The sequence below is a fragment of the Rattus norvegicus genome, chromosome 5 (genome assembly GCF_021556685.1).
Source record: "Rattus norvegicus strain SHRSP/BbbUtx chromosome 5, alternate assembly SHRSP_T2T, whole genome shotgun sequence".
NCBI classification, from domain to species: Eukaryota; Metazoa; Chordata; class Mammalia; order Rodentia; family Muridae; genus Rattus; species Rattus norvegicus.
Genome location: NC_141538.1, coordinates 80,593,634 through 80,664,568, shown reverse-complemented (window position 1 = coordinate 80,664,568; position 70,935 = coordinate 80,593,634). Strand labels below are relative to the sequence as shown.

Below are 70,935 nucleotides of genomic sequence, written 5' to 3'. Positions count from 1 at the left end.
AAAGCTGAACTGGAGCCTTTCACCCAGGGACTGAAGACTCGCACCCTGGGATAGAGAGATGAGTAGGACTCTCCGGGAAGCAGGACTCTCTAGGTAGCATGGCAGCACAAATCTTCTGATACCCAGTGATGATGGTGGAAGGCATGGACAAATTTCCTTCTTAAAGAAAGTGATCAAGACTTACACCTGTTCTCTTGACATGTAAGATTAAAACAATCTTTGCCCGTGTGTACACATGTTCATCTGGATGTGTGCACATATCCACATGCCCATGCATGTGCATGCCAGTTTCTCATCAAGCCATTCCTGGACTGTTTTCTTCATCTTAGGTTGAAACAAGGTTTCTCACCAAACAGCTCACCAGTTGGCTAGACACGCTGGCCAAAAAGTCCCAGCTCCGGTCTCCACCAGCTTGGTGCCATATTACAGGTGTGCACCTCTAGGCACAGCTTCTTACATGGAGGTTGAAGAGCTGAACTCAGGGTCATGCTCATGAGGCCAGTACTTTACAAACTGAGCCATCTCTCTAGCCCCATAACCAACTTCCTACAAGGGTGGATGGAGCTGTCACAATGGGTATCCACTCCCCTAAAAGACAGAAAGTATGAAAAGACAACTTCACTATGAACGTTTTATGAATCACAGTCATACTACACGACAAGATCATACCAGGGCACTAATAATTGATGAAGGGTGAAATAATTTTCTCTTCCTTTCTTGTTTTTTTCTTGTTTTTCAAGGCAGGGTTTCTTTGTTTAGCCCTGGCTGTCCTGGAACTCATCTGTAGACCAGACTGGCCTCAAACTCACATAGATCTGTCTGCCTATGCCTCCTAAGTGCCAATATCAGAAGTGTGTGTATCCCCCTTCTCAGGAAAATAATTTTCTTAATTTGAGACAGCAACTGGAACCTGAATTTTAAGAGAAACGAAATGTCACTTCAGAAACTGAAGCATGGGCTCAATGGGACCTGCAAGTGCAGGTAATGCTTATGAGTGACACATCTGTACTGCGAATCAGGGAACGTGGACTCGTTAAACCCTCCTAAGTACTAGACTTAGTGATAAGACAAGCCGGATTCGTGTAGTGTCAGTGACAACTAAGAAAAACCAACAAATGGGACTTGACAAGAGGATCATGGAACACAGGTCAAAAGCAGGGAGCATTAAGGGAGCCTCTGACTAATAAGAATGAGACTTTCCATAGCTGAATTTCCTACAAGCCACTCCAATAAGAAGGTATGACAAAGACGTTGGAGATGTCCACCTAGAATCTGCCAGTCTAGAAAAATTAGCTTGTATTTGCATACTGGGAGATCTTTTGGAAAGATGCAATAGACGACTAGAACAGGACACATGACTTTAAGGGACCATCAGCAAAGTAAGGGAGCTGGTAACTCATCCATTTAAAGACATAGCAAGAACTTAAGATTGACAGCCATTAACAAGGGCCGCGCCCAACCTCGACCAGCAAGGAAGACACGAACACAGGAGATCTTCTTCAAGCAGTTTTACTCAGGAACCTTGATACAACCTTCTGATTCTCTCTCTCTTCTGGCTCTCTCTCCCCAGGGAACGCCCTGCACCATACTTAAATAGCTAGCACTGGCCAGTCCTAGCAAGCCACGTGGGTCATGTAGATAGGCTGTCAGTATGTGGAAGCTAGCGGGCCAGGCAGACATAGCCAAATAAAGATTTGTTTACTGCAAGGAGCACTCAGTGTTGGGAGGGTGGAAGGCGGAAACCAGAGCCATCTTTGAGGCTCGGCACGTCCCAGCTCTCTACAGTTCTCCCTTTTTGTTTAATTAATCAAGCAGGCAAGGCACCACTGAGCATGGCGACCCCACTTGTCTTAGGCTCATCCCTTCATTAAACCCGTCGTAGGACACCTCGTCGCCCACAAGGTTCCGTGCATTAGGTAGAAAGGTAGTTGCCTGTCGCTGGGCAAGGTCATTCACATATACTCAGGGGCGAGGTACAACTAGGTCTTCTGAATGACCATAAGCCAGGCTTTAGGGGACTGTCCTGCTTCAATGGCTGTAAATGTCTGTACCACCATAGCCACGTGCCGCCTCTGAATAAACCTCATTCTACAGAGACACCACAGGCTCACTAGGGAGACCAGCAGCAAGAGTCCAGCTAGGGCTCCCATACCCACCCACTCTCTAAGATGATTCATAGCAACAGCAATCCAAGATGACAATTCCGTAGCCAGTCTAGCGTCTGCACATGTGGAGTTCACGGTCACGATGGCTACATGTAGCTGATCCATTAAGAAATCGAATTCTCCAGTCCAATTACCTAAAAGATAACTTGACAACTGTTTAGACAAATTAGAGGAGTGGGCTTAAAGGTCATGACGTATTGGCATGAGTCTCGGGAACACCGGTAGTATCCCCCACTGGGGCTCCCTTTTGACCAGCATTAGGGTCACACCGAGAAGTGTCAGCAACAGCAGGATCTTCATTCTTGTTGCACCTCCTGGTCAATCTTTCAGGGACCCACAACGGATCTTGCCGGTCCTGAGGAAACACACAAACAGACCCTCTTGCCCACACCAACAGAGGGTCTGGCCCATGCCATAAGCCAGTGAGCACATCTTTCCACTTCACATAACCTTTCAATGTGCCCACCCAACACTGAAGTTGGTCAGCGGCAGAAAGGCCATCATCATCCAAAATTTAAAAATTAAGAGAAAAAAGGGCTAAGGATATCTGTTCCTTAGGAGTTCTGCCATGGCCTATTCCCCCTTTTTGTTTAATTAAGCATTCCTTCAAGGTATGATGTGCTCGCTCAACAATACCTTGACCTTGGGGATTATAAGGCAGACCATGGCTCAACTGTACATCCATCTGTTTACAAAAGTATTTGAAAGATTGGGCAGTGTATGCTGGGCCATTATCAGTTTTTAAGTGTTGAGGCTTTCCCCAAGCAGCCCAGGCTCCTAGGCAGTGTCTAATAACATTGTGTGTCTTTTCCCCACTCATAGGGGTAGCATGAATGACACCTGAGCAGGTATCCACAGAAACATGAATGCATTTTAGAGTCCCAAATCCAGATATGTGAGTTACATCCATTTGCTAAATCTTTAGAGGCAGTAAGCCCCTGGGATTAACCCCCACACTAGGGGGATGATGGAAAGTGATACACTGTTGACATCCTAAAACTATCTGTCGAGCATCTGCTCGAGACAGAAACTTCTGCTGTAAGGTTTTGGTAGGCACATGAAATTGTTGATGAAACTGTCGGGCTTGATCCAATGATGAGCTTAAGAAGATAAACTCCATTCGGGTACATCTATCCACAAGATCATTTTCCTCACTGAGAGGACCAGGCAAACCTGTATGAGCTCTAATATGTTGGACAAAAAACTTGTGACCTCTTTTCCAGATCAATTCCTGAAGTTCCCTCAGCAGCTGGCATACCGTGCTGCTAATTTTAATAGGGCCAGCCACTTCTAATATCTTAACTGCATTAACAACATATGATGAATCAGAGAGCAAATTAAAGGCAAAAGAACAATTTTAAACACTTCCAGCACAATTTTGAGTTCAATTTCTTGTGGAGAGCAGGGTTGATATTGACACAAAATTGGCTCTTGATGGTCAACCATATAGGCTCCACAGCCATTTTTGGATCCATCTGTAAAAATGTTTGGGGCCCCCTGTATGGGAACACTGGAGGTTACCTTAGGAAAAATCACAGGATGTTCCTTAAAGAAGGATAGCTGAGGGTGTTTTGGATAATGACTATCTATCTCTCCATGGAATCCACAGCGTAATATAGCCCAGTCATCCACAGTGCCACACAAGATCTTCATCTGCTGACCTGTATAGGGCACTATGATTGAGGTTGGGGAAACACCAAAATATTGTATGCACTGTTGAATCCCATTCAGGGCTAATCGTGCAACTGCTATAGGATAATACTCTACTGATCTAGCTGGAGAAGCTCTGGGATAAACCCAAAGCAGAGGGCCATCTTGCCACCACAATCCTGTGGGCTGCATGTAGGTGGCTAGAGTGCATAGCACAATGTCTGCACCCTCCTTCCATCGATGTAACATTGTGCCTTGTAATCCTTTTTCAACCTTCATTAAAGCTTCCCTTGCTTCATCAGTCAATTGTCTAGGAGAATCCAAGGCCGAATTCCCAGCCAAAATATTATACAATGGTTTTAATTCATAATTTGGTAATTTTAAATAACATCTGACCCAATTAATATCTCCCAATAATTTTTGAAAATCATTAAGAGTCTTAAGGTTATCTTTCCTCAATTCAACCTTTCGGGGGATAATGATATAAGGGCTTACTTTTGTTCCTAAATAATTTACAAGATTGCTCTTTTGTACCTTTTCAGGGGCAATAATCAATCCTTTACTTTCTAGCAATTTAACTAAATATCCATATGCTAAATCTAAAATCTCTTCATTCTTTGCAGTTAAAAGGGTATCATCCATAAAATGTACGCATCTCAGTGTGGGAAACTTTTGTCTTAATGGGGCGATGGCGTTGCCCACAAAAAGTTGACACATAGTAGGGCTATTGGCCATACCTTGTGGTAAAACCACCCATTCATATCTTTGATCAGGTTCTTCATGATTGCATGATGGAACAGTAGAAGCAAATCTTTCACTATCCCTTGGACAAAGAGGTATGGAGAAAAAGCAATCTTTTATATCAATCACTACAACAGGCCAACAGGCTGGTAGAGAGGATAAAAGAGGAAGCCCGCGTTGCACTGGGCCCATGATTTCGATCTGTTGATTAATAACCCGTAAATCATGCAACAGTCTCCATTTCCCTGACTTCTTTTTAATCACAAATATTGGGGTATTCCAAGGTGACACTGATGGTTTCATATGCTTCATAGCCAGCTGTTCATTTACCAGGTCTTTAGCTGCGGCAAGCTTCTCAGAGGAAAGCAGCCACTGAGGAATCCACACGGACTCTTCTGTTTTCCAGGTAATGGGAATGCCTTCCTCAGCTGCCCCTAGGAAAAACCCAGGTCCTGATTCCCTTCTCTCTGTTGGGCGGCAAATCTTTCATGAAGGCTAGGCAAAAGTAACAACTGAGCTATTCTATCTCCAGGGGAAATAGCAGTAATTCCTTTTGGTGATTCTACCATGATCTTGACAACCCCGGTATAATCTGGGTCAATAACTTCTGGATGGACATGTAGTTCTCTTAAAGCTGTAGATGATCTCCCTATAAGTAACCCTACTGTGCCAGGCTCAAGGGGTCCTTTAAAATCAATTTCTATCAACTGGACCCCCATCCGAGGAATTAGTACGAGTCTGGTGGTGGAACGGAGGTCCAGTCCTGTGGAGCCCTTAGTGGCTCTCCTTGGCCCCTCAGATGGCGAAGGGACGGCCATCTCTCGTGACTCTGTCCTACATCCTGATTCTCGACCGTCCCATATATTTGTGGGCCCTGGGGTCGGGGGCCCCGCTGTCCATTTTTTGGACGTGCTCCACCAAAGCCCGAGCTAAGAGGCTGCCCATTGATGTCTTTTACCGAGTGGCACTCATTAGCCCAATGATTCCCCTTTTTGCACTTGGGGCACAGCCCTGGTTGCCTTGGGCATTGGCCACTTCCTGTACTAACTAGACTTCCCCTTTCTGGACATTGCCTTTTTAGGTGCCCCTGTTTACCACATTTAAAACACGCTCCTGAGCTTCCTCCTTTTCTCTGCGTCATCTGCATAACAGCAGCCGCAAGTCCAGCATTAGTCAAAGGTCCCCCTATTTCTCTATAGACCTTCATCCAAGATTCAAGTCCCTTGTTCTTGTAAGGAGTGATAGCGACTCGGCATTCCCTTGTGCACTGATCATAGACCAACTGTTTAATCAAGGGCATAGCAGTATCGGGGTCTCCAAAGACTTTCCCCGCTGCTTCTACTAATCAGGCTACAAAGTCACAGAATGGCTCCAGAGGTCCTTGAAGGATCTTGGTGAGGTTTCCACTCACTTCTCCCTTATTAGGTAAGGATTTCCATGCCTTTGTTGCAACTTCATTAATCTGCTGGTAAACCTGTCCTGGATACCCTGTCTGAGCATTGGCAAAACGTCCCTGACCCAGCAGCATATCCCTATCCCAGGCAGCCTGGCCTACCCCCACTGCCAAATTAGTGGTAGCCTGTTCATTGGCAAACTCAATAAGAAAAGCTTTCCAGTCCAAATACTGTCCCGGACTAAGACAGGCCCGAGCAAGGTTAGTCCAATCACCAGGAGTCATGAAAAATCTGTGTAAGGCCTCAACCTGAGCTACGGCAAATGAGGCCGTAATGCCATATGTCCTGACTGATTCTGACAGGGAATTGATCACCTTAAAGTCTAAAGGCTCATGATACCTTTGTTGATTAGCATCCACATAAACAGGATAGGCCAGATATAGTTCTGTGCGGACTGCCTTCCACATTCTGGGCAGAATGTACTACCCGAAACTCTACTTTCTCCCTCTACAACATTGCAGGGAGGAGGAGCCGAGGGGAACTGCCCAGGAGGTTCTTCCACCATTTTAGGCTTTTTCCTTTTCTTCTTCTGTATATTCCTTAGAGACTGTTTCCGCATTTGATCTATCAACTCTTGTAACTCTTCTTCTGAATCTGTTTCATCTGTTTCCTCCTCTGTATCTGTCTTTTCTGAGTCTGTCTCCTTTGCGCTTCCCTGCTTTTCTGACCTCTCCTCTTGAAGCATTTCTAGGGCAGCTTGCCCCTTCTCTATAGCTGCCTGACAACATTTCTGATCCTCAAGGCAGCTACGCACTAAGCACCATACTGTACGGACCCCAGGTCTTAGAGTCCCCTGTTCCCGGGCAAAATCAAGGTCTTTCCCTAACTTGTCCCAGCTCGCCACCATGAGATTACCAGAGGCTGCGAACCAGGGTGCAATGGCATCGCATTCGCTCAAAAATATCTCTATGGTGCTTCTTTTTATTTTTAGTTTCTTTCGCTCAAACAGCTCTTAAAGAGCCAGAAAAATTGGACGAGACTGTGAGGTCCCTATGACAAAAACTTTCTATGCTGCTACGGCTAAATTCACCGCGCGTCTTGCTACTTTCAGTTCGCTGCTACCACGAACTTTACTTTCGGTTCGCTGTTACCGTGAACTTTACTTGCTCACTACCCTGAGACTTTATAGCCGCTTATTTCCCGTGGTCCTTATTGTCCCACCTTACCTTGGGAACTTTCCAGCGCTGCCCTGACTGAAAGAAGTACTGATCTCGGAGAGAGTTGAGTCCCTTTATGCTGGATTCAAGGATTCCCCGTACGGGCCACCACTTGCCGCGCCCAACCTCGACCAGCAAGGAAGACATGACCACAGGAGATCTTCTTCAAGCAGTTTTACTCAGGAACCTTGATACAATATTCTGACTCTCTCTCTCTCTTCTGGCTCTCTCTCCCCGGGGAACGCCCTGCACCATACTTAAATAGCTAGGACTGGCCACTCCTAACAAGCCACGTGGGTCATGTAGATAGGCTGTCACTATGTGGAAGATAGCAGGCTAGCCAGACATAGCCAAATAAGGACTTGTTTACTGCAAGCAGCACTCACTGTTGGGAGGGTGGAAGGCAGAAACCAGCGCCATCTTTGAAGCACAGCACGTCGCAGCTCTCTAGAGTTCAGGACATGCCAGGGGTCAGGGGAGGTTTGGTCATTAGAGGCCCAATGGATAAAGACAAAAGTTTGCCCAGAATCCCATAGGATCCTCTGGCCCCTAGATCGAGAGATTAAATTTGGTTCAAGCTCAGGATCCTGAATCAAATTCTTGCTGTGGTTTGCTACAATATGGCAAAATGCTGTTGAGAGAGCCAACCAATATTGCTGAAATCTCTCTCTGTCTCTCTGTCTCCCCCACCCCTGCCACGGTCCACATCATTCTCTGACGAAAGCCTCCTCAGTGGCTTCAGCCACATCCATGCACCACCGTGCCTGGCTTTTCACTTTTAGTCTTGGCAAAAATTTAAGACACAAAAAGAAAAAAACAAAACAAAACAAATTGTTCACAAGCTAAGGTATCCTTGAGAATACTTACAAAATTAGGTAACAGTTCCAGTCCTGGACTCTGTGGAAGATAGAAAATGGCCTGATAATGGTGCCATAAGCCAAGGGACTGCAACCCAGAGAAAGGTCCAGACAAACTCGCTAGTCCCAGGTCAACATGGCAGCTGGAGTTCACCCTAAAGCCTTCCCCCTTCGATACCAAACACTTTGTGGAAATGAGATGTGAAATAGTAGAAACATTCAAAGCCAAGGAAGAAATTCTAAACACCAGAGACAGAGCCAATCCCTTTGTAAAGAAGAAGGGAGGGAAGAGGTGAGGGTTGATATGGTCGAACTGTCCAATTCTCTGTGAACTGAATAAGAATGATAGGACTCAGTAACATTCATGGATGTGTCTGTGGCTTTTCCTCAGAAGGAATGGGAACACTTGGAACCTGGGCAGAGAAATGTGTACAAGGATACAAAGCTAGAAAACTGCAATAATCTAGCCTCGATGGGTAAGGACAGTTCCCCAACACCCAGAACATGTTCCCTGTGGTCCCTCCTTCCTCAAGTTCTTCATGTTTCCCCTTGATGTTTTCTTGTTTTGTTTTGTTTTATTTTGGTAGTGGTGGTGGTGGTAGTGGTTGATCAGGGAGTTTTGAGACCTTTTTAATACTGTTAAGGTTTTGAATCTCAGCCCATGCCTGGACAGAAAATACTAAGACACCATGGTTTCACATGGTGAGGTTTAATGAGAGAAGAGTAGAAGAGAGGAAAGGTGGCCCAGTCATGGGTACATGGGGGCAGTGGGGCAATAACAGAGAAGAACGAAGAGCAAGAGGGAAAGAAAAAGTAAGAGGGAATAAGAGGAGGGCGGGGGAAGAAGCTCCTTATAGAGTGTCAGGTACTATATATGGCTGTTGCTAGGCAACTGTGAGGCAGAGCATACCTGGATGCTGCCAAGTAGCTGTGGGGGTGGAGCTTAGACAGAATGGCAACAAGTGCTATGAATGATGCTTGTGCCATTGACTCCAAAAAGGAAGGTGTGCTTAAAAGGGAGGTTCATGGGCATCCTTATTTTGAAACATCAGAAGCCATATATGTTCACTAGCCTTGAAAGACCCTGAAGTAAAAAATTTGGGGCTTGATTTCTGAATGGTTGGTCCAACCCTCAGTGTCTACCATTTCTTATGAGTAGGAAATCAAGATCCCAGACAAGGCCTAGTCTCTAAGTTGGATGGAGAAGAAGAGCGGTGGTCTTCAGGAAGGGTGAATAAGAACAGCCCAAGTAGTCTGCACAGACTCAAGAAAACAGGAACCAGTGCAAGTAAGTCTTTGGTTCCTTGATGGTAAGCTTGTGATTCTTCCAAGAGTAATTTGAAAACTTTCATTAGGGCTGGGGATACAGCTCAAAATAGAGAGTGATTTCGCACAATGACCTAGATTTAATCCCCAATATGGAAAAAAAATTTTTTCTTAAAAATTCCGGGTTTTTGTCTCTTAACCAGGAACTAGTAGAAAAAACACCAGAATCTCTCAGGAGAAAAGGAATTCACAGTTCAGATGTTTTCTTACCTTGGAGATTCTAATTATCACCTTCTCCGATAATCCTGTCCACATGAGCAGCTCACAACAAGCTTGTATTTCATGGAGAAGAAAAGAATGGGTGAATGGAACCAGTTAATTACTCCTTAAATCACTGCTTGGATGTGGTAGTTACCCACTGTAGCTCACTTTCAAATGGTCAGAGCGAGCCGCCTGGCTCAGGGGTAGGCATGCATAATCTCTTTATAGAGGAGGTGCAGCAATTCCAAATGTCATGCTACAGGGTAGCCCGAGAGGCATGGTGTTCCAAAAGGAGCAAGAATATAGTCAGTCACCATTCTGACAGTGGTATGGAGAAAGCTGAAATCCGGGGCTCAGTAGCCTGAAATCACCTCCATCACCTAGCCCCTTCCCTACTGTATACTTATTGCTTAGCCTCCGGAACACTCTTCAACGTTCAAACTCATTCCTCTTCACCATATTTAAAAAGGAAACCTCAATTTTCCCTTTCCTCTCCCTGCACGCCAGTTCCCTAATTGTCATATTTTCTCATAATAAGTTTAGACATTCTTAGACCAGTCTCTTTTCTGCATCTCTGGAGATGGTGGACACTCCTAATAATTTTGTTTCCTTCCATTGCCTACAAAACTCCTCATACCCCTGCTCTGTAAGTGTCCATCTGTCCTTAATCCCTGGGATGATTTGAAAGAGATATCCCCCCATAGTCTCAGGCATTTGAGACATCACCCAGTTGGTGGGTGTTTTCATTAGGGCTGGCGCAACTGTGTGTGTGCCACACACAGAGGTATGGCCTGTTTCCTACTTACAGGTCAAGATGTGACATTCAGCTTCCTGCTCTGTGACAGTCCCTTGCTGACATGCCTCCCTGTCATGACTGTAGAGAGAGACATATCTCTCTATAACCATCTGCCCCCTGTTGTCACGGTCATGGCGTTTTATTACAGCAATATGAAAGTAACTAATACCATCACTCTCTAGCAACCTTCTTGCCCTCTAGTGCCCTTGTTAATGGCTGTCAACCTTAAGTTCTTGCTGTATCTTTAAATGTATGAGTTACCAGCTCCCTTACTTTGCTGATGGTCCCTTAAAGTCATGTGTCCTGGTGTTCTATTCTCTATTGCATCTTTCCAAAAGATCTCCCAGTATGCAAATACAAGCTAATTTTTCTAGACTGGCAGCTTCTAGGTGGACATCTCCGACGTCTTTGTCCTACCTCCTTATTGGAGTGGCTTGTAGGAAATTCAGCTATGGAAAGTCTCATTCTTATTAGTCAGAGGCTCCCTTAACACTCCCTGCTATTGACCTGTGTTCCATGATCCTCTTGTCCAGTCCCATTTGTTGGTTTTTCTTAGTTGTCACTGACACTACACGAATCCGGCTTGTCTTATCTCTAAGTCTAGTACTTAGGAGGGTTTAACGAGTCCACGTTCCCTGATTTGCAGTACAGATATGTCACTCATAAGCATTACCTGCACTTGCAGGTCCCATTGAGCCCATGCTTCAGTTTCTGAAGTGACATTTCGTTTCTCTTAAAATTCAGGTTCCAGTTGCTGTCTCAAATTAAGAAAATTATTTTCCTGAGAAGAGGGATACACACACTTCTGATCTTGGCACTTAGGAGGCATAGGCAGACAGATCTAAGTGAGTTTGAGGCCAGCCTGGTCTGCAGATGAGTTCCAGGACGGCCAGGGCTATACAAAGAAACCCTGCCTTGAAAAACAAGAAAAAAACAAGAAAGGAAGAGAAAATTATTTCACCCTTCATCAATTATTAGTGCCCTGGTATGATCTTGTCGTGTAGTATGACTGTGATTCATAAAACGTTCATAGTGAAGTTGTCTTTTCATACTTTCTGTCTTTTAGGGGAGTGGATACCCATTGTGACAGCTCCATCCATCCCTGTAGGAAGTTGGTTATGGGGCTAGAGAGATGGCTCAGTTTGTAAAGTACTGGCCTCATGAGCATGACCCTGAGTTCAGCTCTTCAACCTCCATGTAAGAATCTGTGCCTGGAGGTGCACACATGTAATATGGCACCAAGGCAGTGGAGACCGGAGCTGGGACTTGTTGGCCAGCATGTCTAGCCAACTGGTGAGCTGTTTGGTGAGAAACCTTGTTTCAAACCTAAGATGAAGAAAACAGTCCAGGAATGGCTTGGTGAGAAACTGGCATGCACATGCATGGGCATGTGGATATGTGCACACATCTGTATGAACATGTGTACACATGGGCAAAGATTGTTTTAATCTTACATGTCAAGAGAACAGATGTAAGTCTTGATCACTTCCTTTTAAGAAGGAAATTTGTCCCTGTCTCCATCATCACTGGGTATCAGAAGACGGAGAGTCCTGCTGCCTGGAGAGTCCTGCTCATCTCTCTATCCCAGTGTGTGAATCTTGAGTCCTTGGGTGAAAGAGTGGCTCCAGTTCAGCTTTTCTGGACTCTCCCGTCTATGCTATACAGATTTCCGCCAAACATTCTCTCTCTCTCTCTCTCTCTCTCTCTCTCTCTCTCTCTCTCTCTCTCTCTCTTTCTCTCGCATGAATTTCTATTATGTAGCCCTGACTGGTCTGGAACTCTGCCCCATGAATGCAGCCACTATAGTTTGCCCCAAACCAGGATCTCCTAAATGCCCTCCATAAAAGTGAGAATTCCAGACATCCATTCAGATGCTCTGATTTTCTCCATATAAACTGAAGTGGCTATTCACTCTTACCTATGTTTCTCTCTTTAAATGTTTAAAACTCTTACCTCAGATGATTTCTCCATTCCATTTCTATGCAGAGAGCTGGTAAGGGAGTAGGCTGAGAGAAGAAGAGCATTTCTAAATGTACATTTTTCAATTGGGCAATGTGTAGGAAAAAGAACATGAGCAAGTGTTCGGGCCATGAATCAACTTGAAATTGGCCATCACCTGTTGGAATGGTGACAGGATCAAAGGCATGCATTCCACAAGTCACTGGGAAAACAGGTGGACACCCACTGTAAACCCAGATGGTAAAGCATCTCCCAAGTGAGTTTCTAGGAATTTCATGACTTTGCAAAAGCATCAGGGAACTTAGAGGAACCATGGAGTTGTTTGTTTTTAGTAAGCATGTCCTTCGTACGTTACTCATGGAAGAGAAGGGAGGAGCAGTGCCCTTCGTAGCGCCCCAGTCATCTGCTGGCTCCTCAGTTCTCCTTGGAAGATGTCTTCTGTTTTAGTTTATTTTAGGTAGCCTTAGTAAAAATAGAGGGATTTATTGAAGAGGCAAAAGTACACCTCTTACAACCCAAGGGTAGAGACTTTAGCCAGACTCCACCAGAAACAAGAACTGGAAACTTAGATGTCACAGGGAAGTGAAACTATGCACACTATGTTCTTGAGAAAAAGTATTCCTACATTTCTGCTTCTTTCTGTGTGTGGGTAAGTAGGATAAGTATGGCTTTTATAACACTTACATCATGGCATCCTAAATTTAATCACAGTGGGGAGACTAGTAATGCTTTGCTATGTAGCTCCGGCTGATCTCAAACTTATGAAAAGGTATTTCAGCCTCCTGTGTACTGGGAATAATAGGCATGTGCCACCATACCTGGAATAACCACAAATCTGTTTTTTAACTTAATGCATTGTTTGTTCAATATTCCTTGTGTGTATTTCATCTTCTACAGGTTACAAGACTTGTTTCTAGGCAGCCATCTCTTTCAGTGGTCTTTTCCCTGGTTTACTGTAGCTTTCTTTCCATTGGGTCCAAGAAGACAGAGACATTCCTTCCTGACACTTATTTTATTATCTGGATGTTAGGGTAAGGGTAACCTTCGGTATCATCTAGCTTTCTTTGTTAATGTCTTCGTTAGCTTCTGAATTAATAGAAAATGTTGCGGGGTTGTTTGGTTTTGTTTGAGACAGAATCTTACCATATAGTCCTGGCTAGCCTGGAACTTGTTACTAGACTGGGCTGGCCTTGAACTCACAGAGATGTGCCTGTCTCTGCCTCCCAAGTGATAGAATTAAAGACTTCAATAGAAAACTTTGAGGGATTTTGTCTAGACATTGTTAATAAGAGTTGAATAAAAATGTGGAAAACAGCTGGGAATGTGTTGTAGTGAATGGTACTTGTTATATCGTTTAAGTACAGAAATCAGATTGTTGAACAGTGTATATAGTGTGTTCTCACTGTGGACAAAGACTGTGTATGCGTGTCTGTCTTTTTATTCCTCTGTGTACATATATATGCATTTATACCGATATATTTCTACATGAATAGACTTGTTTTTTTTTAACCTAGAAGAAAATAGGGACTACCACTGAACACAGGAGTGCAGCATGGATGTCTGACATTTTTATCATGTACATGAGAATTATTCAAATATATATCACATTAAAATACTTTTCTATGTACAAACTAACACAGTTTAAAAATACAGCCAAGTCTATTCCACAGTGTTATTTGACAAAGTGACCTGAGATTTCTATAATCATTTATGAACAACGAGTTTGAAGTATTGATATTCATGAAGAGTTTCCTATAGAACCAAGATTTTGTTAACATGACTCATAACTGTAACTACTTTATTTCTCTTGTTTGCTATTAAAAACTAAAGATGGATTCTTGTTGCAGATGAGTTTTTATTTCATATTCAGAATGCTAATTCACAAGTGTCTTAGCCGAAGATTTCAGCTGTATTGCGACAAATGCCTCCACACCCTGTTCTTACCCAGTAGCAGATACTGCTGCTCACTCAGCTTCTCACAGAGTCTGCTTCAGAATGCTTGGTGGGGAAGCATTCCAGAAGGTTCTGTACAGCAGTATGATTCTGTTTTCAAGAGAACTGTCTGCCATTGCAAACTATTAGCTAGGTTCTATTGCTGATAAAACACCATGACTAAAAGCAAAGGATTCGTTTCATCTTGTAGCTTAGAGCTCACCATCCAGGGAATTCAGGGCAGGAACCTAGAGGTAAGAGTCCATAGAGGAGTACTGGTTACTGGCTTGCTTCTTATAGCATGCTCTGCCTGCTTTCTTGTACATTAGGATTGTCAGCCCAGGGTGGCCTCTCCAATAGTGAGCTGGGCAGCGTTCTCAAGTCAAACGTCAAACAAAGTGCACCACAGGCTTTCCCACGTACCCTTCTAGCCGGAGAATTTTCTCAGTTGACATCCCCTTCACACATCATAATCCCAACTTGGGAAACTGGTTTAAGATGATGTCTCTGAAGCAACCTTACAAAATATACTCTTGGGCTGGAGATGGCTTGGTCATTAAAGGATAATCTCACAACCAGAGGAAGAAACATTCAGTTCCCAGCACCCACAGCAGTCTCTCCAGTCAAAACAAAGTGAAACAAAACAAAACAAAAACAGGCCCATCTCACCCCCTTCCCTGAAAAGAAAATATTCGATTGTCTGTAACCTTTTATATTCTCACAGCATATTCATTAAATCCCATCTCAAAACACCATGGCCCAGTCGTTAGAACTTGTCTAGTCCTGTTCCGTTCCCCTCAGTATTTTATGTACAAGTAGTGTAGCACAATAGTAGGCCCCAAACATAGGTGATTAAATACTTCATTCTGGTTCTTCCCAATGTCCTCATTTCAGAGAACAATGAGCATAAATATGGGTAAAGTCTGTGTGTTCACATGTGCATGCTTGTAATGGGGGATTATTGATTACCCTAGGAATATTGTGCTTTCATATCCAAATAATTGCTCTTCAGTGATGAAAGTGCAATACGAGATCCATTGGCATTGGTAATTTCTCTCCAAGTGGAAGTCTGGCACTGTACACAAACCTGCAGAAAGCCTGCATCTTTTTTTTTTTTTATGTTTGTGAGTACTGTAGCTGTCTTCAGTCACCAGAAGACGACATTAGATTCCATTACAGATGGTTGTGAACCACCATGTGGTTGCTGGGAATTGAACTCAGGACCTCTGGAAGAGCAGTCAGTGCTCTCAACTGCTGAGCCATCTCTCCAACCCCAAGCCTGCATCTTTTTAGAAGGGTATCCTGAATGGTAGACATGAGTGCTTCAAGTCATTTTGTGTAGTAAAAATAAATTCTCTCTTTGGTGAATGAAAAAAAAAGTAAGAGAAGTAGATGTTCAGGCTGAGGGTGGTTCAGTAGACACTGAAATGTAAGGATAAGGACCAGCAACTACATAGAAGGAAGGCCAGGCATGCACGGGTTGCACCAAATCCAGGTCAAGCATCAGAGAACTCCAGATTTCTCCCAACTATATCTAAATGTCAGAATTTAAGTGACTGCTTCAATGAGCTAGAACAAGGCTCTGCTTGGCGACAAAGGTGCACTGTACATGTGTCTGTCATATAGCAGTTTTCTTCAAAGCAAAACTTCTGTTCTTCAGTGTTCTAAAGCATGTGCTCAGAGAGTCTTAAAGAACAGCTCTTTAAGACTTAGGATGTAGGGGCTGGAGAGATGGTTCCAGTGAGCACTGGATTCTCTCCCACAGGATCTGGCTTTGATTCCCAGCACTCACACAGCAGGTCCTGGGGCCTACTAAGTCTCGGGACCTGTTCACTGGGAGCATATTATGACATATTTGTGACTGATAAACTGGACTCCAAGGTGCTTCTCACTAGAAGGGAGACACTCTTATCAGCCTGTGTTGGCCCAAATGACCTTTATACTTTAGAAATAGGAGGGTGGGTCAATGACGGAATGTGGTTGATGTGAGCCCACAGAGCAAGTTTAAGATGTATTTGAAAAGAGAACCCAGAGGTTCTGAATTAGCCTTCATTTTATCTCCAAACACTTATGTCTGTAATGGGAGTGTAAGAGGGCCCCAGATCCTATAACTCCATCCATGATGGAGGTACCATTCAGGCTGTAAGTAGTGTGTTGACAGCACTGACTGCCAGAACTGAAGACCTAATCCATCTGTGAGTCTGTGTGTTTCTATGTGTCTCTGTCAGTTCTGTTTAACCTGTAATGACCAGTGGCTTCCTCTGGTATGAAAGGTCCCTTGCTTAAGACCTATGCCCATTCCTGTTGGGGACCCAAATGCTTTTAGCTTTGCCAGGTCACCTAAAGAAAGAAACACACACACACACACACACACACATGCACACACACACAGACACACACACATGCACACACACTTGTGCACATGCACGCGCACAAACACACACACACCCACACACCCTCCATGTGACCCACTCAGGGAGCAGGAGCACTTGCTTCTTTTGTTGCTTGACTCTCAGTCTCAATCAATGTTGCTCCCTGTCAGGACGTGGGGAGAGGCCAGGCCTCTCATCCAGGGTCCCTTTCCTCTAAGCAGCATGAACACAGGGAGGAGGAAATAGCTACCTAAGGTGAGTCTCCCTCTGTTCCACCCATATCTGCTCTAAGCAGCTCCAGAGAAGCAGAAAAGTTCCCCTCAGCTGAGCCTGAAGTGAAAGAGAAAGTTCTCCTTTATGATTTATGTCGACTTTAAACTCAATGATCTGTGCCTTAGGGTTTCCTTGCTGTGAGGAGACATCATGACCAAGGTAACTCTTATACAGGAAAACATTTAATTGGGGCAGCTTACAATTTTAGAGATTTAGTTCATTATCATCACCGTGGGAAGCGAGGCAGCATCCAGGCAGACGTGGCAGAGTTGAGAGTTCCATATCTTGATCCAAAGGCAGCCAGGAAGAGACTGTCTAATGTGGGCAGCCAAGGGGGAGCTTGAGGATAGGAACTCAAAGCCCGACCCCACAGTGATGAACTTCTGCCAACAAGGCCACACCTATTCTGAGAAGGCCACACATCCTAATGTCAAGTCCCAGGAGCCAAGCATATTTAAGCTGACACAATCCACTGTAACTTTAATTTTTTTCAAATCCTATTTTTAATGATGTTTTTTAAACACTTTATCCTTCCTTGTAACCCACCACCCACCAGAGGCAGTAAAAAGGAAAGGATATAAGGGAAGTTGACCTGTTTAGAAAAGTTCTTTGGTGTAGAGTGCTGCTTTAACATTTGCCACCACAAGATGGCGCTGGCTTCCACTGTGCCCCACGTGGAAGGCCAGGATAGCTTCTGCCATTACAAGATGGCGCTGGCCTCCGCCGCACCAGCTGACTTCCTTTCAGGATGTTGACTGTGTGCGCATGTGCAAGAATGCCTTCGTGCCAGGTCTTTTCCCACTCTGGGGCGTGCCTAATGAGATCATGGGTAAGCGACCAATCAGGTGTGGATGCACCGCGCTAGGGTGTATATAAGCCAAGCCATGCAGGCGCAAGGGGCTCTCCTTATGATTGAATAAAAGTTTTGGCTGCTGCAAGGATCCGTATGTCCCCGCGTGTTTTCTTGCTGGCGAGAAGTCGCGCGCAGGACATCTGGTGCCGAGAACCCGGGATAAAAAACGCCACACCATTGCCAGGTGCCGAGAGGGAGTCCTCCGTCCAGGGAGAGAATCCAGAAGCGGCAAGAATTGAGGTAAGCTCCGAGAGACATGATAATTTCCGAATTGTTTGGTCTTGACCTATCGTATCTTTCTCCTTCTGCTGAGGGTAATGTTGAGTCCTCTATTACATAGTAGTCTGAGGCCGGGAACGTTAGGAATTTGGCAGATGGTTAAGGATTGTTTAGGTAAAGACATTTTTCGTCCTATAATAGCGGCAGGCCAAGAGGCCCTGGACGAAATTCAGGAAAGCATGTCAGAAATGGAGCGTAATGAAAGGTTGCAATGAAAAAATGATACTGATCGATCTCAAGCACCAGGCCCCTCTGCGGTCTTGCCACCGTCAGAGGTGCTAGAACGGGGAAAGGACGCCCCGGGGACAGTGGCCACCTCAGCTACTGAGGGAGGGACCCCTGCAAAAACCGGGGCCCCAGAGACAAAGGGAACCTGAATAAAAAAGGGGGCCTCCCTGCTAAGATTAAATTAAATAAACAGGCAAAGGAGGAGAAAACCCCGAAAAAAAGCCTTTATCTGGTAATGGAGTTAGAGGTTTTGGGGCTTGATAGTTCAGAAACAGACGAGCTTGGCTCCTCTGAGGAAGAGGATTTAGAAGATGAGGCAGCTCGCTATGAAGAAGAAAGATATGGGCCTAGGTGGAGAGCCACTGTGAAGAAACCAAAAGTTATGGATCCTTCATGGACAAGGCAGGTAATTTTGTGTATTTTTTTCTTTGTGTGGGAAGCCGTTACAGCCGTTAGGACAGGTCAGAGGGTCCTTACAGAACAACAAGAAAGTATGTTGGAGGGAGAAAAGGTCTCTGAAGAAAAAAAACGAAAAGAAAAGGAGATAAAAGGAACACAGTATTTTGGGAGAAAAACTTTGTCTTTGTGCTTGTAAAAGGCGTGATTAGGTTCTGGAAGCTTTGCAGAGTCGTACTGATTAGACTTGATAGAGGCAGACCGCTGAAAATTTATTCAGGAGAATTAAACAAAAGGACATCTCAATGCCCATGCACAGCTTGATGGAGTTAATGTAATTGGGTTGTGAGTGAAAATATTCAGGGTTGTGTTTCACTTCCATACCATTGGCGAATGTCAGTCATGCTGGTCAGATAATATATCTCAGTATCTTACAGGAATTGGGTTTCAACACGTTGATGGACTAGTCCAGGAATTGAGACAATCCATTGTCCATATTGACTCCACTCGAGTGGATAGTCACCATGAACACCATCTGGTTTTTTTCCCTCTTTGTCTATTGTCTGTCCTTGGTGCACCAGGATGTCCCCATGTCTGTCAGTTTATGTCTGTGGTTCTTGCTTCTCGTTGTTTAAATGTTTTATGTTTCATGTTCAAAAGAAAAAATGGTAAAAACTTTATCTGCTGGTTGTTCACACCTTGATTTGGTTTTAACTCGTTTCAAAAAGGAACAAATGAATAAAAAACAGTTTCAATCGGGCCTTTAGAGCCCTACACCTACAGCCAGGAGTCTGGGTCAGCTGGAGAAGCTGCCCAGGAGCTAAGCATCTGCACGAGCTGATATTAAAGGTGCCAGCAGCTTCTCAGCTTCTTTGATACAAGAGCTGACAGCTGTTTCTCTTAGAGATATCCCTGATTTATTATTTGACTCAACAGGTGACAAGGTGCTTTTCTTAAAATCATAGCTAAAAAGGTAAAAATGGTGTTTGGTCTAAATATTAAAGATATGTATAGCCACTTCAATTTTGTTTCTGATTGGTTTTAAATGTGTAAATATGCTCTACTTGCCTTGGTCATAGATTGTTGGCCTTTTTAGTTATTAGATATGGTTAAAAAGGTGTAATATTGGTAGCAGAAAGTTGACATAAAACTGGTAATTTGTATGGAGTCATTCTAGACAACATGTGGCATGAGCCCACCCAGGGAAACAGGTCTAAATTGAGATAGTATTTTTATGGAATTCTTATCCTAGAAACCAGGCTTCTAAAAGAATTTAGGACAATGTCTCTTTGTTGAGGTACTGGAGACTACACCATCGTGCGTTCATATATAGGAATTGGCAGTCAAACTTTGTACTAGTTTGTTGGAGGTCGAGTTTTGCTTTCCAAAGTTGTGGTTTGCCCTAAAGCTATCAGTATTTTGATGCTAATTCCACTGCCCCAAGGATAGCTGCCTAGTCATGTACTCAGAACTCAGATGACCTTGTGGTTGTGCTCTAGTGTTACAAAGAGAACTTAAAGATTGTGATTAAGGATTGCCAGTGTTACATTGACTAACTCAAACTTATTTTTAATTAAGAAAAAATCAAACAGGTAGAGATTGTTACAAGATTTATGAAAGATTGATGAGGTTTTAGAACTTGTGAGAACATTACAGCCAGTCTGTTTACTCCAACTGCCATTTCAAGATAGATTTAGAGGATTGATTTTGAGTTTTCATTCCATGAGCTTGCTTATAGTTTTGGAGAGCCTATAAAGTGATATCATTAAGAATGGCTAACAGCCTTATATTATGTAATTTTGTCGCTTCTTCAATGTAAAAAGTTAGAACTTTAAATCTTTCAGTGTATATGGAAATTTTTACTACAAACCTTTGCTCTCAAAATGAGCTTTAATATTTGGGGAGTAGCTGTTGCACTACTCCAGAAAAGAATATTTGAAACTAATTTCAAGCTTCTAAGGATATGTTAATTGGCTAAGTACCTCACCTTACCAGAGGACTTAGGTCTTTGTTATGCACATTGGAGATAAAGCTTCAGCTGTGTTAATACAGAGTTGTGGACTAGAGTCATGGAAGTATTTTAAAAAGAAACCTGATGAAACATATCTTATTCCAAACAACAGTTAATTGGTTATTACAAAATATTTGGCCTGATATTTGGCCTATTACATATACAAATTTTTCAGGCAAAATTGATAATTTTACTCTTTGCATGCTTTTGTACTTTCTGTATATTTGTGCATACAACCCATAGGAAATGCGCTTACTGTATTTATAGGTGGTTCATCTAATGAAAAGGCTACATGTATGATTGGATCACTTGTTTATTCTCTTGAGTTTCTGTTGCTTCAGTACATTATTAAATTCCGTGCTTTAGCCACTGTTTTTAAATCAAGCCTTCAAATCATATACTGATAGCCAATGTGTGGCTTGTGGTTTACAATTGATTTCAATTACTTAATGCTTTATTAGAGGCAAGTTTTCTACATGAAATCAGTGAGTGATGATTTCAGTGTGAATTGTCTGACAACTCACTGTCCTTTCAGTGCCCTGGCTCAGACAACTAAACAAAACCATAGACCCAGCTCTTTGAAAATGGTAATGGAGTTAATATAAAAAGAGGAAGACTCCATTTGCTTACTTTCAATTCTCAGCCTCGTCCTGCCAGCTCAGGGATTTCTAGTAAGACTGAAATTGGACAATATTTACAGGATTTGACATTTCTAATTAATGCTTATGTTTAGGTAAATAAAGTTTGTGAGGTGCTAGAGAAATTGCTTAGTGGTTAAGAGCACTAAGTACTGTTCCTTAATAGACCATTTAAGAACTCAAACTGGATTGTCTGGGCTCCTTAACAAGGGAGGACAATGATACCAGACAGATTGTAGGCCTTACATAGGAACAATTAGTCAAAAAATCTCATTCTTTATATATCCAAAACAATAATGCTGGAGACAATAATTTGGTATACAAGTCAAGTGCTCAGTGTCCTCAATTTAATCCTCGAGGACTTACCTTAATAAATAATATCTTCACTATATCTTAATAAATAAAAAGGGGAGTTATCCTTGTACGCTAAATAATGCTCCTTTTATTTCAATTTTAAAATTTGGATGCCAAAGTTTATGGTACCCTACAACTAGGCATACTTCTGCCTAGGTGAAATAGAGAGATCCACATATTGACATGATCCTGTCCAGATATTTTATATGGGGAAGAGGGAATGTTTGTGTTTTTTCTACAGGATGCTACAAGAGTGTGCCAGCTGCCTGAGTGGTTGCTGAGACTTGCTGATCCTGGTTACATGAAGATTCAGCTCTCGTGGTTCGGGTCCCTGGAGTCATGCCTCTGTCCTGAGAGGAAGATAGAAGATTCCCCCTCACCTTTTGTCATCACAGAGATTTTGGCATTGCTGCAGTCAGTGTTACCACTGCGTGTGTCCCGTCCAACTATGGCCCGCTCTCTGACCCTCTGCGCACTGCTGCTTGCTGGAGAAGACTGGACTCCAGCCGTTACTGCCCCCCTCATTCCCTGGTGACTCTTGCTGCCTTAACTGGTTATTTTACAGACTGTAGCTTCACAGAAATGCCACCTGCGTAAAGCTGCTGTGGACTGGGGAACTCTTCACTGGATGTACAGATCTCAGAAATAGTTCCATTGTCTGCTGGTTGTTCCAGAGAAAAATGACTGATCCTAAACTGTCCCAGAAAAGACCTTGACACTTTCGCTGCTATTGTATTTCGCTTGACACTTTTGCAGCCATTACTGCTGCAGACATTGTGTCTGCAGTGTCTAGAGTTATCCTCCCCCAATCTATTTTTAGACAAACACAGTGGGTGAACTTTCTGGAGTAGTTGCTAACAATTGCGAGTTCAAAATTTTATTATAGGAGCGGCTTGACTACGGCCCTTGGTGGTAACAGCTGTAGAGAACCAAATGAGGTGCCCACTACTTATCGGGAGTGGCTCTGTTTGGTGCAGCCCTATGCTGTGGATTAGTGTTCATGCTATGGTTGGTTTTCAAACTCAGATCTCGACAGAAACGTGACAAGGCCGTTATCACTCAAGCACTTGTGGCCATTGAACTAGGGGCCTCCCCTGGAATTTGGTTATCTATCTTCAAAAATTAGTCAGTATATGAGTTCTCTGCTCTTGCACCCCATGGATCTGTGGATCCATTGCACTGGGATGAGAGAGACTCAATGATCCTTTGATCAGCCCTTCCACATCGCTGAGGTTTCCTCATTGCACGCGATAGGGTGATCAGGACTGTTATTAATACATAAATAAATAGGGGGAGATGTAGAGGGCCGCTTTAACATTCGCCACCACAAGATGGCGCTGGCTTCCACTGCGCCTCACGTGGAAGGCCAGGATAGCTTCTGCCATTACAAGATGGCGCTGGCCTCCGCCGTGCCAGCCGACTTCCTTTCAGGAAGTTGACTGTATGCGCATGTGCAAGAGTGCCTTTGTGCCAGGTCTTTGCCCACTCTGGGGCGTGCCTAATGAGATCATGGGTAAGCGACCAATCAGGTGTGGATGCGCCGCGCTAGGGTGTATATAAGCCGCCCCATGTGGGCGCGCAGGGCTCTCCTTAAGATTGAATAAAAGTTTTGGCTGCCGCAAGGATCCGTATGTCCCCGCTTTTTTTCTTGCTGGCGAGAGGTCGCGCGCAGGACACTTTGGAGCAACTCCAATCTGTGTTGTCCAGAAATTGGCAGTTAGGTTCGTGCGTCAGCAGCAGCAGCTCAATCCACGGGGAAACAGTTCACAGATACACCAGTAGTCAAGTTTGGTAGAATCCAGTTAGCAACAATGGGATCAACCTAGTGGAGACAGCCAGGCTTCAGCCTGGATCCAGTCAGCAGGGGCCAACAGGAACGCCAGAAGTTCTTGGTTGTGTCTGTCTCATGGAAGTGAAGAGCGAAAAAGCCTCGAGACCCACAAGCTTTGTACAGCCAGCTGTGCAAGTAAGCTAGGCCCTGTCTGTCACTCTGTGGAGTCCTATTTAAACCCTCCAAGCATCATGTGTCCACCATATGTTGTGCCTCAGCATGGGTTGTGACTCTCAGCATGTGCATCCAATCAGCCCGAGTCTACCAAGAAACTGCTGCACACCACAATTCTACCAGAAGGTTTTGGTGCATTTCTCTCTATGTAGTCCTAACAACTGCACCTGAACATGCCATGTAAGGTGGACCAATAATGCATGTTGTTAGAAAAGAATCCTTCATCGTGTGTCCTTTCCTGTGCTTGCTTTAGCAGAATATCATCTCTCCTGTGTCTGCTTCAGCCAAACATTCCTTCATGTGTTTGCCTTAGCAAAACACCATCCAACTGTGTTGCTGTAAAATTATAAAATATACCTTTCTTTTCTCCTATACTAGATCCAGCATCATAGTGCCCCAAGATATCTGGTAGATATCTTCATCTCACTCAGCAAAGCTTCTCACATGCTCAGCTTCATTCTATACGACACTGCCTATGACTACTCTCTGAGCCTGGCAACAATCTCTCCAGTTCCCAAGGTAGGTTGAACCAGGCCAGAAATACACCTCCCAAGTCCGTGGCAGCTTAGGGTCTCCAGCTGCCACATAACTCTCTTTGATTTAAATGTCCACATGAAAGAACACACAACACAATAACCTCTGATCCAATTGATAAGATACAATTGCTCACCTATACATACAAAGCCCTGTCCACATCCATCCCTTAAGAATATTCATAACCTGTAAATGTGAAGAGAGGAATCTTCACATCAGCCTCCATATTCTCTCCACTGCTTCCTCTGCCTCACTCCAGTCTCCTCCTCTCTCTAAAACTTTTCTCCCTTCATCCCCCCTTCTCATCCAATGGCAGGCCTCATTCTATCTTGTACCTGCCTTCGCCTGTGTGACATCCTACACAACAGACTTTCCAAAGAGCCTTTAAGTTTCCACTTCAACCCACAACCTAACATTCTCTGAAAAAGAGTTTAAAACACAAAACCAAAAATCACCCCTGGACTAGATATGGGGAATGACACAACACAGTACAGCCTGTCAAAACCAGGTTCTCCCTCTATCTAACACTGACCGAGCAAACCTTAAGGAATTTTCACTAGGTTCAGATGCTAAAAAATTCCCTTTGTTACAGTCTCATATTTAACCAAAATCTGAGCACATCTTGGTGGCCACGGTGTCTTTATTGATACTCATAAGATCAACGCAGACAGTGTTTGTCTTCTGAGAATCCGTGAATGGTTTAGGACCCATAAGCGTTTCTGTGTGACAGAGTCTGGCCCTCAGGGTCATGGATGAATATTGCTTAAAAACAAACAGTAGAGGCTTTGAAGAAGTCATCCAGGGTTAAGAACTTGGGGTAGTGGGCAGAGTTTATTTGAGCAATTGGTGGAAATTAAATAAGGCAAATATAGATAACTATCGGTTCAAAGGATAAATTCAAAAGTAAGTTAGAAAATGTTGCAAGACAATGGGATGAGAACAGGACATTACAGTTTACTGGGTGAAAAAGCAATGTCAAACGTTATAACAGTAGATACCCCCTGTATAACTACCTCAAGTGGCAACCAAATTCTACACCTCCAGAAACTACCGAAAAAGGAAAAACTCAACTGAAAACGATGAAATATAATTTACATTACAGAATGGAGGAAGTAGAGATTATAGCCCCTCTCTTTCATTCTACAAGTTCTTTGGAGAACCCTGACTAATACAGATTTTACTACCAGAAGAGGTTCTTGCACAGCAGTAGGTCTGCAAGTGGTGTCCTTGCCCTGTTCAGCTTAGCGCTCAGTCCTATCCGCAGCTCTTCTACAAGAGTCCCCGAGCTCGGCCTGATGTTTGACTGTGGGTGTCTGCGTTTCCTGTCGGTGTTGGATGAAGCCTCTCAGGGGACAGCTATGCCAGGCTCCTGTCTCCAGGAATAGCAGAGTATCACTAAGACTGTCAGGGGTTGACTCTCTCAAATGGAATGGATCTCATGTTGGGCAGTCATTGGTTGGCCATTCCCTCAAACTCTGTTCTACCTTTGTCCCTGAACATCATGTAGGCAGGAAAATTTTGGGTTGAAGGTTTTGTAGGTGGATTAATGTCTCCCTCCCTCCACTGGAAATCCTGCCTGGCTATAGGAGATGGCCACTTCAATCTCCATATTACTGCTAGTAGGCGTCTAGGGTATGTCATCCCTATAGACTCCCCAGAGCCTCCCTTATCCTAGATCTCCTACTTCCAGTATTGTCCCCACCAGTTTCTGTTCTCACACCCAGACCTCCCCAGCACCCTCTCCCCACACGTGATCACAGTTCCCCTCATTACCCCCATCCCACCTATCTCCCTTTGATGACTATTTTGTTTCCTTCTGAGTGAGATTCATGAAGCCTCCCTTGGGCCCTCCTAATTACCTTTGAGTCTGTGGATTGTAGTATGGTTATCCTGTACTTTATGGCTAATGTGTACTTGTAAGTGACTGTATACCATGCGTACCTTTCTGGATCTGAATCACCTCACTCAGGACGATATTTTCTAGTTCCATACATTGGCCCGCAAATTTCACGCGTCTTTGTTTTTAATAGCTGAATAGTATTTCACTGTGTAGATGTACCACATTTTCGTTTCTCCATTCAGCAGTTGAGGAACATCTGGGCTATTCCCAATTCCTGGCTACTACAAATAAAGCTGCTATGATCACAACTGATCAAGCGTCTTTGTGGTAGAGCGGGGTACGTTTGGGGCATATAGCTGAGACTTCAGCTTCATTTCCAATTTTCTGAGAAACTGCCAAATTGATTTCCAAAGTCATTGTCCAAGTTTGCCCTCCCACCAGCAATGGGTGAATATCCCCTTTCCCCACATCTTCACCAGCCTGTGCTGTCACCTCAGTTTTTTATTATAGCCATTCTGATTGGTATAAGAAGGACTCTCGGAGTCATTTGATTTGCATTTCCTGAGGACTGAGGACTCTCAAAATTCCTTTAAGTGCTTCTCAGCTATTCCAGATTCCTCTGTTGAGAATTCTCTGCTTAGCTCTGTAGCCCAGAGTTATTTGTGTTCTTTGGGAATTCGTCTCCTGTGTCAATGTGTTCAAGGAAGTTCCCCCACTTTCTCTTCTATTAGGTTCAGTATGTCCGGTTTTATGTTGAGGTCCTTGATCCACTTGGACTTGGTTTTGTGCAGGGTGATAGATATGGCTCTATTTGCATTCTTCTACATGCAGACGTTCAGTTAAACCAGCACCATTTGATTGAAGATGCTTCTTTTTTCCATTGTATGATTTTGGTTTCTTTATCAAAAATCAGGTGTTCATAGGGGTGTGTGTGTGTGTGTGTGTGTGTGTGTGTGTGTATGATTTCCAGTCCTTTGATTTTATTCCATTCACCAACCTCTCTGTCTCTGTAACAACACAGTGTAGTTTTTATTGCTATTGGCTCTGTACTGCAGCTTGAAATCAGGATGGTGATTCCTCCAGAGGTTCTTTTATTGTTCAAGATTGTTTTGGTTATCCTGGGTTTTTCGTTTTCTATTTGAGGTTGAGAACTGCTCTGTAAAGGTCTGTAATGAATCGCATTGGAATTATGATGGCAGTTGCCCTGAACTCATAGATTGCTTTGGGCTATATGGCCATTTTCGGTGTGTCAATCCTACTGACCCATGAGCATGGGAGTTATGTCGATCATCTGATAACTCCCTTGATTTCTTTATTCAGGGACTTGAAGTTCTTGTCATACAGGTCTTTCACTTGCTTGGTTAGAGTTACACCACCATAGTTTGCATGGCTAATGTAAAGGTTGCTGCTTCCCTAATTTCTTTCTCGGCCTGTTTATTGTTGTATAAAGGAGGGCTACTGATTTATTCTGAGTTAATTTTGTATCCAGCCACTTTGCTGAAGGTGTTTTATCAGCTGGTAGAATTTTGGGAGTCACATGCGTGTTCATAGCGGAAATTAGTCTGAAGTTCTCTTTATTTATTGAGTCTTTGTGTTGTTTAGGTATCATTGAATTCTAGAAAGTGCTTAATTCATTTCTTTATTTCTAGTGGCTGGACAATGGAACTGGGGGTCCGGGGGAGGGCAGCACGTAGCTCAGGGCAGTATTTTGTTAAGAGTGTGTTTGTACAGATTTTCATGTTTTATTTCTTTGTTATGTAGTATCAGAATGATTAAGAGAATATCACTAGTTGTCATATTTAAATTTTGAGATATCAAAAGAATGTCCCTTGAAGGAACGTCATAAAATTTATAATGCATTTATGGTTGTGCGAGGGATGCTTACATCATGCTGTGTACAATTAAATACATAACGCCTTTGAGGTTGTACATGGGGTAGTTACACAGGCATAGTTATGACCTGGCTGTTACTTCCACCTGAAAATTTAGCATGTGATTGTGTGTCACATTGACCAGGGGTGGGCTTGTAATGGCTGTTCTTGGTTGTCAACGACATCCAGAATTAACTAAACCTTAACAGCCAATGCACGAATGAGAGAGTGGCTGAGTCAATTGAAGATGGAAAGACCCACTTTTCATCCGGATGTTTTTGAGGAGGGAAGGTCCACCTTGAAACTGGGTCAATCCCTCTGCTGACAGCTTACATAGAAGATGTGGAAGAAGGAAGATCCCTCCCTAGAGCCTCTGGCTAGGAGGTCCATTCCTTCATGAGTGTTAGGGCCTACTTTGGAATTCTGACATATACTGAAAAACAGCTATGCCATCCAACCTTGTGGACTAAACATCTCCTGAATTCTTGGACTTTATGGTAACAGATTACCTGAACTACAGTCTGTAGACCATTCTAATAAACTAATCACACACACACACACACACACACACACACACACACACACACAAACACACTGTAAGTTTTATTCCTCTAGGGAACCCCACTTAATACAATACCACAAAGACACTTAAATTTGATTTGTATTGGGTAAGAAGTAATGAAAGCATTCCCAAAAGGACGGGAAAAGAAAAAATGTACTAAGACAAACTCACAAGAAAGGACCAAGAACAGTTTCCTATGGAGAAAGACCTCAGACTATCTAAAGTAACTCCAATAAAAGAATCGAACTTCAGAAATAGGGGTATAGGCCGCTGCTGGTGAATGGTGACTTTGTACCCATGACACCCTCATTCAATCCTCAGCACTCAAAAAACAAAATAACAGAATGTAATTCCGAGGTTAGAAGACCAGTAACCAAGGCTTTTAGTTGAAACATTAGCCTGAAACATGTGTAATGAAAGATGAGATTAATATTTTAACGTAGATTAAAAATGGATCCTTTGGAGCTGGAGTTACAGATGGTTGTGAACCACCATGTGGGTGCCGTGAACGTAACCTAAGTCCTCTGGAAGAACAGCCCTATGCTTTTAACCGGTGACAAAGCTCTCCAGTCCTGACTTGTCTAGTTAGACTTTTTTAGTTTTATTTTATGGGTATAAGTGTTTTGGCTGTCTGTATGTCTGTTCACATATACAACTCGTGCCTGAAGAGTTCAGAATAAGGTGTCATATCTTCTGAAACTGGAGGTTGCGAGCTATCCTGTGTATGCCGGAAACTCAGGTCCTCTGTTAGAGCATCGAGTGCTCTTCCCCACTGAGCTATCTCTCCATCCTCGACTTTTCTATTTTTACAAAGGACGATAATGAGTACAAGTTTTGTGCTCCAACTCGCCAGCTACTGGCTGCAAATTATAAGCACAAACTTAACAGAGACCTAGCATGCACAAAGGAAGCCCCAGCAATGCGGCTGTAGGATACAGCGCAACACTGAGGTTGGCCAGTATGGGGCAACCCTACACCTTGCTGAACTGGCCCTGTGAACCCCCAGCATCGATTTTTTGGTGTGGTTAAGATTCTAACTCTTTCCTCTGTAGATGAGCTTAACGTAACTACGCATGCGTAATTACAAAGGACTTGGTGTGGTTATCGGGTCTGTCCTATTATCTCCAGAGTTTCAGTCCTTATTTGGTTTGTCAGTAGTATTTGACTGGCTCCTCTATATTTTTATATATCTAATTAAAATTGCATTGCATACTGGATGGATGAAACTGTATGCGACTAAGCTGAGCGCCACAACCAATTAACATGGAATGTCATACAGATTGGTACTTCTCTGCACTCTAACACAGTTATAGTTATTTTATTATTTATAAACAAATCTCCGACACTAGATTTATACTGTATTTAAGACTGGACTCTCTCTCTTTTTTTTTAATTTCCATCTTAAGTAGGTCCATTCTTTGTAGTCCTTTTAAAACTATTTAAAGTTCCTTTGCATCTAAATAAATCCAAAGCAATCATGTCTTCAGAAAACCAGTTCTCCCTCATAGAGTCCCCTCCCCCCCACACACACACCTTCCCTTCGTGATAGACTGTAAGCTAAAATAAACCCTTTCCTCCTCAAGTTTCTTTTGGTCATGATATTAATCGCAATAACTCTAAATTGTATCTATATAAGGATACAGAATACCAATGTTTTCTTAACACCTCACATTCTATGAACACCATGTACTTTCTCTATAGACGTCCCTCTAATTGCAGCTATCGAGAGTAAGCTTACATGATCTCTTGCCAGCATGTTCCAGTAACTTCCTTCATGATCTCTTGCCTAAAGTTTCTCAACCTTCCTGATGCTATGACCCTTTAATACAGTTCCTCATGTTATGGTGGCCTCCAACCATAAACTTATTTCGTTGGTACTTCATAAATGTCATTTGGCTGCTTTTATTAATTGAAATGTGAATATCTGATATGCAGGATATAGGACATGTAACCCAGGTGGGGGTCACAACCCACATATTGAGAACCCATATAGGGTCCCATTCCACATGTTTGAGAACCACAGATAGCAACTTTTTTCTCTCTTCTCCTGCCTTCCTGTTGGTCTTTGTTATCCAAATGCAGCCAGATGAACTTTGAAAGCACACCTCTGACCATGCTCATACTGTAATTCTAAAATGCTGCAGGTCCTTCCCAGATACATGAAAACCAACCCCTACCAAGCTCCTCACAGGCCCACATAAGCTGATCCGGGATAAGTGTGCCCACCAAAAATACATACATTAGAAGCTTTACCCATAGTGCCTGAGGCTGTGATTTGGTGTAATTATGGTAAGATGAGGTCTTCAGCGTGAACCTAAGTCAAAATGACTGACAAGTGTCCTCAAAAGAAAAGACTAGGATACAGGATGGATTAGAGAAGAGACTTCCTGAAGACCCGGGAAGACGATTCCACCAATGAGGAAGAGCTCAGAAGAAGCAGGACGCATCAAACACCTTGCTCCCAGAGTTCTGGCTGCCAGAAAGGAGAGCCTAATTTTTGAAATCACCCATACTGCATGAGTTTGAGAGGGCAGCCCCTGCAAACTGACACAACTCCCTTTCTAGCCTTAACTCATTTCGTAATTCCTGTGTTCACTGTATTCCAGCAAGGTTTGCTTTGGCTCTCTGAACTATTTGTACTCTTGTTTGCCATGGCCTTCACGTATGGATCCATTCTCCCCACACCCTAGAAGGCCCTCTGCCTAGTTCCTATTAGTCTGGTCAATTCTCTTGTGCTTAAAACAATAGATTATTTTATGTGTATGAATGTTTTGCTTGCATGTATGTCTGTGCAGCACATGCACGCAGTGCCCACATAGGGTGTCGGATCCCTGGAACTAGACTTATGGATTCCTGTGGGTGCTGGAAATTTAACCAGGAGTCATCTCTCCAGTCTCTCCCTCTTCTGGTTCATCCTGCCTTCCCTCCATCATCCATTGGTGACTGAAGGCTAACACTGCCAAGGCGCTGACCCATCTGAACATGCAGTAGTGTGGACACATGGTTCCTGGCTTGGGTGGCTTACAGATTCCCCTGAGTTAAATATCTTTCTATTGCAATGTTCCTGTGACAGATACCTAATTGGGGAGAGGATTCGAGCCCTGTGAGGAAAGACTACTCATGGACAGCAGAATGAAATCCCGCACATCATGATGCAGTATAGCTTAGAGTCCACCCCCGATCTTGAAGTAAAGACTGCTTGGTTGTGAGGTGTGTGAATAGCTAGCCGTCCCAACTCTTAACTGCTTCAGACTCCCTTGTCTTTGTGCTGAGACGCTGGTCTCTTTGGGGTGCACATCCCCCACTGCATGATCGAGCAAAACTGTGGCATAGCATTTCTGCCTGACACAGGATAACGTCCCTTCCTTGATTCTGCTGTCTCCTAGCTCCCTTTGTCCTTCACGAGTTCCTGGCCAATAATCTCTTTGTCCCTTAAAGTTTGTTTGTGCCTGTTTTCTGGGGCCTGCTCTAGGTTTTGGGAGTTAAGCAGATTCATTCCAGTGACTCCAAGCATCCTCTGATGCTGACAGAAGCAGGTGCTTTAGAACTGATGTTGAGCTGGGGTCAGCAGTCCTATCTGTCACTCTGTTGGAGGGACTACAGAATATTTCCTCTCTGGGACATGAATCAAATAAGCCCATGTTCATTGATGTTCTTCTTGGCCCCAAACACACTCTGGCACCATGTGAGTGACTCAAATGTTTCCGCAGGCTTTCTGAATGGGTTATTTATTCAGTTAGTTGAGACTCAGGTAAAAGTCATTAAATCATCTTCCTACTAGTCAGTTTCAGAAATGCTAGCTAGTTACAAATGGGCCATTAGCTGTTACACGTACACTCCTTAAACCTCTTACCCACGTGCTTTGTCTAGTCATTTCTTAACAGAATCAGTGCTTCAGTCACAAGAACACCACACAAGTACTGACGAGTGTTAAGTGGAAGGGACTGGCTGTTGCCTTCTGCTGGGAAAGCATCTTCTTGCTCATTACTAGAAAAGCAGTAATCTATAGCCAGAGGTGGTGCTACAACCTATAATCTTAGCATTCAGGAGGCTGGATCTAGGGGATTGCCACAGATCCAAGACCATTCAGAAACTCAGGAAGCTCAAGGCCAGTCTCTATGTGAGTTGCTGGGAATACAGATCAGTGGAGAAGTACTGGCTGTGAGGGCTGTATGGATTCCCAGCAAGGTAAGATCAGATGTTCAGAACTCACATTAAAAAACGTGGTCATGGCTGCATTTAACCCCACCACTAGGTAGATGGTGGAGTCTGGAGGATTGCTGTGACTTACTGGCCAGACAGCCTATCTGAAACACACTAAGTCCCAGATTCAGAGGGAGACCCTGTCTGAAGGGGATAAAGTAAAAGGAGACAGAGGGAGACAATTGGCACCCTGTTCTGACTCCTGCATATATGAGCAAAGGCATGTACACATGTGTGCACATGTGTGCACACACACCATAATCAACAAAAAAAGGAAGAGGAGGGGAGAGGAGCAGGAGAAAGAGGAGGAGGAGAAAAGGAAAATGATAGTCCCCTAGTCAAGCATTTACCAAATGCTTGTAGAACAAGAGGGGCCAGTAGTCATGTCTCATTGAATCTCAAGCTACATCCACTCCTCCATATTTTAAAGAAACCCACGTGCAGTTTCAGTCCGATGTATCTGGAGCTCTACAGTGCTGTTTATTCCTCTTTCTCCTATTTAACCATCCTCCCTTCATGTAAAAACCTCCCGACCTGTGTAGTGGAGTTAATAAGAGTAAAGGATCCTGAGTCAGATGGACAGGCTTGGGTTTAAATCTAAGTTCTCTCGCTGACTGGCTGTATGGCCTTGTATAGTTACTTGATCTTTCTGAGTCTTAGCTAACACTATGGAAAGATGAAAATAAATAGTACATACTATAGAGAGTTGATGCAAAGTGCAAATAAACCCCATCGAGGACTTGCCTCCTTCTTGAATTCTTTATTTCCCCACATCAAACACTATTTTATGTTTCTAGTTCCAGGGTAAATACAATTTATACGGATACAAAATATGTTCCTATTATATCTGTGTTTCTTTGTAAGCAGACTCTTGACATCATTTCTACTTGGACCTCCATCAGCAAATATGACTTTGAACAATACCTTTGTTTTTCTTTAATGATGAGATTATGTCCAGTCATTTAAAGTCCAACGTTCTCTGAGGTAAAAGCTGAAGCAGTTCACCTTACTAAGTTAGCAGTTTGCATTCTGAGGTCAATCTTTTGGGGTGGGTTTGGGGTTGGGGGCTGTCAGCTTAGCTTCGGAAGATCCATCCTGATAATCTTTTTAAATAACGATTTATTATTTTTATGCATATGTGACTGAATGAGTGAGTTCATATGTACCACATGTGTATAGGAGATCACAAGGACCAAAAGAGGGTCATTTCCTGTGACTGGAGCTAGAGTCAGTTTGAGATGCCATGTGAGTGCGAGGAATTGAACCTGGGTCCTCAGCAAGAAAAGGTTTCAAAGAATCTGACTCCTTCTTTCACATCCTTCTGACTTTCTTGGCCCCAGATGTGTGCATGGTACACATGCAAAACCAATGCTCATACACATGAAATGTGAATGTTTTTAAAGAAAACCCAAGTAATTCAGCTTCTTCCACACTCCACTCAAGTCTTGAAGCAAAGATTCTCTCCATGCTTGACCTCCAGTTCAGTACCCACCCACTCCATTACTGGCTTTCTGATTCCAAGTCAGATCCAAAGTTCATCTGGTTCCAGATAGCCCTCTTGAACACCCACTGTTTTTCTTGGAAATATGCTTTGTGAAATGTATTAGTGAAAAAAATCAATCCATAGGAGATGAGATTGCCAAGTTGGAAAGGGCAGGAACAATCCTTGGCTTCACATCAGTACATGAGAAAACATTCCAAAAAGCCTGAGGGAAGGAGGCCCATATGAGAAGGAAAAAAAAACACTGGAACCCAGAGAGAGTATAAAGACGAGCAAAGTGCTGAAGGTGGAGTGTGGGCATCATCAGCAGAGAGATTGTCCCAACAGAGAGGCAATTCTATTCCCTACCAACATGAAGCTGTTGCTGCTGCTGCTGTGTCTGGGCCTGACACTGGTCTGTGGCCATGCAGAAGAAGCTAGTTCCACAAGAGGGAACCTCGATGTGGCTAAGGTAGGCTCAGCGAATAGTAACTTCTGACTCAGAGAGTGTTTTGGAGAACTCTTGAAGCCAAGCGGGTCCGCTGAGGGGATGGGTACAGTGGCTTGTTCTATTAGACAAACGAATGGCTTCAGACCTTGAAGTAAGACCAGTTGTATGCTATTCAGATCTAACAAGATTTGGGGACCTCTGATCTCACTGAGAGGCAGGGGCAGAATGTTAGGTATTGTGACAACTCTATCAAGCCAAATTCAAGAAGAAACATGTCCATGTGGTATCCCTGCCCCCTTCTCCCTTAAGCATTTTCTTATCCATTACAGCTCAATGGGGATTGGTTTTCTATTGTCGTGGCCTCTAACAAAAGAGAAAAGATAGAAGAGAATGGCAGCATGAGAGTTTTTATGCAGCACATCGATGTCTTGGAGAATTCCTTAGGCTTCAAGTTCCGTATTAAGTAAGTGAGGTGTTTGCCCTTAGCTGAGGAAGAATAAATAAGCGCAAATCCCTATTACTAAAGTATCAGACAGAAACGAAATAACCTTAAAAAAAGCCATTTTGCTAATTTTGCAAAAATATTCAAAAGGTAAATAGAATCAGAAAGTGGAGATACCTATAGAGTAGAGGGTGAAGAAGCCAGCCAGATCAAAAATCCTCTAAGCATCAGCTTGGTCTGTTTTACAGGGAAAATGGAGAGTGCAGGGAACTATATTTGGTTGCCTACAAAACGCCAGAGGATGGCGAATATTTTGTTGAGTGTAAGTATATAGAATGTCTATATATCTATCCACAAGGAATTTAGTAAACCCTACTACCATTATCTTGTGTATGTGTGTGTGTGTGTGTGTGTGTGTGTGTGTGTGTGTGTGTGTGTCCATGTGTTGCTGGGAATTGAACTCAGGAACTTGCACCTCCCAGTCAAACTTTCTACTAGCGAACTCACCACGACCCCTTGTAGAATCTCAAGCACTTCCTGACATGGTTGATTTCGCCAGGGACATGGGGGCCATCTAATAGCTAGCACCCTGTGGCAGGCAAGGAAGATAAGTATGGTGAGGTGGAATTTGATACTGCCCAGTAGCTAGCACCGGTGTACATTGCTCAGGATGTAGCCATGTGAGACGGCAGACTTATGAAAGGCAGACGTGTTGCTTGAAGGTGCTGAGGGAGGTAGGAGAGCCTCAGAGAGGATGAGAGAGAGTGAGTCACTGCAGTGGCTAAGTGTTGTCTAGTGGGCGTGGTCCCAGAGCCCCTTCCTTAGAAGTTACTTCATCAATTCCAGAAGGCTATAGATGGGAAGCAGCAGACATCCCTGCCCCCCATCTTTTCCAGGATATGTATTTTAATGATTTTTATGTTTGGGGTAGTACAGGTAAAGGGTTTACATAATTTCATGCAGACCAGAGAATTTCTGAGCTGTGTCCCATTTCCTCCACAGATGACGGAGGGAATACATTTACTATACTTAAGACAGACTATGACAGATATGTCATGTTTCATCTCATTAATTTCAAGAACGGGGAAACCTTCCAGCTGATGGTGCTCTACGGTAAAGTATTTCCACACGGACACTGATTTGGGTTGGGAAAACAGGAAGGAAACTCTAGCTTTAGTATAGTCTTCCCAGCTTGGTCCTGCCTCTTCCTCACTTCCTGAAGGTCGACGATGTTCACCTGCACCCTGCCTCAAGCACAGTGATGGGCACACTCTGAAATCTCTCCGTGTGCCAGAAGGCCATTCCATGGGTGCCACATTCAGGATAGATTGGACCCACACCTGTCAACCATGTCACCAGCCATTTTCTCATCCTTATGGGGGTGCCCCTGTCCCCTCACTTAGTTCTGTGGTCAATGCCTAGGACACAGCTGCTACACTCACTGCTGCTCTTTTCACAGGCAGAACAAAGGATCTGAGTTCAGACATCAAGGAAAAGTTTGCAAAACTATGTGAGGCGCATGGAATCACTAGGGACAATATCATTGATCTAACCAAGACTGGTAAGTCAGGACTCACTTATTTTTTTCGTTCTGAATATTATATCATAGAAGAAATGACCCTGGGGGATTGGCTATCAGCTATTTGTTGAAAGCTGTAGAGGCACCTCATTTTCTCTTCGGGGAATATCGTGGACCTGGTACCTGAACACGTTCTTGTTCTCACCCTACAGATCGCTGTCTCCAGGCCCGAGGATGAAGAAAGGCCTGAGCCTCCAGGTGGGCAATCTCCAGTGAGAGCAAGGTGGGGGTGGGCATGGACCAGGCCTTCCAAAAGCATTAGTATTGTGCCCCCAAATTATTATAAGAATAATTTGATAAGGAGTCTTTGAGGAGAGTTTGAAAAATGACTGAATTATGTGGATTTGTGACTATCTGGTCCTATTTTGAGCTCTAATGTAAAGTGAACCAAGCACTTAGGCACGAAAACAAGGGAGTGAGTTTTCCATAGTTGCTGCACAGTTGTGTAAAAATGGCTCAGCGATGTGTTAAGTGTCATTAAGAGTTAAAGTTTGAAACAGAGAGTAGCAGGATGTGAGTATGACTGCTCTTCAGAGACTGTGGTCCTACTCCATCCAACTCTGGAGAATAAGATCATCATCTGTACTCCGTACAACCTTGGCTTCTTACCTGGAAGTGGAGTTGCATGATCTCCACTTCTCTTCCAGTCTGGCGAGCAGACTCCTTTGACCCCTCTTTCCCACTTCCCAAGAGTTTACTCAGATAATGTAGGAAAGTCTTTAAAAGTGGCCAAGGCTTTCACCATTATTCCTCAAGGCAATGAACATTCTTCAGAGCCAAAGGTTGTGGAACCAAGCCTCAGACCTTTCGTTACTTCATTTTTCATAGGCCATCCATAAGGAAAGTGTAATTTATTCTATGCCTTTAATCCCTGTTTTCTGGCAAATAATTTTGATTATATTGCAGGGCAAGATCTATTTCTTCATCCTTTGTTCTATAGAATAGAGTGCCTCTCTGTCCTGAAGTCAGTCCAAGACATGCTTAATGGGTTCCTGTATTCTTTCTTCCTGGATTACTCAGTGCTGAGTGGAGACTTCTCACCAGGACTCTAGCATCACCATTTCCTGTCCATGGAGCATCCTGAGACAAATTCTGCGATCTGATTTCCATCCTCTGTCACAGAAAAGTGCAATCCTGGTCTCTCCAGCATCTTCCCTAGTTACCCAGGACAACACATCGAGAATTAAAAGCTTTCTTAAATTTCTCTTGGCCCCACCCATGATCATTCCGCACAAATATCTTGCTCTTGCAGTTCAATAAATGATTACCCTTGCACTTAAATGTATGTCTATGTGTCCAGAGGGCTAACCCATGAGAGAATGAGGGGACCTCCTTAGTCCTGTACCCAAGATCCTTCCTCATGTCCCAGAATCTAATCTGAGTCTCAGGATCTCACCACCTCTGGAGCAGTCCCAAGACCTGATGAATGCCCTCTAGGGCTCCTGCCTTAGAGGCTTTATAAGGACCTTAGACACATGAGACTTGCTGTACGATTCTTCCATCCATAGACTATCTTTTCCAACAGATCTAGGAGAGACACATCTTTCTAAGGCTATGGCTGCTCAACATGGTTCAGGACATGCTAGAGGTCGGGGGAGGTCTGGTCATTAGAGGCCCAATGGATAAAGACAAAAGTTTGCCCAACACCCCATAGCATCCTCTGGCCCCTAGTTCGAGAGATTAAATTTGGATCAAGCTCAGCATCCTGATTCAAGTTCTTGTTGTGGTTTGGTATATTATGGCAAAAAGCTGTTGAGAGAGCCAACCAATTTTGCTGAAATCTCTCTCTGTCTCTCTGTCTCCCCCCCCCCCCGCCACGGTCCATATCATTCTCTTACTAAAGCCTCCTCAGTGACTTCAGCCTCATCCATGCCACACCGTGCCTGGCTTTTCACTTTTAGTATTGGCAAAAGTTTAGAGACAAAATAACAAAGTGTTCACAAGCTAAGCTATCCTTGAGAATACTTACTAAATTAGGTAACAGTTCCAGTCCAGGAATCTGTGGAAGATAGAAAATGGTCTGACAATGTTGCCATAAGCCAAGGGACAGCAACCCAGAGAAAGGTCCAGACAAACTCGCTAGTCCCAGGTCAACATGGCAGCTGGAGTTCACCTAAAGCCTTCCCCCTTCGATAACAAATACTTTGTGGAAATGAGGTGTGAAATAGGAGAAACATTCAAAGCCAAGGAAGAAATTCTAAACACCAGAGACAGAGCCAATCCCTTTGTAAAGAAGAAGAGGGGGAAGTGGTGAGGGTTGTTGCGGTCGAACTGTCTAATTCTCTGTGGACTGAATAAGAATGATAGGAGTCAGTAACATTCATGGATGTGTCTGTGGATTTTCCTCAGACGAATGGGAGCAGCTGGAACCTGGGCAGAGAAATGTGTACAAGGATACAAAGCTAGAGAACTGCAACAATCCAGTTTCAATAGGTAAGAACAGTTCACCTCCACCCAGAATATGTTCCCTGCGGTCCCTTCTTCCTCAAGTCCTTCATTTTTCCCCTTGATGTTTTCTTGTTTTGTTTTGTTTTATTTTGGCAGTGGTGGTGGTGGTGGTGGTGGTGGTGGTGGTGGTGGTGGTGGTCGTGGTGGTTGGCTGGTTGGTCAGGGACTTTTGATCCCTTTTTAGTACTGTTAGGGTTTTTTATCTCAACCCTTGACTGGACAGAAAATACTAAGACACCATGGTTTCACGTGACGAGGTTTAATGAGAGAAGAGTAGAAGAGAGGACAGGTGGCCCAGTCATGGTCACATGGGGGAGGGGAATGGGACAAGAACAGAGAACAAGAAAGAGCAAGAGGGGAAAGAGAGGGTAAGAGGGAATAAGAGGTGGGGGGGGCAAGCAGCTCCTTTTATTGTGTCAGGTACTATACATGCCATTTGCTAGCCAACTGTGGGGCAGAGCATACCTGGCTGCTGCCAAGTACCTGTGTGGGTGGAGCTTAGACAGAATAGCAACAAGTGCTAGGAATGATGCTTGTGTCATTGCCTCCAAAAGGGAAGGTGTGCTTAGTTGAGGATCATGGGCATCCTTATTTTGAAACATCAGAAGCCATATATGTTCATTAGCCTTGAAAGACCCTGAAGTAAAAAAGTTGTGGCTTGATTTCTGAAATGGTTGGTCCAACCCTCAGTGTCTACCATTTCTTATGAGTAGGAAATCAAGATCCCAGACAAGTCCCAGTCTCTAAGTTGGATGGGGAAGAGGAGCGATGTTCTTCAGGAAAGGTAAATAAGAACAGCCCAAGTAGTCTGCACAGACTCAAGAAAACAGGAACCAGTGCAAGTAAGTCTTTAATTTCTTTGTGGTAAGCCTGGAATTCTTCAAAGAGTAATTTGAAAACTTTCATTAGGGCTGGGGATACAGCTCAGAATCGAGAGTGATTTCTCACAAGGACCTAGATTCGATCCCCAATATGGAAAAAATATTTTTTTCTTAAAAGTCCCGGTTTTTGTCTCTTAACCAGGAACTAGTAGAAAAAACACCAGAATCTCTCAGGAGAAAGGGAATTCACAGTACAGGAATTTTCTTACCTTGGAGATTCTAATATCACCTTCTCCTGTAAACCTGTCCACATGAGCAGCTCGCCACAAGCTTTTATTTCATGGAGAAGAAAGGAATGGGTGAATTGAACCACTTAATTACTCCTTAAATCACTGCTTGGATGTGATAGTTACCCACTGTAGCTCACTTTCAAATGGTAAGAGCAAGCCGCCTGGCTCAGGGGTAGGCATGGATAATCTCTTTATAGAGGAGGTGCAGCAATTCCAAATGCCATGCTATAGGGTAGCCCGAGAGGCATGGTCTTCCATAAGGAGTAAGAGTACAGTCAGTCACCATTCTGACAGTGGTAGGGAGAAAGCTGAAATCCAGGGCTCAGTAGCCTGAAGTCACCTCCCTCACCTAGCCCCTTCCCTACTGTATACTTATTGCTTAGCCTCCAGAAGACTCTTCAACATTCAATCTCATTCCTCTTCACCATATTTAAAAAAGAATCCTCAATTTTCCCTGTCCCCTCCCTGCACAAAAGTTCCCTAATTGTCATATATTCTTGTAATAAATTTAGACATTCTTAGATCAGTCTCTTTTCTGCATCTCTGGAGATGGTGGACACTCCCAATAATTTTGTTTCCTTCCATTGACTACATAACTCCTCATACCCCTGCTCTGTAAGTGTCCATTCGTCCTTAATCCCTGGGATGATTTGAATGAGATATTCCCCCATAGTCTCAGGCATTTGAGACATCACCCAGTTGGTGGGTGTTTTCATTAGGGCCGGCCCAACTGTGTGTGTGCCACACACAGAGGTATGGCCTGTTTCCTACTTACAGGTCAAGATGTGACTTTCAGCTTCCTGCTCTGTGACGGTCCCTTGCTGCCATGCCTCCCTGTCATGAGTGTAGAGAGGGGCGTATCTCTCTGAAACCATCTGCCCCTTGTTGACACAGTCATGGCATTTTATCACAGCAATATGAAAGTAACTTATACAATCACTCTCTAGTCAACCTTCTTGCCCTCTAGTGCCCTTGTTAATGGCTGTCAACCTTAAGTTCTTGCTGTGCCTTTATTTTTTTTATCTTTATTAACTTGAGTATTCCTTATTTACATTTCGATTGTATTCTCCTTCCAGTATTCCCGGCCAACATCCCCCTAATCCCTCCCCCTCCACTTCTATATGGGCTTCCCCTCACCATACTCCCCCCATTACCACCCTCCCTCAACAATCACGTTCACTGGGCGTTCAGTCTTGGCAGGACCAAGGGATTTCCCCTTCCACTGGTGCTCTTACTAGGCTATTGATTGCTACCTATGAGGTTGGAGCCCAGGGTCAGCCCATGTATGGTCTTTGGGTAGTGGCTTAGTCTCTGGATTGCTGTGTCTTTAAATGGATGAGTTACCAGCTCTCCTTAGTTTGGTGATGGTTCCTTAATGTCATTTGTCCTGGTGTACTAGTCCTCTATTGCATCTTTCCAAAAGATCTCCCAGTATGCAAATACAAGCTAATTTTTCTAGACTGGCAGCTTATGGGTAGACATCTCCGACATCTTTTTCATACCTTCTTATTGGAGTGGCTTGTAGGAAATTCAGCTATAGAAAGTCTCATTCTTATTAGTCAGAGGCTCCCTTAACCCTCCCTGCTTATGACCTGTGTTTTATGATCCTCTTGTCAAGTCCCATTTGTTGGTTTTTCTTAGTTGTCACTGACACTACACGAATCCAGCTTGTCTTATCTCTAAGTCTAGTACTTAGGAGGGTTTAACGAGTCCATGTTCCCTGATATGCAATACAGATGTGTCACTCATAAGCATTACCTGTACTTGCAGGTACCAGTGAGCCCATGCTTCAGTTTCTGAAGTGACATTTGGTTTCTCTTAAAATTCAGGTTCCAGTTGCTGTCTCAAATTAAGAAAATTATTTTCCTGAGAAGAGGGATACACACACTTCTGATCTTGGCACTTAGGAGGCATAGGCAGACAGATCTAAGTGAGTTTGAGGCCAGTCTGGTCTACAGAGTGAGTTCAAGGACTGCCAGGGCTATACAAAGAAACCCTGCCTTGAAAAGCAAGAAAAAAACAAGAAAGGAAGAGAAAATTATTTAACCTTCATCAATTATTAGTGCCCTGGTATGATCTTGTCACGTAGTAGGATGTGATTCATAAAACCTTCATAGTGAAGTTGTCTTTTCATACTTTCTGTCTTTTGGGGGAGTGGATACTCATTGTGACAGCTCCATCCATCCCTGTAGGAAGTTGGTTATTGGGCTAGAGAGATGGCTCAGTTTGTAAAGTACTGGCCTCATGAGCATGACCCTGAGTTCAGCTCTTCAACCTCCATGTAAGAATCTGTGCCTGGAGGTGCACACCTGTAATCTGGCACCAAGGCGGTGGAGACCGGAGCTGGAACTTGTTGGCCAGCGTGTCTAGCCAACTGGTGAGCTGTTTGGTGAGAAACCTTGTTGCAAACCTAAGATGAAGAAAACAGTCCAGGAATGGCTTGATGGGAAACTGGCATGCACATGCACGGGCATGTGGATATGTGCACACATCCAGATGAACATGTGTACACACGGGCAAAGATTGTTTTAATCTTACATGTCAAGAGAACAGGTATAAGTCTTGATCACGTCCTTTAAGATGGAAATTTGTCCCTCTCTTCCCCCATCATCACTGGGTATCAGAAGATGGAGAGTCCTGCTGCCCGGAGAGTCCTGTTCATTTCTCTATCCCAGGGTGCAAGTCTTGAGTTCCTGGGTGAAAGAGTGGCTCCAGTTCAGTTCTGGACTCCCTCTTCTATACTATACAGATTTCCACTAAACATTCTCTCTCTCTCTCTCTCTCTCTCTCTCTCTCTCTCTCTCTCTCTCTCTCTCTCTCTCTCTCATGAATTTCTATTACATAGCCCTGACTGGTCTGGAACTCTGCCCCATGAATGCAGCCACCATAGTTTACCCCAAACCAGGATCTCCTAAATGCCCTCCATAAAAGTGAGAATTCTAGACATCCATTCAGATGCTCTGATTTTCTCCATAGAAACTGGAGTGGCTATTCACTCTTACCTATGTTTCTCTCTTTAAATGTTTAAAACTCTTACCTCAGATAATTTCTCCGTTCCATTTCTATGCAGAAAGCTGGTAAGGGAGTAGGCTGAGAGAAGAAGAGCATTTCTAAATGTACATTTTTCAATTGGGCAATGTGTAGGAAAAAGAACATGAGCAAGTGTTCGGGCCATGAATCAACTTGAAATTGACCATCACCTGTTGGAATGGTGACAGGATCAAAGGCATGCAATCCACAAGTCACTGGGAAAACAGGTGGACACCCACTGTAAACCCATACAGTAAAGCATCTCCCAAGTGAGTTGCTAGGAATTTCATGACTTTGCAAAAGCATCAGGGAACTTAGAGGAATCATGGAGTTGTTGGTAGTTAGTAAGAATGTCCTTGGTACGTTGCTCATGGAAAAGAAGGGAGGAGCAGTGCCCTTCGTAGCACCCCAGTCATCCACTGGCTCTTCAGTACTCCTTGGAAGATGTGTTCTGTTTTAGTTTATTTTAGGTAGCCTTAGTAAAATTAGAGGGATTTATTGAAGAGGCAAAAGTACACCTCTTACAACCCAAGGGTAGAGACTTTAGCCAGACTCCACGAGCAACAAGAACTGTCAACTTAGAGGTCACAGGGAAGTGAAACTATGTACACTATGTTCTTGAGAACAAGTAGTCCTACATTTCTGCTTCCTTCTGTGTGTGGGTAAGTAGGATAAGTATGGCTTTTATAACACTTACATCATGGCATCCTAAATTTAATCACAGTGGGGAGACTAGTAGTGCTTTGCTATGTAGCCCTGGCTGACCTCAAACTTATGAAAAGGTATTTCAGCCTCCTGTGTACTGGGAATAATAGGCATGTGCCACCATACCTGGCATAACCACAAATCTGTTTTTTAACTTAATGCATTGTTTGTTCAACATTCCTTGTGTGTATTTCATCTTCTACCCTAAGGTTACAAGATCCTGTTTCTAAGCAGCGAACTCTTTCAGTTTTCTTTTCCCTGGTTTACTATAGCTTTCTTTCCATTGGGTCCAAGAGGACAGAGGCAGTCCTTTCTGATGCTTATTTTATTATTGGGATGTTAGGGTGGTACATATTTAACCCCACCAAGGATGGCATCTCTTTAGGAAACTTATACAGAAGTTCATTGGGGGTGTAGAAACTCACAAGAATCTCTCATCAATTCTATTCTAGAGGTCCAACAAGATGGTGCACAGATGGAGGGGAAGCAGAAATTCCAAAGGAAACTAACTACAGAAGTGACATTCAGGAAGAAAAGTTCAAACAGTAAGAAAAGCAGTGAGTGTACTTTGTTGGAGAAGAAAAATGTCCATTCAAAACACGATCCTTCTGAAAAAAGATTGCATAAATTCAATTTGTATGGGAAGAACTTGAATCAGAAGTTAGACTTGCCCAGTCAGATTAAAAACTCTGCGAAAAAGAAACCTGATACAGCTAATGAACATAGGACATCACTCAGCCATTGTGCATCCGATGTGAACAGAGATGAGATTTCAACTAGAAAGAAATGTGACAAGTCACCCAACAATAAATTGTTTGGTAAAGGTGACAAAAACCAAACAGGCAAGAAATGTGAGAAAGTATGCCGTCATAGCGCGTCCCATAACAAGGAAGACAAAATTCAGACCGAGGAGAAACGGAAATCACCCTGCCATAGTCCATCTAATCCCGACAAGGCTCCGGGCTCTGGGAAACCGTATGAATGTAATCAATGTGGGAAGGTCCTCAGCCATAAACAGGGGCTCCTTCACCATCAAAGAACTCATACCAGGGAGAAACCATATGAATGTAACGAATGCTGGATAGCTTTCAGCCAAAAGTCCCACCTTGTCGTACATCAGAGAACTCACACTGGGGAAAAGCCATACGAATGTGTCCAGTGTGGCAAAGCCCACGGTCACAATCATGCCCTCACTGACCACCTGAGAATCCATACCAGAGAAAAGCCCTACAAATGTAACAAATGTGGCAAAACCTTTAGGCATAGCTCAAACCTTATGCAACACATAAGATCTCACACGGGCGAGAAGCCATATGAGTGTAAGGAATGTGGCAAATCCTTCAGATATAATTCATCTCTCACCGAACATGTGAGAACACACACGGGCGAAATACCCTATGAATGTAATGAATGTGGCAAAGCTTTTAAGTATGGCTCATCCCTGACTAAACACATGCGAATTCATACAGGCGAGAAGCCATTTGAATGTACTGAATGTGGGAAGAATTTTAGCAAAAAGTCACACCTAGTTATCCATCAGAGAACTCACATGAAGTAGAAACCTTATAAATGTAAGGAGTGCAGCAGCCTTTGGACATAGCTCATCTCTTACCTACCATCTAAGAACTCCCACCGGGGGTTGCCCCTTTGAATATAATCAATGTGATAAGGCCTTTAAGCAAATTGAGGTTCTTACTCAACACCAGAGAGTTCATACAGGAGAGAAATCCTATGAGTGTGTAGAATATGGAAAAGCCTTTAGTCAGAAGTCACACCTCATTGTACATCAGAGAACTCATACAGGGGAGAAGCCCTTTGAATGTTATGAGTGTGGAAAAGCCTTCAATGCAAAATCACCACTTGTTATTCATCAGAGATCCCACACTGGAGAGAAACCCTATGAGTGTGTTGAATGTGGTGAAGCCTTCAAACAAAATGCTTCTCTTACCAAACATATGAAAATTCACTCGGAAGAGCAATCTCTGGAGGAAGATTAATGTGGGAACTCTGACAGCTGAGTGGTTTGGTATTGTTTAACCTTCAAGATGTATTTAGATTAAAATAGGAAACTCTTAAAATTGTGAACAAGGAGATGAGGAGATAACGTAATCAGTAAAAGCTTGTTAAGCGGTACAGAGATCTGAATCCCATCCCTAGGACCCACATCAAAATCTAAATGTGCTGCTGTGCTCTTGTAACCTCATAATTAGGAAAGTTGAGATTAGAGAATCCCTGAGACTACCTGACCAACCAGACTTGTTTAATTTACAAGCCATAGGTCAGAGGGAAAAACTTTTAAAGACAGGGTACAGTGCTCCTGAGAAATGGTACTCGTGTTCACACACACACACACACACACACACACACACACACACACACACATTTGTGAAAATGTTAATTAGAGCAACAAACAGTAAAATACAGTAATTCATGTACTTTTTACGCGTGTGCTTAGCCACCACAATTAGTATTTATTTTGCATTTATGTTTACTGAATACTAGGGCCTGTGTAAAATACAGGCGAGGGTATCCTCTGGTATCGCCTAGCTTCCTTTGTTAATGTCTTCGTTAGGTTCTGAAGTAATAGAAAATTTTAGGGAGGTCTTTTGTTTTGTTTTGTTTGAGACAGAATCTTACCATATAGTGCTGGCTAGCCAAGAACTTGTTATGTAGACCATGCTGACCTTGAAGTTTTTATGTAGAACGGGCTGGCCTTGAACTCACAGAGATGTGCCTGTCTCTGCCTCCCAAGTGCTAGAATTAAAGACTTCAAAGAAAACTTTGAGGGATTTTGTCTAGATATTGTTAATAAGAGTTGAATAAAAATGTGGAAAACAGCTGGCAATGTGTTGTAGTGAATGGTACTTGTTATATCGTTTAAGTACAGAAATCAGATTGTTGAACAGTGTATATAGTATGTTCTCACTGTGAACAAAGACTGTGTATGTGTGTCTGTCTTTTTATGCCTCTGTGTACATATATATGCATTCATACTGATATATTTGTATATGTATATGTTGTTGTAAAAATATAAAAATAAAAAAGTATGGATGTCTTTTACCCAGCTATGTCTGCACCGCAGTGCTCCAAGATGTCTGCTAGGTATCTTGGCGGAAAAACATCCTAGCCGCACACTTTCTTACACTCAAACCCTCACATAAAAGAACACACAACAACAATCTTTGACCCAATTGGTAAGATATAATTGTCCACTTAAACGTACAAAGCCCGGTACCATCCATCCCTTGAGAGCATTAATAACAACCTGTAAATACACAGAGCAGAATCTTAACATCACCTGCCATCTTGTCCTGCCATGGCTTCTCTCCATCTCTCCCTTCTGTCTCTTCCTCTCTCACTCAGTCTCATCCTCTTCTTTCAAACTTCTCCCCCACCCATCCTTCCTTCTCCTCCAATGACAGGCCTCCTTCTATCCTGTACCTGCCCCTCACCAGTACTTTACAAATTCAATGCTTTAGCAGAATATCATCTCTCCTGTGTCTGCTTCAGTCAAACATTCCTTCATATTTTGCCTTAGCAAAACACCATCCAACTGTGTTGTTGTAAAATTATAAAAAAAGCTTTCTTTTACCCTGTACTAGATCCGGCACAATAGTGCCCCAAGAAATCTGGTAGATATCTTTATCTCAGTCAGCAAAGCTTCTCACCTGCTCTGCTCCATCCCATACCACACTGCCTATGACTACGCTCTGATCCTGGCAACAATCTCTCTACCCATCCAGTTCCCAAGGCAGGTTGCCACGAGTCCAGAAATATACATCCCAAGTCCGTGGCGGCTTAGGGTCTCCAACTGCCACATAACTCTCTTTGATTTAAATCTCCACATGAAAGAACACACAACACAATAACCTCTGATCCAATTGATAAGATATAATTGCCCACCTAAACATACAAAGCCCTGTCCACATCCATCCCTTAAGAATATTCATAACTTGTAAATGTGCAGAGAGGAATCTTCACATCAGCCTCCATATTCTCTCTGCTGCTTCCTCTGCCTCACTCCAGTCTCCTCCTCTCTCTAAAACTTTTCTCCCCTCATCCCTCCTTCTCATCCAATGGCAGGACTCATTCTATCTTGTACCTGCCTTCACATGTGTGACATCCTATACAACAGACTTTCCAAACAACCTTTAAATTTCCACTTCAACCCACAACCTACCATTCTCTGAAAAAGAGTTTAAAACACAAAACCAAAAATCACCCCTGGACTAGATATGGGCAATGACACAAGACAATACAGCCTGTAAAAACCAGATTCTCCCTCTATCCAACACTGACCGAGCAAACTTTAAGCAATTTTCACTAAGTTCAGATGCTAAAAAGATTCCCTTTGTTACTGACTCATATTTATCCAGAATCTGAGCACATCTTGGTGGCCAAGGTGTCTTTATTGATACTCATAAGATCAACGCAGACAGTGTTTGTCTTCTGAGCATCCGTGGATGGTTTAGGACTCATAAGGTTGTCTGTGTGACAGAGTCTGGCCCTCGGGGTCATGGATTAATATTGCTTAAAAGCCAACAGTAGAGGCTTTGAAGAAGTCATCCAGGGTTAAGAACTTGGGGTAGTAGGCAGAGTTTATTTGAGCAATACATGGAAATTAAATAAAGAAAATATAGATAACTATCGGTTCAAAGGATAAATTCAAAGTAAGTTAGAAAATGTTGCAAGACAATGGGATGAGAACAGGACATTACAGTTCACTGGGTGAAAAAGCAATGTCAGAGTTTAGAAGAGTAGATTACCCCTGTGTAACTACCTCAAGTGGCAACCAAATTCTACACCTCCAGAAACTACCAAAAAAGGACAAACTCAACTGATAATGATGTAATATAATTTACATTACAGAAGGAGGAAGTAAAGATTAGAGCCCCTCTCTTTCATTCTATAAGTTCTGTCCCTTTGGAGAACCCTGACTAATAAAGATTTTAGTACCAGAAGAGGTTCTAGCACAACAGTAGGTCTGCAAGTGCTGTCCTTGACCTGTCCAGCTCAGCGCTCAGTCCTATCCCCAGCTCTTCTACAAGAGTCCCCGAGCTCGGCCTGATGTTTCACTGTGTGTGTCTGCATCTGTTTCCATTCAGTGCTGGATGAAGCCTCTCACGGGACAGCTATGCCAGGCTCCTGTCTCCAGGCATAGCAGAGTATCAGTAAGACTGTCAGGGGTTGACTCTCAATTGGAATGGATCTCAAGGTGGGCAGTCATTGGTCGGCCATTCCCTCAAACTCTGTTCCATATTTGTCCCTGAACATCATGGAGGCAGGACAAATTTTGGGTTTTAGGTTTTGTAGGTGGATTAATGTCTCCCTCCCTCCACTGGAAGTCCTGCCTGGCTGTAGGAGATGGCCACTTCAATCTCCATATTCCCTGCTAGTAGGAGTCTAAGGTAGGTCATCCCTATAGCCTCTCCAGAGCATCCCTTATCCTAGATCTCCAGCTAGTTCCAGAATTGCCCCCCACCAGTTTCTGTTCTCACACCCAGACCTCTCCAGCACCCTCTCCCCACACCTGATCCCTGTCACATTCCCCTCCTCACCCCCTCTCCCACCAATCTCCCTTTGATGACTATTTTTTTTCCTTCTGACTGAGATTCATGAATCCTCCCTTGGGCCCTCCTAATTACCTTTGAGTCTGTGGATTGTAGTATGGTTATCTTGTACTTTATGTCTAATGTCTACTTATAAGTGACTAGATACCATGCGTATCTTTCTGGATCTGAATCACCTCACTCAGGACGATATTTTCTAGTTCCATCCATTGGCCCGCAAATTTCACGCGTCTTTGTTTTTAATAGCTGAATAGTATTTCACTGTGTAGATGTACCACATTTTCGTTTCTCCATTCAGCAGCTGAGGAACATCTGGGCTATTCCCAATTCCTGGCTACTACAAATAAAGCTGTTATGACCACAGCTGAGCAAGTGTCTTTGTGGTAGAGTGGGGTATGTTTGGGGCATATAGCTGAGACTTCAGGTTCATTTCCAATTTTCTGAGAAACTGCCAAATTGACTTCCAAAGTGATTGTCCAAGTTTGCCCTCCCACCAGCAATGGGTGAATATTCCCTTTCCCCACATCTTCACTAGCATGTGCTGTTACCTCAGGTTTTGATTATAGCCATTCTGATTGGTGTATGTTGGACTGTGGGAGTCATTTGTTTTGCATTTCCTGAGGACTGAGGACTCTCAAAATTCCATTAAGTGCTCTCAGCTATTCCAGATTCCTCTGTTGAGAATTCTCTGTTTAGCTTTGTAGCCCAGATTTATTGGTGTTCTTTGGGAATTCGTCTCCTGTGCCATTGTGTTCAAGGAAGTTCCCCCACTTTCTCTTCTATTAGGTTCAATATGTCCGGTTTCATGTTGAGGTCCTTGATCCACTTGGACTTGGTTTTGTTCAGGGTGATAGATATGGCTCTATTTGCAGTCTTCTACATGCAGACATTCAGTTAAACCAGCACCATTTGATTGAAGATGCTTCTTTTTTCCATTGTATGATTTCGGCTTCTTTATCAAAAATCAAGTGTTCATAGGTGTGTGTGTGTGTGTGTGTGTGTGTGTGTGTGTGTGTGTGTATGTATGTATGTATGATTTCCAGACCTTTGATTTTATTCCATTCATCAACTTGTCTGTCTCTGTAACAACACGATGTAGTTTTTAGTATTATTGGCTCTGTACTGCAGCTTGAAATCAGGATGGTGATTCCTCCAGAAGTTCTTTTATTATTCAGGATTGTTTTGGTTATCCGTTTTTGGTTTTCTATTTGAGTTTGAGAACTGCTCTGTAAAGGTCTGTAATGAATTGCGTTGGAATTATGGTGGCTGTTGCCCAGAACTCAGAGATTGCTTCGGGCATTAGGGCCATTTTTGCGGTGTCAATCCTACTGACCCATGCGCATGGGAGTTATTTCGATCTCCCGATAACTCCCTTGATTTCTTTATTCAGGGACTTGAAGTTCTTGTCATACAGGTCTTTCACTTGCTTGGTTAGAGTTACACCACCATAGTTTGCATTATTCATGGCTATTGTAAAGATTGCTGCTTCCGTAATTTCTTTCTCAGCCTGTTTATTGCTTTATAAAGGAGGGCTACTGATTTATTCTGAGTTCATTTTTTCTCTGGCCACTTTGCTGAAGGTGTTTATCAGCTGGTAGAATTTTGGGAGTCACATACGTGTACTATCACATCATCTGTGAATAGTGATACCTTGACTTCTTCCTTTCCAATTTGTTCCCCTTTGATATCCTTTAGTTGTCTTAGTGCTCGAGGTAGAACTTCCTCCAAGCACTATGTTAAATTGATAGAGAGAAAATGGGCAGCCTTGTCTTATCCCTGATTTTAGTGGAACTGCTTTATATTTTTCTTTATTTTTTTGATGTTGGCTTTTGGATTGCTGTATATTGTTTTTATTTTGTTTAGAAATGCACCTTATATATCGGATCTCTCCAAGACATTTAATATTAAGGAGTGTGGTATTATGTCAAAGACTTTTTCTGCATCTAGTGAAATAATCATGTTATATTTTTCTTTTAGTTTGTATGTACAGTGGATTGCATTGATGGATTTCTGTACATTGAACCACCCCTCTATCCCTGGGGTGAAGTCTACATGATCATGGTGAATAATGTTTTTGATGTGTTCCTGGATTCATTTTGCAAGCATTTTATCGAGAACATTTGCAACAATGTTCATAGTGGAAATTGGTCTGAAGTTCTCTTTATTTATTGAGTCTTTGTGTGGTGTAGGTATCATTGAATTCTAGAAAGTGCTTAATTCATTTCTTTATTTCCAGTGGCTGGACCATGGAACTGGGGGTCCGGGGGAGGGCAGCACGCACTCAGGGCAGTATTTTGTTAAGAATGTGTTTGTACAGATTTTCATGTTTTATTTCTTTGTCATGGAGTATCAGAACGATTAAGAGACTATCAGTGGTTGACATATTTAACTTTTGAGATATCAAAGGAATGTCCCTTGAAGGAACATCATAAAATGTATAATGCGTTTATGCTTGTAAGAGGGATGCTTACATCACGCTGTGTACAATTATGACTCTGTTAAACACATAATGCCTTTGAGGCTGTACATGGGGTAGTTACACAGGCATAGTTATGACCTGGCTATTAATTCCATCTGAAAATGAAGCATGACAAAGAGATGTGATTGTGTGTCACATTGATCAGGGGTGGGCTTGTAATGGTTGTTCTTGGTTGTCAATGACATCCGGAATTAACTAAACCTTAACAGCCAATGCACATGTGAGAAAGTGGTTCAGTCAATTGAAGATGGAAAGACCTACTTTTCATCCAGGTGTTTTTGGGGAGGGAAGGTCCAGCTTGAAACTAGGTCACCCCCTCTGCTGACGGCTTACATATAAGATGGGGAAGAAGGAAGATCCCTCCCTAGAACCTCCTCTTACTCTGGCTAGCAGGTCCATTCCTTTATGAGCATTAGGGCCTACTTTGGAATTCTGACATACACTGAAAAACAGCTATGACATCCAACTTTGTGGATTAAACAACTCCTGAATTCTTGGACTTTATGTTAATAGATTACCTGAACTACAGTCTGTAGACCATTCTCATAAACTAATCACACACACACACACACACACACACACACACACACACACACTGTAAGTTTTATTCCTCTAGGGAACCCCACTTAATACAATACCACAAAGACACTTACATTTGATTTGTATTGGGTAAGAAGTAATGAAAGCATTCGCAAAAGGTCGGGAACAGAGAAAAAGTGCTAAGACAAACTCACAAGAAAGGACCAAGAACAGTTTCCTATGGAGAAAGACCTCCAACTATCTAACATAACTCCGGTAAAAGGATTGAACTTTATAAATAGGGGTATAGGCCGCTGCTGGTGAATGGTGACTTTGTCACCATGACACCCTCATTCAATCCTCAGCACCCAAAAAACAAAAGAACAGAATGTAACTCAGAGGTTAGAAGACCAGTAACCAAGGCTTTTAGTTGAAACATTAGCCTGAAACATTTGTAATGAAAGATGAGATTAATATTTTAATGTAGATTAAAAATGGATCCTTTGGAGCTGGACTTACAGATGGTTGTGAACCACCATGTGGGTGCCGTGAACGTAACCTAAGTCCTCTGGAAGAACAGCCCTATGCTTTTAACTGGTGACAAAGCTCTCCAGTCCTGACTTGTCTAGTTAGACGGTTTTTAGTTTTATTTTATGTGTATAAGTATTTTGGCTGCATGTATGTCTATTCACCACATATACAACTCGTGCCTGAAGAGGTCAGAATAAGGTGTCCTATCTACTGAAACTGGAGGTATAGATGGTTGCGAGCTATCCTGTGTATGCCGGAAACTGAACTCAGGTCCCCTGTGAGGGCATCGAGCGCTCTTACCCACTGAGCTATCTCTCCAGCCTCGACTTTTCTATTTTTAAAAAGGACGATAATGAGTACAAGTTTTGTGCTCCAACTCTCCAGCTACTGGCTGCAAATTATAAGCACAAACCTAAGAGAGACCTAACATGCATAAAGGAAGCCCCAGCAATGCGGCTGTAGGATACAGCGCAACACTGAGGTTGGCCAGTAGGGGGCAACCCTACACATTGCTGCACTGGCTCTGTGAACCCCCTGCATAGATTTCTTGGTGTGGTTAAGATTCCTACTCTTGGGGCTGGGGATTTAGCTCAGTGGTAGAGCGCTTACCTAGGAAGCCACAAGGCCCTGGGTTCGGTCCCCAGCTCCGAAAAAGAGAACCAAAAAATAAGATTCCTACTCTTTCGTCTGTAGGTGAGCTTAACAGAACTACGCATGGGTAATTCCAATGGCTGTGGTGTGGTTGTCGGGTCTGTCCTATTTTCTCCAGAGTTTCAGTCCTTATTTGGTTTGTTAGTAGTATTTGACTGGCTCCTCCATATTTTTATATATCTAATTAAAACTGTATTGCATAGTGGATGGTTGAAACCGTATGCGACTAAGCTGAGCGCCACAACCAATTAACACGGAATGTCACACAGAGTGGTACTTCTCTGCACTCTAACACAGTTATAGTTATTTTATTATTTATAAACAAATTTCTGACACCAGATTTATAATGTATTTAAGACTGGAGTTTCATTTTTATTTTAATTTCCATCTCAAGTAGGTCCATTCTTTGTAGTCATTTGAAAACTATTTAAAGTTCCTTTGCATTTAAATAAAACCAAAGCAATCACCTCCTCAGAAAACCAGTTCTCAGGCTTCAATGAAATTACTTCTGAATTGCTGTTTATCAAATAAATTATGAGGGATAAACCAATCATTGCCATATCGTCTTCATAGACACATATAATAAGCCCATTTTTAGCATTTTTTGTTATATTCGACCGTTTAGATTAATTTTAGTGTGTGTGTGTGTGTGTGTGTGTGTGTGTGTGTGTGTGTGTGCGTGTGTGCATGCGTGCAGGTGCACGCCGAGGCCTGACAAGGGCACTTGGGCTACAGGTGGTTGTGAGTTGCTCAATGGGGCTGCTGGGAACTTCTGTCCATCCTGCCCTCTGGAAGCATGTCTCGAGACAGTATCAATGACCGAGGCGCTTCCCAGCCCTAAGCACTTCTTCAGGTATCCAGTTTTAAGTTTTTCACACCCGTGGCTAAGATGTTTTTACAATCTGAAGTTTAAAACCACTAATCATGCTTCAGTTAAAAAAGAATTAACGTCCATGGAAGCATCCACCATTCAGTGAAGTGTATGAACCGCCAGCACAATTCAGTTTCTGACCTGTAAAGGGTGGTTATATAGGTTCGGTTCAGTTAATGTCAGGGGGAGAAGTCCTGAGATAACTTATGAAACTATTTGCAGCATAAAACACAGAAAATTATGAGTAATGAAGAAAGAAGAATAAAAGGAAGATAGAAGCAAGAGGTGCCTACATCACGAAGGTTGAAACCAGCATTGCACCGACTCTCATGCATCCAGCATCTGTGTGGATCAGTCAACGGCACATAGATGCCTTCACGCCCCCCCTGTACACAGGGATATGGACGTCAGGTTTGAAAACATTAGGCAGAGGCATTATCTTTCTTGTTTCTCATGTAGAGTCCGTTTTTGTTTCTTTTGGTGTTTTGCTTTTTCCTTCCTTCATTAGTAACTTTCTTGGGTCATTTCTTTATTTTTGTTTTTGTTTCAATTCCACACAGGCTAGAGTTATTTGGAAAGAGGCACCCTCAAGTGAGAAAATGCCTCTAGGAAACTGATTCGGGAGGACCCACCTCACTATGGATGTACCACCCTGGGCAGGGTGTTCTGAGGTATATAAGAAGGCAGGCTCACAATCCACAGGGAACGAGCCAGGAAGCAATGTTCTCCTAAGGACTCTGCTTTAGTCCCTGCCTCCAAGTTCTCTCATAGAGTCCCCGCACCACACACACACACACACACACACACACACACACACACACAACTTCCCTTCATGATAGACTGTAAGGTAAAATAAACCCTTTCCTCCTCAAGTTGCTTTTCGTCATGATATTAATCGCAATAACTCTAAATTGTATCTACGTAAGGATACAGAATACCAATGTGTTCTTAACACCTCACGTTCTATGAACACCCTGTACTTTCTCTATAGACGTCCCTCTAATTGCAGCTATCGAGAGTAAGCTTACATGATCTCTTGCCAGCATGTTCCAGTAACTTACTTCATGATCTCTTGCCTAAATTTTCTCAACCTTCCTGATGCTATGACCCTTTAATACAGTTCCTCATGTTATGGTGGCCTCCAACCATAAACTTATTTCCTTGCTACTTCATAAATGTCATTTGGCTGCTGTTATTAATTGAAATGTAAATATCTGATATGCAGGATATAGGACATTTGACCCAGGTGGGGGTCACAACCCACACATTGAGAACCCAAGTAGGATCTTGATCCCCATGTTTTTGTGTGTGTGTGTGTGTGTGTGTGTGTGTGTGTGTGTGTGTGTGTGTGTGTGTGTGTAAGGACTGGGAAGGCAGCTGGGCACTATAGAGACTAAAAACAGAACGTAGCATGAGCTAGCTCCATAACCCTTGCTCCTGTAAGCCCTGAGGATTCAGCGTTTTCCTAGGTTCTGGGAAATTTGTAATGAGGCTGGTACATTTTAGACCTCACACATATTATAGGCTGTCTCCAAAAGTGAATATTCTATACAGTGACATCTCAGATACCAATTAGCATGTAAGTCTGGTTAGGCAGCCACCATGCTGGGGAAGAGCTGAGGAAACCTGGGAGATCTGGGAAGATATGCGTGGTAGATAGCTATGGGAGGCTCCTTTGAGTGTGTTCCTCTGGAGAATGGGGCCAAGGGGGTTCCTTCGTCTTGACAGCCCTGATACTCACTGATACACTGATAGCAACTTTTTTCTCTCTTCTCCTGCCTTCCTGTTGGTCTTTGTTATCCAAATGCAGCCAGATGAACTTTGAAAGCACACCTCTGACCATGCTCCTACTGTAATTCTAAAATGCTTCAGGTCCTTCCCAGATACATGAAAACCAACTCCTACCAAGCTCCTCAGGGGCCCACATAAGCTGATCCGGGATAAGTGTGCCCACCAAAAATACATACATTGGAAGCTTTACCCACAGTGCCTGAGGTTGTGATTTGGTGTAATTATGGTAAGATGAGGTCTTCAGGGTGAATCCTAAGTCAAGATGCCTGACCAGTGTCCTCAAAAGAAAAGACTAGGATGGGTCAGAGAAGAGACTTCCTGAAGACTAGGGAACACGATTCCACCAATGAGGAAGATCTCAGAAGAAGCAAGCCCCATCGAACACCTTGCTCCCAGAGTTCTAGCTGCCAGAAATGAGAAAGTCTAATTTTTGCTGAAGTCACCCATACTGCATGAGTCCGAGAGGGAAGCCCCTGCAAACTGACATAACTCCCTTTCTAGCCTCGAATCATTTCGTAATTCCTGTGTTCACTGTGTTCTAGCAAGGTTTCCTTTGGCTCTCTGAACTATTTGTACTCCTGTTTGCCATGGCCTTCATGAATGTATCCATTCTCCCCACACCCTAGAAGGCCCTCTGCCTAGTTCCTATTAGTCTGGTCAATTCTCTTGTGCTTAAAACAATAGATTATTTTATGTGTATGAATGTTTTGCTTGCATGTATGTCTGTGCAGCACATGCACGCAGTGCCCACACAGGGTGTCAGATCCCTGGAACTAGACTTATGGATTCCTCTGGGTGCTGGGAATTTAACCGGGAGTCATCTCTCCAGTCTCTCCCTCTTCTGGTATCATCCTGCTTTCCTTCCATCAGCCATTGGTGACTGAAGGTTAACACTGCCAAGGGGCTGACCCGTCTGAGCAGGCAGTAGTGTGGACGCATGGTTCCTGGCCTCAGTGGCTTACAGATTACCCTGAGTTAAATATCTTTGTATTGCAATGTTCCTGTGACAGATACCTAATTGGGGAGAGGACTCGAGACCTCTGAAGAAAGACTACTCATGGATAGCAGAATGAAATCCCAGACATCATGATGCAGTATAGCTTAGAGTCCACCCCCAACATTGAAGTAAAGACTGCTTGGTTGTGAGGAGCGTGAATAGCTAGCTGTCCCAACTGTTAACTGCTTCAGAATCCCTTGTCTTTGAGCTGAGATGCTGGTCTCTTTGGGGTGCACATTCCCCCACCCCATGTTCGAGCAAAACTGTGGCATAGCATTTCTGCCTACCACAGGATAACTTCCCTTCCTTGATTCTGCTGTCTCCTAGCTCCCTTCATCCTTCATGAGTTCCTGGCCAATAATCTCTTTGTCCCCTAAAGTTTGTTTCTGCCTGTTTTCTGGGGACCGCTCTAGGTTTTGGGAGTTAAGCAGGTGGATTACAGTGGCTCCAAGCATCCTCTGATGCTGACAGAAGCAGGTGCTTTAGAACTGATGTTGAGCTGGGGTCAGCAGTCCTATCTGTCACTCTGCTGGAGGGACTACAGAATATTTCCTCTCTGGGAAATGAATCAAATAAGCCCATGTTCATTGATGTTCTTCTTGGCCCCAAACACATCCTGGCACCATGTAAGTGACTCGAATGTTTCCGCAGGCTTTCTGAATGGGTTATTTATTCAATTAGTTGAGGGTAAGACTCAGGTAAAAGTCATTAAATCATTTTCCTATTAGTCAGTTTCAGAAATGCTAGCTAGTTACACATGGGCCATTAGCTGGTTACACATACACTCCTTAAACCCCTTACCCACCTGCTTTGTCTAGTCATTTCTTAACGGTGCTTCAGTAACACGAGCGGCCCACATGTACTGAGGAGTGTTAAGTGGAAGGGACTGGCTGTTGTCTTCTGCTGCGGAAGCATCTTCTCTCATTACTAGAAAAGCAATAATCTATAGCCAGACATGGTGCTACAACCTGTAATCTTAGCATTCAGGAGGCTGGAGCTGGGGGACTGCCACAGATACAAGACCATTCAGAAACTCAGGAAGCTCAAGGCCAGTCTCTATGTGAGTTGCTGGGAAGACAGATCAGTGGAGAAGTACTGGCTGTGAGGGCTGTGCCTGCTCCCAGCAAGGTCAGAGCAGATGCTCAGAACTCACATTAAAAAAGCTGGTCATGGCTGCCTTTAACCCCAACACTAGTTAGATGGTGGAGACTGGAGTATTGCTGGGACTTACTGGCCAGCCTGCCTATCTGAAACACACTAAGTCCCAGATTCAGAGGGAGACCCTGTCTGAAGGGGATAAAGTAAAAGAGACAGAGGGAGACAACTGGCACCCTGTTCTGACTCCTGCGTATACTAGCAAAGGGACAGGCATGTGCACATGTGTGCAAATGTGTGCACACACACCGCAATCAACCTAAAAAAGAAGAGGAGGGGAGAGGAGCAGGAGAAAGAGGAAGAGGAGAAAAGAAAAATGATAATCCCCTAGTCAAGCATTTACCAAATACTTGTAGACGAAGAGGGGCCAGTAGTCATGTCTCATTCAATCTCAAGCTACACCCACTCCTCCACATTTTAAAGAAACCCATGTGCAGTTTCAGTCTGATGTGTCTGGAGCTCTACAGTGCTGTTTATTCCTCTTTCTCCTATTTAACAATCCTCCCTTCCTGTAAAAACATCCCGACCTGTGTAGTGGAGTTAATAAAGAACAAAGGCTCCTGAGTCAGAATGACAGGCTTGGGTTTAAATCTAAGATCTCTCACTGACTGGCTGTATGGCCTTGTATAGTTACTTGATCTTTCTGAGTCTTAGCTAACACTATGGAAAGATGAAAATAAATAGTACATACTATAGAGAGTTGATGCAAAGTGGAAAGAAAACCTATCGAGGACTTGCCTCCTTCTTGAATTCTTTATTTCCCCACATCAAACACTATTTTATGTTTCTAGTTCCAGGGTAAATACAATTTATATGGACACAAAATATGTTCCCATTATAACTGTGTTTCTTTGTAAGCAGACTCTTGACATCATTTATACTTGGACCTCCATCAGCAAATATGACTTTGAACAATACCTTTGTTTTTCTTTAATTATGACATTATGTCCAGTCAGTTAAAGTCCAACATTCTCTGAGGTAAACAGCTGAAGCAGTTTACCTTAATAAGTTAGCAGTTTGCATTCTGAGGTCAATCTTTTGGGGTGGGTTTGGGGGTGAGAGCTGTCAGCTTAGCTACGGAAGACCCTTCCTGATAATCTTCTTAAGTTAAGATTTATTATTTTTATGCATATGTGCCTGAATGAGTGAGTTCATATGTACCACATGTGTACAGGAGATCACAGGGGCCAAAAGAGGGTCATTTCCTGTGACTGGAGTTAGAGTCAGTTGTGAGATGCCATGTGAGTGCTGGGAATTGAACCTGGGTCCTCAGCAAGAACAGGTTTCAAAGAATCAGATTCCTTCTTTTGCCCTCCTTCTGACTTCCTTGGGCCCAGGTGTGTGCATGGTACACATGCAAAACCAATGCTCATACGCATGAAATGTGAATGAATCTTTTCAAAGAAAACCCAAGTAATTCAGCTTCTTCCACACTCCACTCAAGTCTTGAAGCAAAGATTCTCTCCATGCTTGACCTCCAGTTCAGTACCCACCCACTCCATAACTGGCTTTCTGATTCCAAGTCAGATCCAAAGGTGCATCTGGTTCCGGATGGCAGCCCTCTAGAACACCCACTGTTTTTCTTGGGAATATGTTTTGCGAAATGTATGAGTGATAGAATCAATCCATAGGAGATGACGTTGCCAAGTTTGAAAAGGGCAGGAACAATCCTTGGCTTCACATCAGTACATGAGAAAACATTCCACAAAGCCTGAGGGAAGGAGGCCCATATGAGAAGGAAAAAAAAAACACTCGAACCCAGAGAGAATATAAAGACGAGCAATGTGCTGGAGGTGGAGTGTGGGTACCATCAGCAGAGAGATTGTCCTGACAGAGAGGCAATTCTATTTCCTACCAACATGAAGCTGTTGCTGCTGCTGCTGTGTCTGGGCCTAACCCTGGTCTGTGGCCATGAAGAAGAAGCTAGTTTCGAGAGAGGGAACGTCGATGTGGACAAGGTATGCTCAGCGAATAGTAACTTCTGTCTCAGAAAGTGTTTTGGCGAACTCTTGAAGCCAAGCGGGTCCACTGAGGGGATGGGTACAGTGGCCTGTTCTATTAGACAAAGGAATGGCTTCAGACCTTGAAGTAAGACCAGTTGTATGCTATTCAGATCTAACAACATTTGGGGACCTCTGCTCTCACTGAGAGGCAGGGACAGAATGTTAGGTACTGTGACAACTCTATCAAGCCAAATTCAAGAAGAAACACATCCATGCGGTATTCCTACCCACTTCTCCCTTAAGCATTTTCTTATCAATTACAGCTCAATGGGGATTGGTTTTCTATTGTCATGGCCTCTGACAAAAGAGAAAAGATAGAAGAGAATGGCAGCATGAGAGTTTTTGTGCAGCACATCGATGTCTTGGAGAATTCCTTAGGCTTCAAGTTCCGTATTAAGTAAGTGAGCTGTCTGCCCTTAGCTGAGGGAGAAGAAATAAGAGCAAATTCGTAATTACCAAAGTATCAGACAGAAACAAAATAACCTTTAAAAAAAGCCATTTTGCTAATTTTGCAAAAATATTCAAAAGGTAAATGGAATCAGAAACTGGAGATACCTATAGAGTAGAGCGTGAAGAAGCCAGCCAGATGAAAAATCCCCTAAGCATCAGCTTGCTCTGTTTTACAGGGTAAATGGAAAGTGCAGGGAACTCTATTTGGTTGCCTACAAAACGCCAAAGGATGGCGAATATTTTGTTGAATGTAAGTATATAGAAGGTCTATACATCTATCCACAAGGATTTAGTAAACCCTACCACCTTTATCGTGTGTGTATGTGTGTGTGTGTGTGTGTGTGTGTGTGTGTGTGTGCGTGTGTCTGTGTGTGTGTGTGTGTGTGTGTGTGTGTGTGTGTGTGTGTTGCTGGGGATTCAACTCAGGAACTTGCACCTCCCAGTCAAACTTTCTACTAGGGAACTCACCACAACCCCTTGTAGAATCTCAAGCACTTCCTGACATGGTTGATTTAGCCAGGGACATGGGGGCCATCTAGTAGTTAGAACCCTGTGGCAGGCAAGGGAGATAAGTATGGTGAGGTGGAATCTGATACTGTCCGGTAGCTAGCACCAGTTCACATTGATCAGGATGTAGCCATGTGAGACAGCAGACTTATGAAAGATAGACGTGTCGCTTGAAGGTGCTGAGAGAGGCAGGTGAGCCTCAGAGAGGATGAGAGAGAGTGAGTCGCTGCTGTGGCTAAGTGTTGTCTAGTGGGCGTCGTCCCAGGGCCCCTTCCTTAGAAGTTACTTCATCAAGTCCAGAAAGCTACAGATGGGAAGCAGCAGACATCCCTGCCCCCCATCTCTTCCAGGATATTTACTCTAATGATTTTCATCTTTGGGGTAGAACAGGTAAAGGGTTTACATAATTACATGCAGACCAGAGAATTTCTGAGCTGTGTCCCATGTCCTCCACAGATGACGGAGGGAATACATTTAATATACTTAAGACAGACTATGACAGATATGTCATGTTTCATCTCGTTAATTTCAAGGACGGGGAAACCTTCCAGCTGATGAATCTCTTCGGTAAAGTATTTCCACAAGGACACGGATCTTGGGGTGGGAAAACAGGAAGGAAACTCTAGCTTTAATATGGTCTTCCCAGCTTGGTCCTGCCTCTTCCTCACTTCCTGAAGGTCGACGATGTTCACCTGTACGCTGCCTCAAGCACAGTGATGGGTACACTCTGAAATCTCTCCGTGTGCCAGAAGGCCATTCCGTGGGTGCCACATTCAGGATAGATTGGACCCACACCTGTCAACCATGTCACCAGCCATTTTCTCACCCTTATGGGGGAGCCCCTGTCCCCTCACTTAGTTTTGTGGTCAATGCCTAGGACACAGCTCCTACACTCACTGCTGCTCTTTTCACAGGCAGAACAAAGGATCTGAGTTCAGATATCAAGGAAAAGTTTGCAAAACTATGTGTGGCGCATGGAATCACTAGGGAGAATATCATTGACGTAACCAAGACTAGTAAGTCAGGATTCACTTATTTTTCTCGTCCTGAATATTATATCATAGAAGAAATAAACCTTGGGGATTGGCTATCAGCCGTTTGTTGAAAGCTGGAGAGGCACCTCATTTCTTCGGGGAATAACGTGGACCTGGTACCTGAACACGTTCTTGTTCTCACCCTGCAGATCGCTGTCTCCAGGCCCAAGGTTGAAGAAAGGCCTGAGCCTCCAGGTGGGCAATCTCCAGTAAGAGCAAGGAAGGGGTGGGCATGGACCAGGCCTTCCAAAAGCGTTAGTATTGTGCACACAAATTATTATAAGAAGAATTTGATAAGGAGTCTTTGAGGAGAGCTTGAAAAATGACTTTGAATTATGTGGATTTGTGATTATCTGGTCCTATTTTGAGCTCTAAAGTAAAGTGAACCAAGCACTTAGGCAAGAAAACAAGGGAGTGAGTTTTCCATAGTTGCTGCACGGTTGTGTAAAAGGGCTCAGCAATGTGTTAATTGTCATTAAGAGTTAAAGTTTGAAACAGAAAGTAGCAGGATGCGAGTATGACTGCTCTTCAGAGACTGCGGTCCTACTCCATCCCACTCTGGACAATAAGATCTTCATCTGAACTCCGTACAACCTTGGCTTCTTACCTGGAAGTGGAGTTGCATGATCTCCACTTCTCTTCCAGTTTGGAGAGCAGACTCCTTTGACCCATCTTTCCCATTTCCCAAGACTTCACTCAGATAATGTAGGAAAGTCTTTAAAAGTGGCCAAGGCTTTCACCATTATTCCTCAAGGCAATGACCATTCTTCAGAGCTTCTTATGCGGAAGGTTGTGGAACCAAGCCTCAGACCTTTCATTACTTCATTTTTCATATGCCATCCATAAGGAAAGAGTAATTTATTCTATGCCTTTAATCCCTGTTTTCTGGCAAATAATGTTGATTAGATTGCAGGGCAAGATCTATTTCTTCATCCTTTGTTCTACATAATAGAGTGCCTCTCTGTCCAGAAGTCAATCCAAGAAGTGCTTAATGGGTTCCTGTATTCTTTCTTCCTGGATTACTCAGTGCTGAGTGGAGACTTCTCATCAGGACTCCAGCATCACCATTTCCTGTCTATGGAGCATCCTGAGCCAAATTCTGCGATCTGATTTCCATCTTGTGTCACAGAAAAGTGCAATCCTGGTCTCTCCAGCGTCTTCCCTAGTTACCCAGGACAACACATCGAGAATTAAAAGCTTTCTTAAATTTCTCTTTGCCCCACCCATGATCATTCCGCACAAATTTCTTGCTCTTGCAGTTCAATAAATGATTACCCTTGCACTTAAATGTATGTCTATTTGTCCAGAGGGCTAACCCATGAGAGAATGAGGGGACCTCCTTAGTCCTGTACCCAAGATCCTTCCTCATGTCCCAGAATCTAATCTGAGTCTCAGGATTTCACCACCTCTGGAGCTGTCCCAAGACCTGATGAATGCTCTCTAGGGCTCCTGCCTTAGAGGCTTTATAAGGACCATAGACACATGAGACTTGCTGCACGATTATTCCATCCATAGACTATCTTTTCCAACAGATCGAGGAGAGACACAATTTTCTTTTTTTTTTAAATTTCTTATATGCTGTTTTATTAACTTCACCCACTTGAACAATGGAGAATACCATTTTCTCCTTGAAAATGGAGTAGTTGCTTGCATGGGTAATGTGTTTGTTGCACATGAATTCAAATATACAGAATTTCCATGGTAAAATGTTAGGAAGATACAATCACACTCAAATCACAGAGTTTGGTGCTACGTGTAGATCAGAAAATACATTAAAAAAACAATTGTATACAAGTAGAACTAACCTCCAAAATGTTCCACCTCTAAATGCAAAACGAACAGCAATTCATATAAAAACTCCTACGATTTTATTAACAGATTCCGGAAACAAAATTATGGTTTTCAGCACTTTATGTGCTTAACCTTTAATTTTTCAAAGGTAAAATATTGAAAGAGAAGAAAATGTTTTTAATTATGCTTTTATCTCTTCCCTCCCAATATCTACTTATCTGCAATTACAATGAAAAGAGGATTAGCTGTTTCACTTAAGTCTTCATACTATGCCACGGGATGGAAGACTCGAAAAGGGTGAGAAAAACTCACTTGCAATTGTGTGCAAAATATTGAATTGATCAAAGTACATGCACAGGTTGGTTTTTCTACTAAGCTTCCAGTTAGAGCAATATTTATGACACACATTACTTACCACAGCCTTGACAGAGAACTCAAGTACGTGTCTGCAGATGGATGAATTGATAAAGACCTGTAGCACACATGGTATGTCACAGTGCAGAGGAGTTTCCAGTCACACAACACCCCTATCATCTGTACGATATTCATGACCATAAATGTCATAAGAGTAAGTACACTAAGCGAGACAGAGAATGAAAAGTAGCATGTATGGTTGTGGTTAGAATATGGAGAGACAATGGAGTAAAGAGGTCATCACAGAATGCAGAGGTAGAGAAAGGCAGGATGGGAAAGTTTCAAACTAACATATAGAATGGCAATTACACTTAATTATATTATATTGCTTACTTAATACCAGTGAAGAGCAGAGTTAATATACAGTAACTGTGTGTCAATGAAAATGTTAACCACCTAAACTTTGGTAATCATTTCACATCTCCACATAACAAAATATCATGAGTACGGTAAAAGTATGCATTTTAAGTCCCAAAGAAAAGGTATTTGAAAATATTCTTGCTTTTGCAAAGGCTTTAAAGGTATTTCATGACCTAAGCTAGTAATAAGGACTCCCACTCAAATTATATGGTTTTGAATTTCAAACAGCATCCTTGTTCTTTGCTTAATTCTCTTTTACCTACTGAAACAATTCCACACGCATGATTTCTTCCTCAGATGACCTTTAACTTCAGGTAGACTGAATTCCTTCAGAAAGCATAATTAGATACTTATTTCTCCTTGAATTTTCTTGCTGTCATGTTAGCAGGTATCGAATTGTATAGTCGCTGGTTTAAATTGAATTGAAATTGTGTAAAATTTGGCCAGTAAAATGTTATTGAACTATCCCTGCATCCCTGGGATAAGTCTACTTGACCATGATGGATGATCTTTTTGATGTGTTCTTATAGTCTATATTTTATATTCAATATTCTAGTGTACTGTGTTCTATGCTCCATATTCTGTATGTTGCATCTGTTTTCTGTATTCTATATTCTATATTCTACATTCTATACTCAGTATTATCCTTTGACAATTATAGTTTTAAAAGATTATATTAGCGTTCTATATTCTGTATTCAGCATTTTGTGTTCTATGTTCTATATTCTATAATCTATATTCTATGTTCTATTTTGTATTTTGTATACTGTATGCTTTCTATATCATCTATTCTATATTCTACATTCTACTTCTATATTTTATATTCTATGTTCTATTTTTATATTCTATATTACATATTCAATGTTCTAGAATCTATACTGTATTATAAATATATTTTATATCATTATATTCCATTTCTATATTATAATAGTATATTCTATTGTGTATTCTCTATTATATCTTCTATATTCCATAATCTATATTCTATAATCCAGATCCTATATTCTGTATTTAAATTCTATATTCTTTATTCTGTATCTTGTATTCTGTAATATGTGTTCTGTGTTCAGTGTTCTTTATTGTGTGCTGTATTCCCTCTTCTATAAACTCTATAAATTTTGTATTCTATATTCTATATTCTATATTCTGTACTCTGTATTCTATATTCAAATTCTATATTTTGTATTCTGTATTCTATATTCTTTGTACGATGTTCTATATGTCATATATTTTATATTTTAGTCTATAATCTATATTTTAAATCTGACATTCTATATTCTTGCATTTTATAGTCTATGTTGTATATTCTTTTTTTTTATTAACTTGAGTATTTCTTATATACATTTCGAGTGTTATTCCCTTTCCCGGTATCCGGGCAACCATCCCCCTCCCCCCTCCCCTTCCTTATGGGTGTTCCCCTCGCAACCCTCCCCCCCATTGCCGCCCTCCCCCCACCAGTCTAGTTCACTGGGGGTTCAGTCTTAGCAGGACCCAGGGCTTCCCCTTCCACTGGTGCTCTTACTAGGATATTCATTGCTACCTATGAGGTCAGAGTCCAGGGTCAGTCCATGTATAGTCTTTAGGTAGTGGCTTAGTCCCTGGAAGCTCTGGTTGCTTGGCATTGTTGTACATAAGGGGTCTCGAGCCCCTTCAAGCTCTTCCAGTTCTTTCTCTGATTCCTTCAATGGGGGTTCTATTCTCAGTTCAGTGGTATGCTGCTGGTATTCGCCTCTCTATTTGCTGTATTCTGGCTGTGTCTCTCAGGAGCTATCTACATCCGGCTGCTGTCGGTCTGCACTTCTTTGCTTCATCCATCTTGTCTAATTGGGTGGCTGTATATGTATGGGCCACATGTGGGGCAGGCTCTGAATGGGTGTTCCTTCAGTCTCTGTTTTAATCTTTGCCTCTCTCTTCCCTGCCAAGGGTATTCTTGTTCCCCTTTTAAAGAAGGAGTGAAGCATTCATATTTTGATCATCCGTCTTGAGTTTCATTTGTTCTAGGCATCTGGGGTAATTCAAGCATTTGGGCTAATAACCACTTATCAATGAGTGCATACCATGTATGTATTTCTGTGATTGGGTTAGCTCACTCAGGATGATGTTTTCCAGTTCCAACCATTTGCCTACGAATTTCATAAAGCCGTTGTTTTTGATAGCTGAGTAATATTCCATTGTGTAGATGTACCACATTTTCTGTATCCATTCCTCTGTTGAAGAGCATCTGGGTTCTTTCCAGCTTCTGGCTATTATAAATAAGGCTGCAATGAACATAGTGGAGCACGTGTCTTTTTTATATGTTGGGGCATCTTTTGGGTATATGCCCAAGAGAGGTATAGCTGGATCTTCAGGCAGTTCAATGTCCAATTTTCTGAGGATCCTCCAGACTGATTTCCAGAATGGTTGTACCAGTTTGCAACCCCACCAACAATGGAGGAGTGTTCCTCTTTCTCCGCATCCTCGCCAGCATCTGCTGTCCCCTGAGTTTTTGATCTTAGTCATTCTCACTGGTGTGAAGTGAAATCTCAGGGTTGTTTTGATTTGCATTTCCCTTATGACTAAAGATGTTGAACATTTCGTTAGGTGTTTCTCAGCCATTCGGCATTCCCCAGCTGTGAATTGTTTGTTTAGCACTGAACCCCATTTTTAATAGGGTTATTTTTCTCCCTGCGGTCTAACTTCTTGAGTTCTTTGTATATTTTGGATATAAGGCCTCTATCTGTTGTAGGATTGGTAAAGATCTTTTCCCAATCTGTTGGTTGCCATTTTGTCCTAACCACAGTGTCCTTTGCCTTACAGAAGCTTTGCAGTTTTATGAGATCCCATTTGTCGATTCTTGATCTTAGAGCATAAGCCATTGGTGTTTTGTTCAGGAAATTTTTTCCAGTGCCCATGTGTTCCAGATGCTTCCCTAGTTTTTCTTCTATTAGTTTGAGTGTGTCTGGTTTGATGTGGAGGTCCTTGATCCACTTGGACTTAAGCTTTGTACAGGGTGATAAGCATGGATCAATCTGCATTCTTCTACATATTGACCTCCAGTTGAACCAGCACCATTTGCTGAAAATGCTATCTTTTTTCCATTGGATGGTTTTGGCTCCTTTGTCAAAAATCAAGTGACCATAGGTGTGTGGGTTCATTTCTGGATCTTCAATTCTATTCCATTGGTCTATCTGTCTGTCTCTGTACCAATACCATGCAGTTTTTATCACTATTGCTCTGTAATACTGCTTGAGTTCAGGGATAGTGATTCCCCCTGAAGTCCTTTTATTGTTGAGGATAGTTTTAGCTATCCTGGGTTTTTTGTTATTCCAGATGAATTTGCAAATTGTTCTGTCTAACTCTTTGAAGAATTGGATTGGTATTTTGATGGGGATTGCATTGAATCTGTAGATCGCTTTTGGTAAAATGGCCATTTTTACTATATTAATCCTGCCAATCCATGAGCATGGGAGATCTTTCCATCTTCTGAGGTCTTCTTCAATTTCCTTCTTCAGTGTCTTGAAGTTCTTATTGTACAGATCTTTTACTTGCTTGGTTAAAGTCACACCGAGGTACTTTATATTATTTGGGTCTATTATGAAGGGTGTCGTTTCCCTAATTTCTTTCTCGGTTTGTTTCTCTTTTGTATAGAGGAAGGCAACTGATTTATTTGAGTTAATTTTATACCCAGCCACTTTGCTGAAGTTGTTTATCAGCTTTAGTAGTTCTCTGGTGGAACTTTTGGTATCACTTAAATATACTATCATATCATCTGCAAATAGTGATATTTTGACTTCTTCTTTTTCGATCTGTATCCCCTTGACCTCCTTTTGTTGTCTGATTGCTCTGGCTAGAACTTCAAGAACTATATTGAATAAGTAGGGAGAGAGTGGGCAGCCTTGTCTAGTCCCTGATTTTAGTGGGATTGCTTCAAGTTTCTCTCTATTTAGTTTAATGTTAGCAACTGGTTTGCTGTATATGGCTTTTACTATGTTCAGGTATGGGCCTTGAATTCCTATTCTTTCCAGGACTTTTATCATGAAGGGGTGTTGAATTTTGTCAAATGCTTTCTCAGCGTCTAATGAAATGATCATGTGGTTTTGTTCTTTCAGTTTGTTTATATAATGGATCACGTTGATGGTCTTCCGTATATTAAACCATCCCTGCATGCCTGGGATGAAGCCTACCTGGTCATGGTGGATGATTGTTTTGATGTGCTCTTGGATTCGGTTTGCCAGAATTTTGTTGAGTATCTTTGCGTCGATATTCATAAGGGAAATTGGTCTGAAGTTCTCTTTCTTTGTTGTGTCTTTGTGTGGTTTAGGTATAAGAGTAATTGTGGCTTCGTAGAAGGTATTCGGTAGTGATCCATCCGTTTCAATTTTGTGGAATAATTTGGATAATATTGGTATGAGGTCTTCTATGAAGGTTTGATAGAATTCTGCACTAAACCTGTCTGGACCTGGGCTCTTTTTGGTTGGGAGACCTTTAATGACTGCTTCTATTTCCTTAGGAGTTATGGGGTTGTTTAACTGGATTATCTGTTCCTGATTTAACTTCGGTACCTGGTCTAGGAAATTGTCCATTTCCTGAAGATTTTCAAGTTTTGTTGAATATAGGTTTTTATAGTAAGATCTGATGATTTTTTGAATTTCCTCTGAATCTGTTGTTATGTCTCCCTTTTCATTTCTGATTTTGTTAATTTGGACGCACTCTCTGTGTCCTCTCGTTAGACTGGCTAAGGGTTTATCTATCTTGTTGATTTTCTCAAAGAACCAACTTTTGGTTCTGTTGATTCTTTCTATGGTCCTTTTTGTTTCTACTTGGTTGATTTCTGCTCTGAGTTTCATTATTTCCTGCCTTCTACTACTCCTGGGTGTATTTGCTTCTTTTTGTTCTAGAGCTTTTAGGTGTGCTGTCAAGCTGCTGACATATGCTCTTTCCTGTTTCTTTCTGCAGGCACTCAGAGCTATGAGTTTTCCTCTTAGCACAGCTTTCATTGTGTCCCATAAGTTTGGGTATGTTGTACCTTCATTTTCATTAAATTCTAAAAAGTCTTTAATTTCTTTCTTTATTTCTTCCTTGACCAGGTTATCATTGAGTAGAGCATTGTTCAATTACCAAGTATATGTGGGCATTCTTCCTTGATTGTTATTGAAGACCAGTTTTAGGCCGTGGTGGTCTGATAGCACGCATGGGATTATTTCTATCTTTCTGTACCTGTTGAGGCCCATTTTTTGACCAATTATATAGTCAATTTTGGATAAAGTACCATGAGGAGCTGAGAAGAAGGTATATCCTTTTGCTTTAGGATAGAATGTTCTATAAATATCCGTTAAGTCCATTTGGCTCATGACTTCTCTTAGTCTGTCTACATCTCTGTTTAATTTCTGTTTCCATGATCTGTCCATTGATGAGAGTGGGGTGTTGAAATCTCCCACTATTATTGTGTGAGGTGCAATGTGTGTTTTGAGCTTTAGTAAGGTTACTTTTACACATGTAGGTGCCCTTGTATTTGGGGCATAGATATTTAGGATTGAGAGTTCATCTTGGTGGATTTTTCCTTTGATGAATATGAAGTGTCCTTCCTTATCTTTTTTGATGACTTTTAGTTGAAAATTGATTTTATTTGATATTAGAATGGATACTCCAGCTTGCTTCTTCTGACCATTTGCTTGGAAAATTGTTTTCCAGCCTTTCACTCTGAGGTAATGTCTGTCTTTGTCTCTCAAGTGTGTTTCCTGTAGGCAGCAGAATGCAGGGTCCTCGTTGCGTATCCAGTTTGTTAATCTATGTCTTTTTATTGGGGAGTTGAGGCCATTTATGTTGAGAGATATTAAGGAATAGTGATTATTGCTTCCCGTTATATTCATATTTGGATGTGAGGTTATGTTTGTGTGCCTTCATTCTCTTTCTTTTGTTGCCAAGACAAT

At 42.7% G+C, this 70,935-nt stretch overlaps 3 protein-coding genes across 8 annotated transcripts; all 3 read left to right on the top strand.

The window, feature by feature from the left end:
• The first annotated feature begins 34,261 nt into the window (after positions 1-34,261).
• Mup4l1 (major urinary protein 4 like 1) lies at positions 34,262-37,890 on the top strand. Of its 4 annotated transcripts, none has more exons than XM_087548034.1 (7): positions 34,262-34,609; positions 34,918-35,051; positions 35,279-35,352; positions 36,033-36,143; positions 36,490-36,591; positions 36,762-36,807; positions 37,550-37,884. In XM_087548034.1, exons 1-6 carry the CDS (start codon positions 34,511-34,513, stop codon positions 36,785-36,787), a joined length of 546 nt encoding a protein of 181 aa, XP_087404160.1. In that variant the 5' UTR covers positions 34,262-34,510; the 3' UTR covers positions 36,788-36,807; positions 37,550-37,884. The 4 variants fall into 4 exon arrangements, with proteins under 4 accessions (XP_087404160.1, XP_087404159.1, NP_988843.3 ...); XM_087548033.1 differs by having other exon boundaries at positions 34,281-34,609; positions 37,516-37,884; NM_203512.3 differs by having other exon boundaries at positions 34,447-34,609; positions 37,630-37,890.
• A 414-nt stretch (positions 37,891-38,304) lies between these two features.
• Positions 38,305-46,963, top strand: Zfp37-ps5 (zinc finger protein 37, pseudogene 5). 3 transcript variants are annotated; one of them, XM_087551613.1, is made up of 4 exons: positions 38,959-39,042; positions 39,771-39,841; positions 43,313-43,467; positions 44,356-46,963. In XM_087551613.1, the coding sequence occupies exon 4, from the start codon at positions 44,379-44,381 to the stop codon at positions 45,459-45,461; it is 1,083 nt and encodes a 360-aa protein (XP_087407739.1). In that variant the 5' UTR covers positions 38,959-39,042; positions 39,771-39,841; positions 43,313-43,467; positions 44,356-44,378; the 3' UTR covers positions 45,462-46,963. The 3 variants fall into 3 exon arrangements, with proteins under 3 accessions (XP_087407738.1, XP_087407736.1, XP_087407739.1); XM_087551612.1 differs by lacking the exon at positions 43,313-43,467 and having other exon boundaries at positions 38,305-39,042; XM_087551610.1 differs by lacking the exon at positions 43,313-43,467 and having other exon boundaries at positions 38,874-39,042; positions 39,771-39,899.
• A 13,133-nt stretch (positions 46,964-60,096) lies between these two features.
• LOC134478903 (major urinary protein-like) lies at positions 60,097-63,749 on the top strand. The gene is made up of 7 exons (XM_087551609.1): positions 60,097-60,425; positions 60,734-60,867; positions 61,097-61,170; positions 61,884-61,994; positions 62,342-62,443; positions 62,611-62,656; positions 63,489-63,749. The coding sequence occupies exons 1-6, from the start codon at positions 60,198-60,200 to the stop codon at positions 62,634-62,636; spliced, it is 675 nt and encodes a 224-aa protein (XP_087407735.1). The 5' UTR covers positions 60,097-60,197; the 3' UTR covers positions 62,637-62,656; positions 63,489-63,749.
• Positions 63,750-70,935: the final 7,186 nt, after the last annotated feature.

What these genes read in the sequence shown, in the direction of transcription:
- Mup4l1 (NM_203512.3), top strand. Translation starts at nt 34,511, where the DNA reads ATGAAGCTGTTGCTGCTGCTGCTGTGTCTGGGCCTGACACTGGTCTGT. An exon ending in GGAACCTCGATGTGGCTAAG is followed by an intron (nt 34,610 to 34,917) that starts GTAGGCTCAGCG and finishes TATCCATTACAG; the next exon opens with CTCAATGGGGATTGGTTTTC. An exon ending in CCAGCTGATGGTGCTCTACG is followed by an intron (nt 36,144 to 36,489) that starts GTAAAGTATTTC and finishes CTCTTTTCACAG; the next exon opens with GCAGAACAAAGGATCTGAGT.
- LOC134478903 (XM_087551609.1), top strand. Translation starts at nt 60,198, where the DNA reads ATGAGAAGGAAAAAAAAAACACTCGAACCCAGAGAGAATATAAAGACG. An exon ending in TGGCGAATATTTTGTTGAAT is followed by an intron (nt 61,171 to 61,883) that starts GTAAGTATATAG and finishes TGTCCTCCACAG; the next exon opens with ATGACGGAGGGAATACATTT. An exon ending in CCAGCTGATGAATCTCTTCG is followed by an intron (nt 61,995 to 62,341) that starts GTAAAGTATTTC and finishes CTCTTTTCACAG; the next exon opens with GCAGAACAAAGGATCTGAGT.
- Zfp37-ps5 (XM_087551610.1), top strand. Translation starts at nt 38,910, where the DNA reads ATGATAGGAGTCAGTAACATTCATGGATGTGTCTGTGGATTTTCCTCA. An exon ending in CAACAATCCAGTTTCAATAG is followed by an intron (nt 39,043 to 39,770) that starts GTAAGAACAGTT and finishes TCTTATGAGTAG; the next exon opens with GAAATCAAGATCCCAGACAA. An exon ending in GAAAACAGGAACCAGTGCAA is followed by an intron (nt 39,900 to 44,355) that starts GTAAGTCTTTAA and finishes ATTCTATTCTAG; the next exon opens with AGGTCCAACAAGATGGTGCA.